We start from the raw sequence: 72,089 nt of genomic DNA, 5'->3' as shown, positions 1-72,089 counted from the left end.
CCCCGGTGATGTAGTGACGGATCATGCAATGCTCAGGCACCCCAAAACTGCAGTAAAACCGTGCACGCAACCCTGCAGCCTACGTGCGTGGAATCAACCTCCCGCAGTACGCGGTGGCACCCAGTAACACAAAAAACACATACGCTTGGGACACATAGGCTACTATGACCTAAAAAATGGGTGCGATACACAGGGGCACCCGCAGTGGGAAAAATAGCATGCGCGACTCACCGTCTGACTAGCGTGATAATGAAAAACACGCGTAGCCAATACCCCCCCAAAAGAAGAGATACGTCCTCAATCCGCTGTGAAGTTCTGATGGCGCGCGAAACAACACGAAGCAGCAACACACGTCGGTCTCCATGAAAGGCACGTACAGCGAACTGCTGGCCCCGCTCACCTTTAACCCGTACTGAGGGAAACGCCCGCACGCGTCATGTCACTTACATGTAGGCCCTTTCCTCAGATTACACGCATTCACACGCGGACGTGCAGTTTTTTCAGGCGCGCTGAACCACTATGCCCACGTCATGAGGGAAACGCCCACACGCGTAACGTCACAGACGCACTTACACGCTAAGGGCCTTTCCTCGAATTACATGCAGACGAGCAAGATTTTCACGTGCCAAATCACTCCGTATCAAGCTGGTCACGCAACAACACATGGAAGACCACGCTCCTGCCCAGAAGGCCGAATTACTGCCCCCCAGAGCCCCGAGCATGCTCCCACCTGCCATCTGCTGCTGCCTGCCTGCTGCCCACGTGCCCTGGTATTTGGTGCCTGCACGTCAGCCAGGGTTCCAGTTGCTGTGTCCGCCCCTGCTGGAACAGAAGACTCCCGACTGGGATACCATGCTCCACAGCCCAGCCCCAGGACCCAGTTGCCCACCCACGCCTGCCTCGGGGGTTGCCATGTCGGGGCAAACACCATCTGAGACCACTGGCGAGAGGCAGTGGGCCACCAGCTTCAGTGTGAAGGAAGTTGGTGTCCTGGTGGAGCATGTCCTGGGGCATTTTGATGCCCTCTTCGGAACATCATGCGCCAACAAGGAAGGACGGTAGAGGATCTGGGACGACGTAGTGGTTGCCATCAACACGGAGGGGGTGGCAACCCACGACATCAAGCACGTCAAGAAGCGCTGGGAGGACTTCAGGTCCAGGACCCTCTACAAGGCCCGGCGCCTCGCGGAGGGGGCCGGGTCAGCATGAGTGACATCCAGATGAGGGTCCTGGAATGCGTATGCCCAGCGCTCCATGCCCAGATCCTTCGGAGGAAGACCCGTCTGGAGTTGGGCGGTGAGTGGCCAAGCATTGGTGTGTGAGACAGGCATGTTGCAGTGTGCTGGTAGTCTGATACTTGCCTGTATGTGTGACATAGGCCATGTATGGATGTGTGTGTGCAGGGACATCATGGTCATGCATGTGAGACCAGTAATGCGTGAACCACATGGTTGGTGCATGTGTTACAATGCAACACAGGAAGCTGGATTCCAAATGCACACATAAAAGCATGCCAGTCTCTGTTCTTGGACATGGAGGGGGTGTGAAGGATGGGTGCTGTTGTCATGTACATGTATGGTGCACATGTGTGTGTGTCTGAGAAGTGTGTGTGTGACTTTGAAACGCCATCGATGCATGACTCATGTCCATGATGATGTGTAGATTCACTCATGCAGTGCGGTCACCGTTGTATGCACTGTGTCTATCCACTGTGTCTGTGGTGTACAAGCCATGATCCATGACCCTCCAGTGATGTGTGTGCATGGGATCAGTGTGAGCCATGATGCATGTGAGTTTGAAGGCAACATTTCGATTAATAGAGGCCCTTGTACATGGATGCTGATGTTGATTGCAGGCGCTGTGCCTGTTTCTGCATGTGTGTTGCGTGCATTCACCCATGTGTTGTGGAGGGACAGGATGGAAGTGACGTTTGACGCTGCCACTCATGTGTTATTGCTTCCTGTCTAGGGGAATATTGTACTGTACCCTGATGCTTGTGTTCTATGTCTCCCTCTACGCAGCGTCAAGTGAAGAAGAGGGTGGAGACGGCGCTGTGGAGCCAAGCGGCGGGGACGCCTCCCCAGGGCGGCGACGCAAGGCCCAGCCACCCTCCCAGGACTTGCCATCATCCGGGAGCGAGGGGGCTGGTGCTGCGTCTGCCACTACAGCTGTGGCGGAAGGGCCGGGTGAGCCCCCACAGGGGCTTGCAATGGTGGAAGATGGTGCAGAGACATCCAGTTTGGTGGTCTCCACAGAGGAGGAGGAACCCGCTACTGAGCCGCACATGGGGCCTGGTGGGGGTAGTACCACTGGTGCAAGTGGTGCAGTCCAGGGCCAGGGTCAGGAGGCAGCACAGATCACTGCGGAGGGACCTGTGCATGTCGCTGTCCTTGACCCCGTGGCTGCACCACCATGCACCAGCAGGGATGCCCCGTTCCAGGCCCGTCTGCAGGTAGGGGAGAGTGCCATGTCATCTGCCTCTCCACTACCTGCGGACGAGGGTTCCCATGAACGTATGGGCTCGTCCTGATTGGTGTCGCATTGCGCATGCGTGACATTCATGATGACATGCATTCTTCCTGGGCAGAGAACGCACGCCATCATGAACAGCAGTGTTGCGATGTGGCACTGTTGGGAGGGGCCCTGGTCGGTGGGTTCCTACATGTGACGCACACTCTGGCGGACCTCTCCTCCTCTGTGGAGACTATGCGCCAGTCGTTCTCCCTGCCGTCTTCCAGCCCAGATTCCACCAGAGCCCCCTGTAGACCTGGCCTGACCAACACAGCCAGCTTGGTGGAGATCCCATCCCTGCCACAGTCGGGAGTCGGCGGTCCAGCAGGGGTGGACACCACAACTGGAGACCAGCTGATGGAGGATGTGCAGGCATCATCGGACAGGGCACATGGACAGCAGCAGCAGCAGGAGCAGGCTCGAGGTGGGAGCAATGATGGCTCGGGACCATCGACATCAGGGGGGCAGACATCGGCCAGAGGGCAGGAGGACCCTGGAATGGGTGTGTCTTCCGTGTGGCTGCTGTTGGGCCAGAGTATAGGTGCAGAGTGGCGGCGGGCGGAAGAGGCGCGGCTCACCATGGTCAGGGCGGAGTTCTCCATGCGTCGGGCGTTGAGGTGGGCAGAGTGCCTTGAGGCGACTCGCAGGGAGTTGGAACAGGCCATGAGTACCTCCCTGCGAAATCTCGGGGCCAGGACAGAGGCCCACCTCCAGCAAATAGACATGGAGTTCGATGATGCCCTGGCCGACAACATCACTGACTGAGCCGCAGGACTTGCCCGCCGCCATTGTAAATTGTTTATAGTGTTAGGTTTCTTTTTATTTTTTTTATTTTGGGGCTTTTGGACTATGCCCCACACTTTTGTATATCGTTTTTTTGTCAGGTAGGTTATTAGATAGGTTTCATTTATTTCGTTGGGCTCATGGACCCTTGAAAATTGGATTGTACATAGGTGGACGTTGGATTTATTTGGACATTTTACTTTCATTTCACCATGGATCAATGGATTTACCTTTTTGCGTTTCATTTGGATTTGGTTTGGTGGACAGAGAGTTTTGGCCATTTTTCTTTTGGATTAGTTGGGATTTCTTGAGGATTTCTTTTTTTTCATTTGGACATGCATTTCATTTCATGTTTGCCATTATTTTATGCTTTAATTACTTTACATTGATTTTCATGTTAATACATTTTGATGTTTTACTTCAATGTATGGGATTCGCTCATTGGGTTCATGCATGTCGACATGTGGGTTTACTCAATCAATGGCAACCAGTGTGTGTGTGTGACGGACATGTGTTGATGTACATAGTTGACTTTTGGTTTGTGTCTTGAGATAGGCATGTCAGTGTGTGGTGGATTGGGAAATCATTGCGTCTCAAGAATGGGGTGGCATGCTGTGGTATTTTGGTGTAGAAGTGGGCCATGATTGTGCATCTTTATTTCACGTAGGGGGGGGACATGAGTGGGGGCCTGCTGGCAGTTGCCCCTCACTGCTGGGGGGTGGGGGTGCTGGGGGACATGAGTGGGACATGTGTGGGGGCCTGGTGGCAGGTGCCCCTCACTGCTGGGGGGTGGGGTGCTGGGGGACATGAGTGGAGGCCTGCTGGCAGGTGCCCCTCTCTGCTGGGGGATGGGGGTGCAGGGGGACATGAGTGGGGGCCTGCTGGCAGGTGCCCCTCACTGCTGGAGGTGGGGGTGCTGGGGGACATGAGTGGGACATGGGTGGGGGCCTGCTGGCAGGTGCCCCTCACTGCTGGGGGGTGGGGGTGCAGGGGGACATGAGTGGGACATGAGTATGGGGCTGCTGGCAGGTGCCCCTCACTGCTGTGGGGTGGGGGTGCTGGGGGACATGAGTGGGGCCTGCTGGCAGGTGCCCCTCACTGCTGGGCGGTAGGGGTGCAGGGGGACATGGGTGGGGGCCTGCTGACAGGTGCCCCTCACTGCTGGGGGGTGGGGGTGCTGGGGGACATGAGTGGGGGCCTGCTGGCAGGTGCCCCTTACTGCTGTGGGGTGGGGGTGCTGGGGGACATGAGTGGGGGCCTGCTGGCAGGTGCCCCTCACTGCTGGGGGGTGGGGGTGCTGGGGGACATGAGTGGGGGCCTGCTGGCAGGTGCCCCTCACTGCTGGCGGCTGGGGGTGCTGGGGGATATGAGCGGGGGCCTGCTGGCAGGTGCCCCTCACTGCTGGGGGGTGCGGGTGCAGGGGGACATGAGTGGGACATGAGTGGGGGCCTGCTGGCAGGTGCCCCTCACTGCTGGGGGGTGGGGGTACAGGGGGACATGAGTGGGGGCCTGCTGGCAAGTGCCCCTCACTGCTGGGGGTGGGGGTGCTGGGGGACATGAGTGGGACATGAGTGGGGGCCTGCAGGCAGATGCCCCTCACTGCTGGGGGGTGGGGGTGCTGGAGGACATGGTTGGTGATCATATTGCAACGTGACATGTGGCTTGGCTGGGGGGCATGCCCATGGTGGATGGGCTGCCTGTGGGACATGGCCAGGGGTGCAGGGTAGTCCCCTGTGGTGTGGGCTGCCTGCAGGTGCCGTGGAGGGGGTAGAGGGGAAACCTGGGAGGACCTGCACTGCCAATTCCCGTGTGGGACTCCCCGCGCACCCCACTGGATACACGCACCCCGCTCTGAAAGCGAAATCACGTGTGAAACTTCACGCGCACCCCCGACATACATGTACCCCGCTCTGACAGCGAAATCACGTGTGAAACTTCTGACAGCAAAATCGAGCGTGAAACTTCACGTGAACCCCAGTAATACACGTAACACGCTCGCACAGGGCCAATCGCGTGTGAAACTTCCCACGAACCCCAGTAGTACACATAACCTGCTCGCACAGGGCCAATCGCGTGTGAAACTTCCCGCGGACCCCAGTAATACACGTAACCCACTCGCACAGGGCCAATCGCGTGTGAAACTTCCCGCGAACCCCAGTAATACACGTAACCCGCTCGCACAGGGCCAATCACGTGTGAAACTTCCTGCGAACCCCAGTTATACACGTACCCCGCTCGCACAGGGCCAATCTCGTGTGAAGCTCCCCGCACCGGGGTGTACATGTATTCGGAGGAGTGCGCAGGGAGTTTTACAGGCGTTTTCGTGGTTGGGGGCCTGTGCGCCATGTACAGGATTTGTACGCTGTGCATGGCGCACAGGGAGGGGTTGGGGGCGTAACTGGCACTGCTGCAGGGTCGCTGCACCACGGCTGGTTTTGGATGTTGAAATCCATGAATACGCTGTGCACGGAAATGGATTTTAGCGCACGCGGCTGGTGCAGACTGTCGAACGCGCACAATGTGCGCCAGCCGCGTGCGACTCTTGTGCGCTGGATTCTATGAATTACCCCCTATATATCAACGTAAGTACACTACTCCTTTGCTGTTTTTACGCACATTTTTACAGAAAAAAATTGGTACATGTACAACACATGTATGTAAAGGTCATTGACAAGACTGAAAAGCTTTGTGTTGTACATGTGATAGTCTTTTCATATTTAACGGTACAGCTTCCATCTCTGAGGGGTAGCCTCTATGTATGGGTAGTGCCCACAATGTCGGGGATGTGGCTACTGGCCTTTAATGCAAGGGAAAAAACATTGCATTGAGGTCGCCATGTCCACCAGGGACTGCCTTTCTGGTAAAAGTCTTGCTCATAACCACATATTTATCAAGGAACACAAATGTGGTGCTGCCATAACGGTAACCCAGTTTCTTTTTTGCTTTCTGCAGCCTGCAATGGAAATCAAAGAAGGCTTTCTATTCAATGCCCATCTTCCCTTTGTATGGTGGCCATGTTGAAAAAGGATTTGTTTTCTTCAGCCGTGAACGCCGGAGACATTCCGGTTGAAGACAAAAAATCCTCTTTCTTGGTACGACAAATTACTGCTGTAAAATCTCGATTGCCAATGGCATTCATCCCCCACTCTTTGGGGAGGAATGGGGGTGAATGATCCAGAAACGTCGGTATGCACTCTTGCTTATTTTGTGCTGCACACTTGCATTGTGGAGTTCTGTGGCGGAAATTTTGCAGTCAGAAGTTCTTACAACAATACCCAATGTACTTTCGCACTATCAACCAGTTCCACATGTCATTGTGAAGTGTGTATGACTGTTCGAACACGCCCCCATGCTATACGTCAGCAGATGACAATGTGGAATTCTTCGAAAGGTGGGCAGTTACTAAATGTTCCTTTACAGTCGTATGCTTACGTGTTACTATTGGAACCCTGATAAATGTATTCGAAAATGTTTCTTAAAGTAATGTTATGATGCATTTATGGCATTCAGTTAAAAAAAGTTTGCTACAGGGAGGTTATGGTTACGTTGCCCTCCTAAAACCTGTAAAATTCCCTACAAAAAAAACTTTGTTGAGGGGATGTTATGGTTAAGTTGCCCTACGAAAAACCTGTGCACTTCACTAAAGCAAAATGTTCGCCCTCCCCATTGTGGTTCAAAATAAAAACGAAAAACCCCTGAAATGTGCCAGTTATGGCAGACTGAGCCCCCTTACTTGCCATCGCCACTGTGCACTGCTAACACTAACACCCAGAGCATGAAAGCTGTCCTCTGAAATGTCACTGATGACATCACTGACGACATCACATGTTTAGCCTATTTGTTTTCGTTGCCTGCCATATATATATATATATGTACCCTCAGTAAAAGGGATGTTATACTTCACAGTGAAACCAAAAAACACTGCACATTCCCCCATTATGGTAAGCTAAGCAACCATAACTGCCCGCACCACTGTGCACTGCTAATACTAACACCCAGGACAAGAAAGATGACATCACAAATGTCATTGATGACATCACTGTCTGAGGTTTTTTGGTTTAACTTGTAACTATAACGTCCCTTTAAAAAAACGTTTTTTCATTGAATTTCATAGGCATTTATTAGTGCAATTTAACCATAAGGTCCCTTTAACAAAGTTTTTTCATTGAATTTCATAGATTTTTAATAGTGCAACCTAACCATAAAGTACCTTTAAGAAAGTTTTTTCAGTGAATTTCATAGGTTTTTATCCGTGCAACTTAACTATAACATCTCTTTAACAACATGGTGTTTTACCGGTGCATGCTATTTTCCTACAACTTACTAATATCATGCTAACCCCAATATAGCAACGTTTTTGTCAAATTTACAATGTTTCACCTTAAAACTGTGCAATTTCCCACCTTGTAGCATCATTTTTAACACTTATATACTTGTTCCACTGTTTTTGCTTCCGTCGACATCTGTGAATGTCTGACGTCATTGTGGACCTTCCGGACAGTGCCACGTGACCATGCGCCTGCATGCGGCATGATAAGGTGTCCATGAACGCATTTGCACTTTGCGTTCGGGTCCTTGCTTCGAGGACAGTTCGGAACTGCATTTTCTACTGATCTATCAACTTTCAAGCTCAAAATGTACCCTTGCACAGCTCCTACACCTATTCTTACTCATTATCCATTAACAATCTAGTACAAAGCACAAACTTGGTAGAATAGTAGCAAAACTGCTATTTATCTTAAAAATGGCATCAGCTATTGCCATCCCTCCTCCCCAAGAGCCACCACCACCACCAGCTGGAGGTCCCACACAACAACAAAAAGCACAGTATTTCCAAAGACAATGAAGAAGACCAAGAAGATGAGGTAGAGGATGTGCCTGCCTGTAGCACCCAGAGAGAATCATGGGTGTGGCAGTTCTTTACCACTGTTGGGAATGTACCAAAGGCTAAAGCTACAAAAGTGAAATGTACTGAGTGCAAGTTTGTACCCAGTCCCAGAATACCTAGACATTACTCCTACAGGACCACCTCCAGGCGCCGCCACACCAAATCCAACTACCGCAATGCTCTCAGAAAGATTGTTCCTTTCTTAGCAAGTAGTAGGCTGTCTTCCTCCACATTATCTTCCTCAACCAATACTGTAACCACACAGCATACTTCTGTGGGACACAACATCTCACCAACTACATTGCAAGCAATAAAAGAGGCTGTTGATACATATCTTTTGAAGACAACAGTCCTCTGTATATACTGCAACACTCACTGCAGGGGGAAGCAATTTCTATGTGCGTTTGAAGCTGTAATTAAGGAGCATGAGAAACACTGCTCACTACCTTAGAAGTAACACACGCGCAACATATTCCCCTGTCCACCTGCCCCTCCATATTAGTGCATGGTGCCTCTTCCTTCATTTCCCTCCTCACCTTACGTTCTAACCTCTCCTGCAAACATTTATTTTTAAAAACAACAAAAGAAAGGTTCCTTTAGGAACCACCTTTCACAGTTAAAACATAGAACTACAAAAAAATCCTATAGACCCCATCGACTTTACATTTCTCAGTAATGTACATAGACTCAATACGTTTTTCCAACATTTTTATTTGCATTTTATGTTATGCTAATGGGAATACCGTGACGCTCATCTCCCATTCCAGGTACCAGAACGGGGGATAACGGCCCGGCAGTCCAACTAATCGGCCCAAGCAAAGTGTGTCTGTGTGCGCCCTGATGCCTGCGGATTCGGCACGTTATAAATAAATAAGGAGGGCTGTGTACCATTCTCCTCCATTGCAGCCCCTGCAATGGGGGATAAAGTCCATTAGCACCCCTGTTTTCCAGAGCAGGAAACGAGGTGCTAAAAAATAGATTTAGCTTCCTACAGTGGGAAGCCTGCCGCATCCCGCTGTAGGAAGGACAATCCCTTTCCAAGATGGCTACCAGGGAAAGAGAAGGCGGGGCTCCGTACAGAGCCCCTCTTCCCTTTCCATGGCAGCTTGCAGAAGGCGAAGTCAGGACCCTATGACCATATTGGCACAAACACTTTTTTTCCCTTTCAAACCTATCCTACTTTCAAATAACTTTACCACATAGCCGGTCCCAGGTGGACATGGCCACTTTAACACAATTGTTCATCCCTCGCGGTCATGGCCAGTAGCCAGATTGTCCGGGTCATGACCTTATACCATGACCCAGACAATCTGGCCACGGCCCATGGCCACAGGCTATATCTCAGTCACCAAAGGTATATCACTATTTTCTGTACCTACATTATGACACTTGTCAAAAAATTATACTCAGTCACATTTGCAAAACCATGCTTTAAGGTCCTTGCCAATGCTCCTTACACGAGTTTGCTTGAAATCCGCCCATGTTTTATTTTTTCAAAAGTGTCAAAATATATGTACATACAATAGTCACATAACTAAGCCCCCACTTGACAAAATCCATTCAGTCTTTACACAAACATTGAAGGTTGGGTCTATAATCTTTCTGAAATCTTTTGTCCACATTGGTCAAACGGCAACAAAGTTATAAGCCATCTAAAAATGTTGAGACGCTTCCTCTAATTTAGCCCCCTCTTGAGAAAATCCCACCAAACCTTACAAAAACCTTTATATCTAGATTTAAAATAGTTTTGCAAACTTTTGTGCAGATTCGTCAAATGGCACCTCATCTGTAAAATGTGCCTTTAGTATTTGTGAATACAGGGGAAATGGACACGTCCCATCTAAGCACATATTAAAATGGCGTCTTGCCGTTTCGCAACATGCGCTTTCGGTATATATGCGCCAATGGCTGTGGACGGCAAAGCACAGAAGTCTTGAACGTGAGTGGGCATCTGCAACGCAAAGGTTTAGTGCAATGCTTTTTGTTAGGGTATCAAGCTGCCAGGTGCTACCTTTCCTGAGGCCCTCGGTGCATGGTGAGTCGGGATGGTCCATTTTTGGTGAGGTGGATGGATTTGGCATCCTGCCACTCATCGGAACCCCGATGTATGGACTATGAGCTGGTGCTTTTGTTTCAAGAGAGGCAGTTCTGAGACCCCCCCCCAGGCTATCCAGGTTCCAGGACGTCCATCTTGGACAGCATCATAAGTGGACAGTCTCTAAAGAAGGGGGTGCTGCAGGTGAAGCCCCATGATGAGACGCCCAAATACATTATAGGAGTGGTCTCCCGGTTCATTATGACCCTCCTTCCCTCTCCGATACCATTCAGTACAACTGATTTTGTTGAATTTATTTAATTGCAGTAGAATTCATTGATTTATGTTTTTTACTGGACGAATTTGCCGCAAATATATTCAAGGGAGACCCCTGCAGCCTCCACAATTAACCCTCCTGCATTAATTATTCACATAAACCCACCTAAATGCGTGGTAAAAAATTGGATGATTTCAACCACTACGAAATATATTGCGGTAATAACTCCCACTCCCCAACCCTTCACAAGTCTAGACCACAGGACAGACCTATTTCGATAGGTCTCTGCATAAAGGGCCGCCAGGTTCAGCTCTCCACGGGCGGCCTTCACCGATGTCTACCCTTGCTCCCACTTCAGGACAGACTGGCCGGATACGGCCCCCAGGACCTGCGCATGGTAGGCGCCTCCAGCTCACCTTCCCAGGTCGTAAACCACCAGAGAGCTTCCCAGGTCAGCCGCCCATGGTCAGTGACACATGACATCTCATTTACAGCACGGTGCCTGCTTGCCTCAGTACAGATCCCAAAAAGACAAACCCCAATTCAACCCATCCAAGACACCCCCGCAGGACAGATCAGCAGGACTGTGCCCACAGGAGGACTGACACATATGTGCACCTGCAAATATGATCATTAATTAACTATTATTCCTAACTACCCAACCCTGGCTAAATGCTACCTAACTTTTACTACTATATTTAAGCAAGTTCTACAGAGGACTAAAAATCGTCTAAATAACGTTTCTTTCATAAAACGTGTCTTGCATTCGTTATATCATTATTTTATCTCCCAAAAGACATATTTCTTTTCGAATCTTGTAAGGCGGTCTTCTCTTGCCAAAATCCTGCTTTCCCTTCATCGGCCTTAAGCTTCACCTCATGACCGCTTTTAACAACTGCGCATGCGTACCATGGCCCATTCTCGTTTTTAGATTCATTGTGAAGGGCTTCCGGGAGGCAGTGACCTTTAAAGAACACGTGGGGTCAATATATGTACAAGAGGCTAATAACGTCCCTAACACAACCGCAAGGGTTTGTTTGTTGTACAATGTGGAATAGGTGACTATGCAGGACCCTTTGCCGAAACAGCTGAAACCAACAGCTCGCTGGTAACGCGTTGCGCTCCCTTCACCTGGCGCGCGGCGCTGCGCTGCGCGACGTGCCGCCACCTGCCAGAAGCCCTGCCTGCCTTCTCAGTCCTTTAAAGTGCAGCCAAGGGATGAAGGCTGGGTTTACAGAGGGATACCTTATATCCCTTCCTCTGATTTGTTCGCTGCAGATCCGCCCGAAGGCCAGGGATCAGTCTCCGTGCGGAATTCACCTACTTAGCCTCCTGCAGCTTGATACAGTTTTTGTCCCGTCTGCCTGGCAGGCACTTTTTAGCCTCGTAAAACGCTCATAGCTGAGGCCGCATCGGGTTCCCTGATTTACTTAGGTTGTTTCCCACTTTGAGCCTGTGGCGAAAACCCTTGAAAAACACAAACTTGTACAAGTCGGACGAGCGAAGATATGTCTGGTGTCAAATCTCTTTTAAACTGACAGGCTTGGAATATGCATCTGTATTACATTTTTTAAGGTAGCTCGTCGCTCTCATTCAATTAGGAACATTTAATATTACGCAATTATAATGTGAACAATTTCTTTGAGAGCACCAAGAGGCTGAAGAAATGGCAGAAGGTGTGCTCTCCAGTACCAAGTTCCATCACTTTACTGTAAAAAAAAAAAAAAAAAAATATAGCAGCGCCGAGAGGTTGGAGCAGAAGCAGAGTGAGTAGCAAGCGGGCTGTCTTATTTTGTACATTAACAAAAGTAACAGAAAACCCCAAAAGGCCTGATACTCAAAGGTTTTTCTGACGCACTAGCGCACACTCTTCATTTGCACCAGAAAAAAGTGCACTGTGTTCAAAAAGTGCATCTGACTGTGCACATCGATTGATGCACACAATTCGGTTCTCTGTGCTCCCTGTGCACAGTTGTGCAAAGCACGGAGTGGAGGGTAATGCTTCTGTGCATTTCCATGTGTATATCGAATTCAGAAATGGGATGCCCTTTGAAATGCTCAGAAAACACAAAGACTCTCAGTTTTTAACAGGCACATGGAGGTGCACAATACCCAAAAGGGTTTGGCATGATCCTTTCATGTATTTTTGTTTAAGTGGAACAGCAGTGGTAGGAACCTCTGCTGTCCCACTGCCATGTCTCTCTCTCTCTCAAATAGAGATACAAAATAAATATGTTTTCCTAGTTTCTTTTTGAAGTCCTTCTGCATTCATACAGAAATTATTTCTGTTGCAGGACTGTATCGAAAATAATTTCTTTATGAATTCAGAGTGACTTCAAAAGAAACCTTTTCTTTTTGAAGTCTCAGAAGCCCCCTTCTCCCCAGAACATAAGGCAGCGAGGCCCCCTACACCTCAGAGGCTGCGGGGGCCTCACTACGCCATTGCACAGCTCTCCTAAAAGAAGCAGAAAAACATCTTTCTATGAAGTGTGCCAAATCTGAACTATTTGTCCCATCTCCCCAGAGGAGAGAGTGGGGTGCATTTAAAAGCCCCAAACAGAAGTCCCTTTCACCTGAATAGAAGTATCTAAACATTGCAACCAAAAGCAGCCCTGTCACATGAGTGGCAATTATTTAAACACTGCAACCAAAAACAGCCCTGATTTGCTTTCCCTGTCACATGAATGGCAAGAAGTTAAACGCTGCAATCAAAAACAGCCTGGCTTTTGCTTTTATTTCACATGAGTGGCAAGAATTTAAACACTCCAACCAAAAACGGCCTGGCTTTTTCTTTTTGTTTATGTAAAATTAAAGAACCATGTGGAAAGGGGTCTACCCATCATCATCTATGGACAAGCAGCAATGTAAATTCACCCAAGAGGAAGAATTCAAAGAATCCTGTGACCTTCAAGACAGGATTTTAAACATTAAAAGCAAAAACGTCCTGCACGTGTTTTGCAAATAAAAACGGCTTTAAAAAGCCACAATGGAATAAGATATCACTGCTGACACTGCTGACACATAACATGTCAGGGACACATGATGGGGGGGTTTGGGGGGTGATGAAAGCCAATGTATATTAGGTTTCACCCACAAAACTCCTGTAACCTGTGAAGAGACACTATTTCAGGAAAAAACGGTTCTGGCTGAGGCAGGAACTTCACAATGGCAAGCCCCACATCCAGCTGGATATCACACCTATCCTCTAACTATCCTGTAATAAAATGTGATGCTGTGGGAGGCGTCATAATTCCCTATTCTGTAGAAATGATAACAGGAGCCCAGAGATTTCAAAGAAGGCAAAATGTGGCTGAAGCATGACAAGAAGGTGTGAGTCATTGTAGCACCCACTTCAAAGACCGAACTGCAAATTTCAAAGGGACTTATAAAATTTAAAAAAAACATTGGTCACAGGCGAGCACCGGGAGACAGATGGCTGTGGGGGGTGAAGCAACCCTGCCATATGTTGAACAAGACACTTCTAGTTAATATTAAAAGACTATTTAGTTTTAGGCATTTTGCGCAGCCATCAGACTAAGGATTTATTTCCAGTTTGTGTCATTTTTCATGTAATTTCCAGGCGGCTTTAAGGATATAGATTGCATTTACCTGGGACTTTGGGAACCGTAATGGCCAGTTAGATTAGTTTTCTGTCTTATCTGAACATGTGACAATTATGAGATTTGATGAAAAGGTGGAAATTGAAATCAGGAATATGCTTGATGGTTTACATATTCATAACTGTTGTACTTTTTATGAAAATGACAAAAATGTGCCACACGGCCATGCTACATTGTACGGATTTGGCGATCGGCTTATCTAATTACCCATGATTAACGAAAACCGAATATATGTTGCATATGGCAGTGGCTAGTACAGTTATGAAGTTATGATATATAACTAGTTTTTGCCAAAAAGTGCTCAGGGGAATCAAAAGGAGGATGACAATTGGAAAAGACAGATGATGCTCTCCTCCCCTGAACCAATCCCAACTGGGGGCGGAGAGAGGGATGGTAACTGTCTAATCCTAGCGGCAGGGATAATTACAAGGTACTCCCCCTAGATTGTAAAATTAGTGATGTCATTTCTGCTATATAAGGGGGACCGTACTAGGACTCAGGACAGACACACAAATACTAGGGAGACAGGAGAAGGAGGACGGAGAGAAGGCTGCTGAACCTTACCATCTTAGAGAGTGCTGTGACCAGATCCCTTGCCCTATATTTCCATAGTTTCTTGAGATCCAGCTGGCTTTCCTGAATCCTAAACCAAGGCATGCTATCTAAGTAGCATATAACCTCAGCCCTAAATTGCATAAGCACTTGTGATTCAGTCATCTCCCTATAGAAGATTCTCTTGTTTGCCAGTGTATGTTAGCATATCTCATTTGAAAAACCGCTCAGTTGTCAGTGTAAATCCTTATCAATTAATTCCCCCATTCAAATTCACAGTACAAGATTGTTGCAATTCAAAATCAATTATCTTGTTCCTGGTGTTTTTATTAAATTGTTATAGTCATTAAAGTGTTGTCGCAAAAGAATAATTCTCCTTGTAACTAAAAACCGAATTTGTCCATGTATGCTGTGCATTACCAAACAAATTCCTATTTGCATCTGTTCTATTAAACCCAAATCGTTGTTCCCATTGTGAGCAATCCTTTTTGCCTAGAAGTCTACCTGTTATGAGCGTCTTTCCTTGTCACTGAAAACCCATTTTCCTATTGTAAGCTAAACCTCTTCCCTGAGCTGCCTGTCATTGTAAGCACCAGTATAAACGAATTTCCATTTGCCACCGTATTTTCCCTTTGCATTTGCTTTTTCTCAAAACTGATTTTCCTACTTCATTTCTATTTTGCCCTGGTGTGCTGATTAGTATTCTCTAAAACTTTGCTTATCTGCTAAGTGTAAGGAATACAAATTTTCTTCTATTCTCTCCCCTAGCAGTTGTGATAAATAATCAAAATCCCATTCTTCCATTTTGCTCCAGAAACGGATTTTCCCTTTCTTTGCTGGCTTCCCATCTTGTGGTGGTGGGCTTTACCCCAAAACCGATTTTCCCCTCTATATTCCAACTCCTTGCCACTGCCTTCCATTCAAAGGAATCAAGTCCAAATTGATGTTTGGGGGTGTGTGTTGCAGGGGGAGTGCTTAACTGTAGGTGCTATCACTTTGTGTGGAATTGTTATTTTCCTGTTTTGTCATTAAAACAAAAGCAAGTGAAACAGTCTATTTCAACATGATTGTATTTTCCTGTTTGTCATTTGCCTTGCCACTGCCTTCCATTCAAAGAAATCAAGTCCAAATTGATGTTTGGGGTGTGTGTTGCAGGGGGGTGCTTAACTGTAGTTGCTATCACTTTGTGTGGAATTGTTATTTTCCTGTTTTGTCATTAAAACAAAAGCAAGTGAAACAGTCTATTTCAACATGATTGTATTTTCCTGTTTGTCTTTATAGCAAAATCAAGTGTTACAGCCCATTTCCACTTGGTCGCTCTTGGTAGAATATTGCATTTGTGTTGCCAAAATTTTGGTGGCTGTTGTATTTTGATTATCCTTATTTACATTGAATAATAACTTAATAAAATATCTTATTAATACACACCGGCCTGGTTCCTAGTCCATTGGGACACAGGGTGTTTGTGAAGGTTGGGTGCGAGACGGTTGGAGGCCTACTCAAAAGAATCTGCAGTATATTAAAAATAAAAAGGGCTTTACTGTGCGCCACATCCATTGTAGGGTAATGAGTTCCCTAATAGGCGTGTGCCGTGTAATAAACTGTTACAAGAGCCACCCCCTTTGAGGCTAGGGAGGCGAGCGCACTCAGCAAGATCCTCCCTAGTGGGCTGGACAGTGGAACCTCACTGGGAGTCACTCCCTTCTTGGGGACGAGGACTCCCATTCCTGTAAGGAACTCCCTGTCCAGAACACTTGGTCTGCCTAAATGGGAATCGGATAAGACTGTTATTATTTTTATTTTGGATTCTCCTGGTAGTGACATTTCTTCAATCTCTTAGGCTTTAGGTAATGCTGGATACTGCCTGAACACTACAGCCAAAGAGGAAAGTTGCGCCCCTTTCGTTTGTGATGACATACATAAAATAATGAGGAATCTAGAATGGAAGAGAGAATCCTATGCAGAAGGGATCCTCTGACGGGAGGACGTCTTGGAAGGGGGAAGACAGGGTAGACGCAGAACCAGTAGAAGCTTGGAGATCGAGCAATTTGTTAGTCTGATGCCGGAAGGCTGGCGTCCTGACTGACCAAGAAGCTAAGGTTAGGAGAGAGACTGAAATGGTAAAGTGACCGTCTCTCCTGGTGGCGTGACCATACAGAAGCCATGGTGGAACTCGGCCTGTTAACGGATGCCGAAACCAGACAGCGTTGGAGAGATCAGATCCCTGATCAACACATGAGAAGTGCATTAGCTGCTAAGCCGAGTAGCGAAAGGGAAACAAACGCTCACGAAGAGGTAGCGCCGTTGGGGTGGGTTAACAGTGATATCAGAGGCTGGGAAAGCTACAAAGGCTACGGGAGCTGACAAAACCCTATCTGGCAGATGCCTACCGAGCCCCGGATAAAGCAAGCTTATCAGAGGGTGAGAGGGCTTTGGGGAGCCCTAAAAAACTGAAAGACATCCATGCCAGAGGCTGGGAAAGCCACAGGGGTTACGGGAGCCAAAACGAAACGATCGGGCAGACGCCATGCCGAGTCCCTGCTAAAGCAAGTCTGTCAGAGGACCAGAGTACTTTGAGGAGCTCAGAAAAGACAAAACATAATGAGCAGAACTGGGAGGCGAGGGGGTCCCAGTGCTTAAAAACAAAACAAGGACACTATCACACTTACAGTCAGAGATAGTGGAATTGTGTTCAGAAAACCTTTTCTTCCTGGAATTAGGGAACCCAATGAATACGTGTAAAGAATTAAAACTTTGGCATACAGAACCTACAGAGAGGCTGAGGACTGTACTGTGAGAAATTGATGAAATTGTAAAACAAGCCTTCTTGGAAAAGGAATCCCAGTATTGGGCAAAGCTAAACCCAAGTACAGAGGCTCTTGCTCCTGCATCCTTTTTAAAGAAGAAAAAAATCCTAAATGGTAGGGCCAGTTAGCAAACAGGATTTGGAGTAAGGACTATAGGCCGCATCACAAGTTCAGCGGTGACCCTTGAAAGTGGCAGTATCGGAATTACCATCACCAATACCACTCCACCGCAAATACCGCTGACTGTAAAATCAGCTGGAGGTATTACAGCTGATGCTATTACAGCCGGCCACACGAGGCGCAAACTCAGCCACATCACAAGTCCATGTCTGATGCTATTAGCGCCTGAAAAACAGTGTTAATAGCTCAGAAAACACGGCGCAGTTACCTTCAGCTTCTAACTGGAGCTAAATGGACACATGTCACGGTTTATAACACAGCACACTCCAGCTAGGGACTCCTTCCCCGACAATAAATGTGGCGTACAATAAAGTGCTTTTTATCTTTAATAAGCCACAGATTCATTTTGAGTAGGCCTCCAACCCGTCCCAAACAACCTTCACAAACACCCCGTGTCACAATGGACTAGGAACCAGGCCAGTGGGTATCAATAAGGTATTTATTAATTTATGGTTTAATGAAAAAGTAAAATCAAACAATTTTACAACAGATACCAATGTTGTGGCAACAAAATTGCAATGTTTCCTACAGAACAATTGGTTCAGAAATCCTATCACAGTTGACACAGACCTTTAATGGCAAAACAGGAAAAAGAACCGTTTTAAAGCAAGTGATAGCACCAAGGTTAAGCACTCCCCCCTGCAACACTCACCCCCAAACCTCAGCTAATTTAATTCCTTTGAATGGAAGTCAGTGGCAAGAAGTAAGGATAGAGAGTGAAAAATCGGCTTTGGAATAAAGCCCACCACCCCAAGATGGAAAGCCAGAAAAGAAAGTGAAAACCCGTTTTTGGAGCAAAATGGCAGAATCATATTTTGATTGTTACTCACACGGCTACTCACAACTTCGGTGGGACAGAATAAAAGGAAATTTGTGTTGCTACACTTGAGGAGCAAGGGAAGTTTAGAGACTACTAATCAGCACACAGAACAACGTGGAAATGAGGTAGGAAAATCGATTTTGGGGAGAAAGCAAGTGCAAAAGGAAAAAATACAAATGGCAAATGGAAATTCGTTTTACACTGGATGTGCAATGACAGGCAGCTAAGGTAAGGGGTTTAGCTTTCAAAATCCGAAATCAGATTTCAAAGACAAGGACAGAGGCACATAACAGATACGATTCTAGGCAAAAGGGATTGCTCTCAATGGGACTACAGTTTGGGGTTTTCAATAGCACAGATGCAAGTTAGGAATACGTGCGGTAATGCACACAATACACGGGCAAATTCAGTTTTCATTACACAGAGACTAATTCTATTGAGGCAATACTTTAATGATTATAGTTATTAAAGAAAGACACTAGACACAAGGGGGTTAATTTCGAATTTTAACCAACTCGTACCATGCATTTCAATGGGGAGGTAATTGATTTACTTCAAAATAATGCAAGGATTGATGCCGACAACTGAGAGATTTATCACAGGGAATACACTAACATACACAGGCTGATACAGATTATACTATGGGAAGGTGAATGAATTATGCTGGCAACAATTTTGACATTTCAATGGGTTTTACTATGGGGTTTCAATGGGATGCAATGCTATGAAAGGAAGGGCTTATGCAATTTAGGGCTGTGGTTATTTGCTACTTACAAAGTAAGCCTTGGTTTGGGATTCTGGGCAGCCAGCTGGATCTCCGGACTCTCTGGACAGCTAGGCAAGGGGTCTAATCTCTGCACTCTCCTGGATGGGATTCTGGACAGCCAGCTATATCTCAGGCCTCTCTGGACAGCTAGACAAGGATTCTGGTCTCTGCACTCTCCTGGGTGGGAATCTGCACAGCCAGCTGGATCTCAGGATTCTCTGGACAACTAGGTAAGGGGTGTGGTCTCTGCACTCTGCCTTGGTGGGATTCGGCTTTCCCCCCATCCTCTTTCCCCTGTCTCCCTGGATTCTTGTGTGTGTTTGTGTGTCTAGTACAGTCCCCCCTTTTATAGCCCAAATGATATAATTCACTTTACAATATAGTGGAAGAACTCTATAATTACTCCTATCCTGGGATAGGACAGCCTACCATTCCTCTCCCCGCCCCCTTGCATCATTGGTTCAAGGGGAGGGAGCACCAACTGTCTGTTTGGCATTTATCACAGTTCTTTGTTTCTCAGGTCAACTTTTTAGCAAAACTGAGTTATGTTTCCTAACTTCATATTTATACTAGCCACCACCATAAGAAATAGATATGTGGTTTCAGTTAGTCATAGGGAATTAGGTAAGCCGGTCACCAACTTTGTGCAGGGTAGCATGGCCCTTTGGCGCATGTTTGTCCTTTTCATAAAATATATAACAGTTATAACTCTGCAAATGATTAAGCATGTTCATAATCTCATTTTCCATCTTTCCATCAAATCTCATGCTTGTCACATTTTCCAATCAGCCAGAAACAAGTCTTTACTGGCCATTTCAGTCCACAAAGTCCTGGGAACATGCACTTAGTCTCTAAACAACCGCCTGGAAATTACATGGAAAAATAGCAGAAAACGAAATTATTTCTTATTCTGAGTGCTGCTGAAAATGCGTACAATAAATCAATCCATTAATGTCAATTCGGAGGATCTGTCACATATGGGAGCGTGGTGCTTCATCCCCCACAGCCAACTGTCTTTCCCTGGCTCAGCCGGTGCGCAGAGATTTTTATTAAACCCTTTGAAGTTTGTCAGTTTGTCCTTGGTAGTGGGTGCAGGCGGAATTCACACTTCCTGGTCAAGCTCTAGCCAAACTTGCTTTCTTTGTCCTCCCTGCTAGTACTGCCTTCCAGCATAGCAGAGCAGGGAATTATAACGCCCCAGTCACATCACAGGTCATTGCGGAATAGTTCACTTAGAGGTGCGACTTCCAGTGGGAGGCAAGGCTTTCAATTGAGTTTTGTGCCTGAGCCCAAAAACTGGTTATTCTGGTATTCTGAGTCTCTTCCAAGGTGATTGAAGTCTTATGGGGGAAAACATAATGCACATGGCCTTAGTCAGCACCCACCCTCAACATATTTCACTGACATTTCAGTGCAAGCAAAGCTATCCTTTCACAGTGGCTTTTAAAAGTAATTTTTCTTTATTTCACATGTGTGCATGATGTTTTTCATCTAACATTTGAAATGCTGTTCTGTAGGTCATGGGAATCTTTATTTTGTCCTTTTTGAGCGAGTTTGCATCTGCTGTTGGTCCATTGACACGGAGGGGTAGGCCCCCTGCACAGAGTTCTTTGATTTGATGCTTAATAAAAGAAAAAGCCAGGCCATTTATTTAATTTGCAGTGTTTTACAGTGCTGCTGTTCACATGAAAAGGAAAACAAAAATCGTGGCGGGTCGCAATGTTGAAATCCTTGCCCCTCATGTGAATTAACAGTAAGACAAGGCCGTTTTGGCATGTAATGCATAACCTTTTGTTATTCAGATGAAAGAAAAGTAAATGCAGGGCCATTTTGTGTGCAGTGCATAACTTCTTGTTATTCAGATGCAAGAAAAGCAAACACAGAGCAGTTCTTGGTGAAATGTTCAAATGCTTGCCACACATGTGCCAGGGAAAGCAAAGCACAGCCATTTTTGGTGGCAATGTTTAATGCAGCTTTTCAGGTGTCAGGGATTTCTGCTTAGGGCCTTAAATGCACCCCACACACAGGAGCCAGAAATCAAGGCACAGGTGCAACTGATGCACTCCAATGGCCCCCACCCCAAACACTGTTTCTAACACCATGCTGCCATTATCCACTGTGAGCTGGGACAGGCAGTTGCTCATGCTGCTTCTGGAAGCAGAGAAGCAGGAGGAGCAGGCAAGGGCACAGGGAGCACACGGGGGAGGAGGAGGAGCAGGAGGAGATCATAAGCAAGGCATACACCCATCCCCAGGGCCAGGTCCTCACCCTGGACCCTCACTGACACCCAGTTGGTGACACTGTGCCACCTGAACAGGGAGACCATCACAGAGTTGCTCACCACAATCGAGGATGACATAGGGAGCAGGATTAACATCTGTACAGCTGTGCCCCCAGTGCTGAGGCTAGTGTCAGTACTACAATTTCTAGGTACAAACACCTTGCAGCATTCTGTGGCCACGATGCATGGCATATCAAAGTCCACATTCTGTGCAGTGTTGGTCCAGGTGATTGGTGCCCACTTGCGACATGTGCAAAACCACATCACACTGGCTCCCACCCCAGCCCAGCTGAATGCCATAAAGAAACAGTTGTATGCCATAGCACACATACCACATGTGACAGCAGCCCTGGACTGCACCCATGTGGCATTGGTGGCACCCCTGAGCCATGAAGCAGTGTTCAGAAACCACAAACACCACCATTCCCTCAACTCCCAGGGTACACAGAGAGGCACTGTGGACAACGGATGTGGATTGTGGGTGAGTACAACTGGTCGTATGCATGCACTGCGGAGCACCTGACCAAAGGGGGGTGGGGAGGTTTAGACATGGAAATAGACATAAAGCATTGCATGACAAATCTCTGCAAGAGTTTGACCTGTCCACCTCTCATACCAGCCTCACAGTACAGCCCAGGGAGCATGCACATGTTGCACCCAACATGCGGGATGAGCGCATGTCCACATATAGTCAGAATCGTAAATACCAACATGCCTACATGCACCAGAATGCAACATGCAAAAACAACAACTACAAAGGAAGTGCCACATTGAACCTCGCAACAGCAACCTTGCCAGTACCAAAGCAATGCACCCATGTCCACCTACCCCCAATGGTGAACCACTGTACCCAGAAACGTACAGATAGCCGATACTGAACCCAACATGCCCCATGCTCCAGAGCAATGCACCCACACAGGACTACCACCATGTGGACATCACATGTCACTGACAGACACAGCATGTAACACCAGCTTGTAGGGGACAGGATGCATGTGAATTGAAAACCATGCATCACACAAGTGACACAGTATGCACGGGCATAGGACAGACACATTTCACAGATTGACGCTGCATATCCCACAGGACCATGTCTATTTCCATGATACTGTAAAAGTCCACCCCCCACATTACACAGTGTCTAATGGCCATGTCTCTCCCCATGCAGGTGACTCTGGCTATCCACAGCTGCCTTGGTTTATGACCCCTGTGTGTGATCCCCAAACACTGCAAGAGACAGCGTACAACCACTCAAACAGCAGGACCCGCATATGCCTTGAGCGCACCTTTGGCCTGCTGAAGGCACGTTTCCGCTGCCTTGATTACACTGGGAGGTCACTGATGTTTGCCCCCGAAAAAGTTGGCCGAATTGTCTGCTGTGTTGTATGTTACACAAAAGCTGCTTGCAGCGAAATGTACTGCTACCGCCTGATGTAAACATGCCACTCCCAGAGGTTAAGGATGCTGATCATGATGCAGGGGCTGCAGTACGCATCAACAGAGATAATGTCAGAGATGGCAAAATTGCACGCTAGGACCTAACGTACAATTGTTTCTAACACATGTACATGGCACAAGACATTTACCACTGAGCAAGACCCCTATTGTGAATAAACATGGCTTTTACTCAATCAACAATGTCCTCACATTGATGCAGTTTAACAGATTTATTGCTACCAACTTCCCAGCACACTATGCCCTCTACCCCTCCCACCACCAACTCCCCAGCATACTATCCTCCCTTTCCCACCGCCAACCCCCCAGCACACTATCCTGCCGTCTCCTACCACCAACTCCCCAGCACACTATCCCCCCTCCCGCCTCCGACCACCAACTCCCCAGCACTGCCACTCAGGGCACATTTTTGTCACAATGTTATGTCCGTGGCATCTTTCCACCCATGGCTGACACTGGTGATCTGGTACACAATTGGTGCTGGGAGCGGTGCCTGGGTGTGCCCTGCTGCATGCCCTCAGTGGGTGTTGTTGAACTGGAGCGTATTGACCTTGGCCCACAGATGTGCTGCAGTGTGACCTCCATGCTATGACAGATGTCCTCTGCAAGGGATGAGACCCCTTCACTCAACTCCCTGTCTTTCTGCCCATAAACCGTCAGGCTGGCAGTACTGGCAGCTGCCTCCTCCCAGTTTCTGCTCACCATATTCCTATCCCACCAAAACGAAAGGTGCGTAATATTGATAGGTCTAAGTCTTTCCCCGTCAGCGCGAACATTCATCGGACTAGCAACTAAGTCTCGACTTCCCTGGTGAAATGCATTATAGGTTGCAGCAGGCGTGATAGATCCCAACTATAGGAGGGGTGAAGGTGATCCTCCATAACCATGGGATTAGAGCCTATCTAGTTAAAGAGAGGGAAGCTGTAGCACAAGGGATCCTTGAAAAGCCCTCACCCAGTACCCCAAGAGGTAGACACCCTAGCCAAAACAGAAAGAGGGTCACTGGGATTCAGAGGTGCTGACAATGTTAGAGAGGAAACAGGTAGAAGAGAGGCCGAGGACATCACATCATTGCTTGATCTTGCTTTTGCCCAAAGCAAAGGAATGACCCAGCTCTAACAGAGGCCTTTGGGAGGGTAACCTCAGAGGAACAAGGGAGCAGTCAAGCCGGTCCCTTCTTCTTTATAAAGAAAGGGTTACTCTATTGAGGGGATGTCGGGAAAGATGGTCTTTACAGAACACAGTTGGTAATCCCCCACAGTCAACAGAGGATAGTGCTAGAGCTGGCCAAGTCCCAATTACTAGCCACCCATCAGGGATTAGGGAAAACCCAAAGCCTGGTACTACCCAATTTCTACTGGCCCAGAGTGTTTGCAGATGTAAAGAACTTTGTCTCTCCCTGCAATATTTGTCAAAATACTGCAGCCAGAAACAGTTGGGAAGTAAATTCATACTGTGATTGTTTACTATGGTATTCCGTATCCTGAAGCATTTCCCCTTAGCCATAACACTAGTCAGCACATCCTGAAACATCTACTTCCCTTCTTTTCAAAAGGAAATCCTCACATATCAAGGTACCACTTTTATGTCTAAAATTATGCAGGATGGAAAATAAATATTGCACATTAAACCTTCGTACATCCATGTATCACCCACAGACAGATGGCCTTGTGGGAAGTTGTAGCTAAATCTTAAAACGAACACTCCACAAACTGGTAGAAGCCAATGGTAGAAATTGGGGTATCATGATTCCCTAGACCCTCTTTGCAGTTAGGTAAATACCTCAGGCATCTCTAGGGTATTCCCCTTTTGAGTTATTATACGGGCAAGAACCTCGATATGTGCTGGGTATGCTCAAAGAGACCTGGAAAGAGATAGAATAGGCCATCCTATCCCTTTCCCAGACAACCCAGAAGCTAAAATCCCATATGGCTGCTGTCAGGGAAATCATGAAAAATGAATTAGGTGGGCCCAAGAACATCAAAAAAGTCTACATGATAGACAAGCAGTAGCCCAATCTTTCTCTGTTGGGGAATCTGTCTTAGTTTTCCTTTCCACCCCAGAGAATACAATTATCTCTAAATGCTATGGTCCCTCGAATTATGCAGTGGCCCAACCAGATAGACATCAGAAGACTTAAATATATCACATAAACTTGTTAAAGGAGTGGAAAAATCGACCCAATATAGGAAACGTCTGTGACCATATCCACCCTCCCTACTAACCAACACCTAGAGCACCAGTTGGTCCCTTACCATATACCACTCTGCCAACAAGAAGACCTTCATGATTTATTAAATCAGTTTCCAGATGACTTCTCTGAACAACCAGATATAGTGCAACACCTTTTTCCATTATATACGTACAAGCCGGGCAAAATGTACATTTAAAACTAAATCCAAGAGGCAAGAAGGAAAAATATTGAAACCGAGCTTCACTAAATGCTCAAGGACAACATCATTGAGCCCTCAGAGAGCTTGTGGTATTCCCCCATTGTTTTAGGGGCCAAACCAGACAAGATTTGGAGATTATGTATATATTTCAGGAAACTGAACTCCATTTTTCCGTTTGCTTATTACCCACAAATCGATGCGTTCCTTGAGAAGTTAGGGCCATCTAAATATATATGCAGTCTGGATTTAACCAAAGGATACTGGCAGGTACCCCTAAACCCCACCGATAGTGTGAAGACCACCTTTTCCAACCTGCAAGGGCTTTTCAATTTAAAGTACTCCGCTTTAGTTTGCACAGTGCTCCTGTACAGTGCATACAAGTCGAAAGTTGTTCCCTAGAGAACAATCATACGCAACTGTTGAACTGGAAACCCTGGCCATCAAATGAGTAATCTTGAACCTGTGTTACCATCTAACAGGAAGAAGATTCTGATTCATGACAGACCACTCCTCTCTGACCTGGATGAGTCCAAGGAAAGATTTCCACACCAGAATCATGAGATGGTTGTTAGATCTTCAACCTTTTTGTTTCTCTGTGGAACATCGAAAAGGGAAAGAACAAGGCAAAGTGGATATTGTGAGCCATTTCTTGCTCCACAGTCAAGGGGAAGCCTCCTGTTTAATGGGAGGAGTATGTGACAAATCTGGACTATTCATCCATTCTCCCTAACCTCGCTAGCCTTCCCCTTTAAGGCTAGCGAGGTGTGCCCTCTCAGCAAGACCCTGCCTAGGAGTCTGGGCAATTGGGACCTCACTGGTAGTGACTCCCCTCTTGGGGACAAGGACTCCCATTCGTGTAAGGAACTCCCTGTCCAGAACACCTTGTCTGCCTATATGGGAATCAGAAAGACTGTTGTTACTTCTATTTTGGATTCTCCTGGTAGTGACATATCTTCAATCTCCTTGGCTTCAGATAATGCTGGGGTCCTGCCGGAACACCACAGTCAAAGAGGAAAGAGACACCCCTTTCGTTTGTGATGACGTGAATAAAACAACAAGGAAACTAGAAAAGAGAGAATCCTACGCAGAGGCGAGCCTCTGACGGGAGGACTTCCTGGATGGGCGGAGCCATGCTAGGACGAGGAGCCGGCAGTTGCATGGAAAGTGAGCGAATCGCTAGCCTGACTCTGGAAGGCTGGCGTCCTGACCGACCAAGAAGCCAAGGTCGAGAGAGAGACAGAGACCATAAAGCAACCATCTCACCTGGTGGTGCTACCACACAGAAGCCGTGCTGGGCCTCAGCCCCGTTAACAAACACAAAACCAGACCGCAGCAGAGATATCGGCTCGCCAATCTCCGCATGACAAGTGCATTAACTGACGAGCCAAGCAGCGGAAGGGAAGCAAATGCTCCTGAAGAGGTAACGCATTTGAGAGGGGTGAACAGTGATATCAGAGGCTTGGAAAGCTACAAGGATTACGGTAGCCAACAAAACCTGAACGGTTAGACGCCCTACTGAGGCCCTGCTAAAGCAAGCTTATCAGAAGAGCAGATGGCTTTGGGAAGCCCTGAAAAAAAAACAGAGAGACATTAATACTAGAGGCTGGGTAGGCAACAAGAGTTAAAGGAGCCAAGAAAACACAAACGGCCAGACGCCCTGCCGAGTCCCCACTAAAGCAAGCCTGTCAGAGGTCCAGAGTACTTTGGGGAGCCCAGAAGACATGAAACATAATGAGCAAAACTGGGAGGATAGAGGGTGCCAGTGCTTAAAATAAAACGACACAATCAAACATCCAGTCAGAGATGGTAGAATTGTTTTAAGAAAAACATTTCTTCCTGGAATTAGGGAACCAGATGGAATACATGTAAAGACTTAAAATATTGGCATACAGAACCTACAATGAGGCTGAGTACTGTACTGTAAGAAATTGATGAACATGTAAAACAAGCCTTGTTGGAAAAGGAATCCAAGTAATGGGCTAAGCAAAGCCCAAGGACCGAGGCTCTTGCTCCATCCTCCTTTTTTTGTTATTTTTTGTTAAGTGGTAGGCCCAGTTAGCTAAGAGAATTTGGACTAAGGAGTATTTCTTGTGGACTTTGCCTTGAACCCTTTATTTTTTTTGTTTTATGCAGGGAACTCCCGTCATTGCGGTATGGCTAGATAGGCGTTTTCTTTTAATTTAAATAATGAGCCTTGAACATGTCACTAATTAGTCCAACATAAGGCAATAGAAGATGGCCCCCAATAGAGAATGGCAAGGGATTTTATTCTCACCTGTTTACAATGCCAAACCACAACTTGGCTGGCCCACACCTGATATTACACCTATCAGATTTCAATCTACATCTTCCCCAGAAGCAATTCAAGATGGTCAACCATGCACAGATCCGATCTATCCTTCAACATGGGGATTGACTCTCTGCAGTGGATCTGACAGGTGCATAAATCTCCACACCCAGATTTAGCCCCAAGTTCCTTATCAGTATTGAGTTCTCCCTTTTGGGTTCAGCTTGGCTCCACAAGTTTTTTTCCAAAATGATGTAAGCACTGGCGGCCTGTCTCAGAGTTCAAGGAGCCCACATGTATCCATTCCTGGATTATTGCGTCCTGAAGTCTACTGCCCACGCCAAACGGCTCTCCATCTACAAGCCCTGCTGCACATGCTTTACAGCCTAGGCCTTTCTTTGAACTGATTGAAATCCTTCATGATGGTGTCTCAGGACCTGAACTTTAAAGAATTCCATTGAAAAACGGCAATGGGCATTGTGTTCGTCACGACAGAAAGAATAGCAGACCTGCATCAAATTATCTCCCTTTTTCTGCAATCAATGCATATTACTGCCTGGTGGTTCCAGAGGATGCTATGGCTAATGGCATCCTGTGTCCTAGCGGTCCCTTTGGTGCGATTCAGGATGATAACACCTCCATTGTCAGTAAGGCATGCTTGCTCTCAAGCATCAGAACATCAATCCAAACTTCTGACAATTCCATCAGAAATGAAAGCCGATCTTCTTTTGTGGTGTAACGCAGCCAGTCTATTGATGGGAACTCCCTTCTCAGAGCCAGTACACCAAGGTTTCATCACAACAGACTCCTTCACCCTAGGCATAGGGAACAACTCTAGACCAGCTGTAAGTGTTAGATCTGTATTCTCCTGCAGAGAGGAAGGAACACATACATTATTTGGATTTAATGTTGATCTACACCGCCCTCAAAGCCTTGCAGCCGAACATAATGAACAAAACAGTTCAGATTAGGACTGAAAATGCGGTTTCTATGTACTAGGTGAACAAGCAAGGGTGATACAAGTCTTACCCCCTAGTATTTCTGGCAGCACAGATATGCGAATGGGTGATTCAGAGAGGCATATTCCCGGAATCAAACATTCTTCTGTGGATTCACTCAGTCACAGAGCATTGCCGAACCATGGGTGAGAGTTGAACAGCAATGTCCGGCATCAGGTTCTCAGACATTGGAAGACTTCCCAACTCATTCTATTCGTGACAAACAAGAACAATACATTTATCCAGAAAAGACTGCGGTTGGATTTCTCTAGGAGGTGCTCTAGAGATCTCGTTGAACAACATGTACATATTTGCGTTCCCTCCTCTTTCTCTATTCCATTGAGTTTTGCTGAAGCTCTGGAAGTTAGTGAAATGCGCCCTACTATTCATCGCCCCTGGTGGGCAGCCAGATTCAGTTTTTTGGACCTGATGAGCCTTTCGTTCCACCAACCATTACAGGTGCCAGATCTTCCGATTCTCCTACATCAGCACAACGGGCTGATATTAAATCCCTCCCCACAATCGCTTTGGGGATGTGGGTTCTGAAATCAGATCAATAGGTTATCTTGGTCCTTTAGAGGGAAACTTCGAGTAATTCAAGCAACTTGTAAACTGTTCACCAGAGTGCAATACAAAAGGAGATGAATCCCCTGTCAGCATTTTTAGAGCAAGTTCTGTCATTCATTTTGAAACCTGCTTCTACAGGACCCAAATAGATTCCTACAGGACCAATTTGTTGGCCTCAAGGGCATATTGGACTTCAGAATCTGGCACTTTCTGCTTGACAAATCAGGTGGTAAAACACGGTTTGATGGCCTTTGTCACTTTTCTACGCTTGTCAAAGCCCTACATGCTAAGTGGCATTTTAACGTGGTGCTTCACAAAATCTGTAAAGGCCCATTTGAACCCATGGCTATGATGAATATTACCTGGTTTCTTGGGAGGTCGCTTTTCTTGTAGTTATAATGTCAGCAAGAAGAGTGAGTTACAGACCCTTTGGGCTGAAGAGCCTTTCTCTACCTTTCATCGTGACAAACCTGTCCTTAGAACCAATCCATCTTTTTGCCCAAAAGAGTCTTAGAGTTTCCTATCAATCAGGAGATTTCCCTACTGTTTTTTTTCCCGAAACATTTTCTGATGCAGAAAGTGTCCTCCATAACTTGGATATTAGAAGGGATCCTGAATTTGACTTTGACAGAATAAAGGACTTCAGGTCCTCTTCCAGTCTTTTTGTTACATTTGGTAATTCCAACAAAGGGGTACAAGCACCAAAAGCCAGCATATCTAGGTGGATTGTTTCCTGAATTTCTGAGGTTTACTCAGTTCCAGATCTTCAACCTCGATAAAGGTTTTCACACACACCTTATGAGGGCAAAAGCCGGTTCAGTGGCCTTTCAAAAATATGTCCCTTGTGAGTCCATTGCAAATACTGGCATTTAGGCTACACTGCAGGCATTCTATAAGCAGTACTGCCTCTAAATGTGGTCCAAATATAGCCTTTCCACTTATTTAGCCAGCGTCAAACTGGCAAAATCCACCTTTTTTGCTCAGAAAATTGAAAATGCCTTGTGAAAACCTAAAACTCTGTTCTCCATTGTGCACTCACTAGCCTCCTCGGAGACCCTTACCTCTATGGTCAAGCCCTCACAAAAGCTGTGCAACGACCTTGCCTCTTTCTTTATCACTAAAATTGATGTGATTGATCTAATATCGCGAAATCTCCGGCGATACTGTCTCCAGGCACCGCTGGTTCTGTGCCTGCCCTCTCTATCGACTCCCCTGTTAGATGTTCCACTTTCCCTCTGTTCACCGAAGCAGAAGTCTTAGCAGCTATCTTAGAGATTAAATCTTCCTCCTCTGAGGATGCCATCCATGCCACTATTATGAAGACGATTGCCCCCGACATTTTGGCTGATATCACGGCGGCCATAAATAGCTCCTGCCAGTTCTGACTGGTTCCCCGGAGGTGAAATCTGCGAGGGTCATCCCCCTCCTCAAGAGGCCCTCACTGGACCCCACTATTCCCATCAATTTTCACCCCATCCCTCTGCCCCTCTTCCTGTCTAAACGTTTGGAATCTCTGGTTACACCCCTCTTGTCTTCTTTTCTGGAATCCTCAACATTTTTTAATCCCACTCAGGCTGGTTTTAGGCCAGGGAGAGGAAAGTGTGCTTGTCTCTGTACAAGATGACATGTGCAGACTAGTTGATGCGGGTGGAGTTGGGGCTCTGATTCTGTTGGATTTGTCTGCCGCATTTGACACAGTTGATCACCCTATCCTCCTCTCATGTCTGGCACAGATCGGGATATCTGGTTCTGTTCTTGCTTGGTTTACCTCCTTCCTTTCAGATCGTACACAGACCCTTGCTATGCCCCCTTTTCTTTCTTCTTCCGGTCCCCTCACTTGTGGTGTCCCTCAGGGATCCTCTCTTTCCCCGATTTTGTTTAATATCTACATTTGGGCTTTGGTCTGTCTCATTCGCTCCTACAGGCTCAATTGCTATTCCTATGCTGATGACACTCAAATCCTGATCCGTTTGGATCAGGATCAAACAGAGGTCTCAGCCTGCCTCCATGACTGCCTAAAGGCAGTCGTGGTGTGGATGGACCAGAATTGGCTAAAGCTCAATGGCGATAAAACAGAGGTAATGTTGGTGGGGTGCCCCCCCAATCCCTCATTGTGGACCCCCGCTTTCTGGCCCACCTTGCTCGGCCCTCTACCCGGCCCAGTCAGCAAAGTGAAGAACCTGGAGGTCCTTCTCTCTGCCTCCTTGTCTATGTCCAACCAGGTTACGGCTGTCTGTCAGTCCGCCCACCATTCAGATCAGGGTCCTTAAGAGGGTCCTGCCTATGATTCCGGAAGCCATCCGCCCTCCCGTGGTGGCTGCGCTAGTCCTTTCACGGTTGGACTATTGCAACTCTTTGTATTTGACGCAATCGATCGGTCTCATACAACGGCTCCAGCGTATGCAGAACCTGGCAGCCAGGTTAGCCACTGGTTCCCCCTATGGTGCCCACATCTCGCCAGTGCTCCGCCGACTCCATTGGCTTGCGGTGGCCCTGCGAGTTCATTTTAAGTCACTGTGTATCGTCCATTGGGCAATCCATGGAGGAGGTGAATTTCTATAGTCTAAGTTCTCCCGATACATCCCGGAACGGGACCTTCGCTCCTCCGCCACCAATCTACTTATTGCTCCAAGATTTAACTGGGGAAAGGCTTGGCGGCAGAGCCTTTTCCATTGCTGCTGCCAAACTTTGGAACAACGTCCCACTGCCACTCAAAACCACTTCTAACCATCTGAGTTTCAGAAGAACTCTGAAAACCACTCTATCTTAGTCCTCAGCTCTTTCACTAGTCTTCCCTTTAGCTAGCAGTTTTCCTCTCTAGCGCCATGATGCCTTCGGGCGACTGTGCGCTTTACAAGCGGAGTTAGTTAACATAACATAACAGAGCTGGTGCTCAGTTCAGGCAGGCAGTTCCCAAAAACCTCTTCAAGTAGCATTAAGTTGGGTCCATCCACACATTATTTCTGTTGCAATGCTTGAGAAGTTCCCATAAGTATGTAGGAAACCAAACAGGACATAAGAGTAAGAAAAGGTTATTAACCGAATGTGGTGTGGTGCAATAGCTCCACACCATCTCCTTTAGAACCTTCGTCCACGACAGCCCAGACCTCAAGGCCAATTGAATACCACCCTTCAAGAATCTCTTGGCTCTCTCCACCAACCCATTTGCCCAGGATGGTACAGAGCCATGCACGTGTGACTAATCCCGAAAGTGATAAAATAAATTCATATTTTTGGAGCAGAACTGGACCCCATTATCCGTAACTATCTGTGAAGGAAAACCTTCCCTGAAAAACACCCCCTTAAAGAACATCAACAACTCCACCGTGGTAGCCTCTCTCAAGGCCCTCCATTCTAACCACTTTGAATGGTAGTCAATCAACACTACGAGAAACTTGAAACCATCGCCCAAGCCCTGAATGGGGCCCATTAGATCCACAGCTACTTTTTGCCAGGGCTCGCTTGGTACCCGTACCGGCAAGAGAGGGGTCTCCCTTAACACCTTACTCTTGTTGCATGCTGCACACTCTCTACATGCCCTCACCATCCTGTCCACCTCACTGTCCATTTCTGACCACCAAAACATCTGCCTCAACAAGCTTTTGGTTTCACTCATTCCACCTGATGAGCAATGTTAATAAGCTTGCCTCTGACCCCTTCTGGGGGAATTACCTTGGTACCTCTTCTAAGCCTCCCCCCAGCCTCTGACAAGCTCAATTCATCCTTGACCTCATAAAAACAAAACTTCCTCTCAATGTCCTCTTTCCTGGGCCACCCCTTAAGGTCCATTCCTCTACCCTGCTCAACACCACATTTTCTTCCTCTGCCACCACCCATTCTTCCCTTTCCACCTCTCCAAGTTCAATGCTTGCAATAATCATTTCATCCTCCTGTACTGCTCCTTCTGACGCCCCCATCCCCTCTACGGGTAGCCGTGACAAACAGTCTGCAACTACATTTTCTCTGCCTGGAACATAACACATCCGAAAATGGTATCCCTGCAACCCCAACATCCACCTGGATATTCTGGGCAATCCCTTTGCCAAACCTTCACTAGCCATCATCTGCACTAAAGTCTATGATTTATTCTAATCAGGAACGCCTGACCCCACAAAAAAAACTTGAAGTGCAACTCCACCCAAAATACGGCCAAAGCCTCCCTCTCTATGACTGAGTAGTTTTTCTCTGCACTGCTCAAAGGTCTGGATGCAAAGGCAATAATGTGCTTTCCCTTTCCCACATCCACTTGCAAAAGCGAAGCTCCCAGACCTAACAAACTAGCATCCACAGACAATTTCCTGCTGCTCACACATCCTCCCAATGAAGGCGCACCACCAATACCTTCCTTAATATTTTCAAAAGCATCCCGACATTCCCTTGACCACATAAACCCTGCGCCCCTCTTGTGCAACTCTCTCAAGTGAGATGAAATAGTGACAAAATTATTCACAAACTTGTGATAAAACCTGTTCATCCCCATAAAGGACCTAAGCTGATCCTTTTCTTGTGGAGCAGGAGCTTTACAAATACTCTCCACAAGACTGAGTTTGGGAGCAATACCTTGCACAGATATCTTGTGTCCTAGATACTCCACCCCACGTAACCCTATTCTACATTTGTTAGTGTGCACTGTCAAACCAGCCAGTTTCAATCTTCCTAACACACACCTCAGGACTTCATGATGATGTGCCTCGCTCACAGCAAACACCAGTATATCATCCTGAAACACTATGACATTGGCAATGCCTTCCAACATTTTCTCCATCACATGATGAACTAAAGCGGCAACCGATGCCAACCCAAAAGGCATCCGCAGGTACTTAAAAGTTCCCTCTGGTGTGATAAATGCTGTAACATCTTGACTCTCTTTGGATAAAGGTACTTGGTGATATGCCGCCGAAAGGTCAATAACGGTGAACCAACTGGAGTCCCCCAACACAGCCAAGGCTTTAGAAATCATCAGCAAAGGGACAGCCATTCTCTACCTTGAATCCGCTCTATTACTCCACTTCGCTGAAGATTGACTTTTTGTGTAGTTGCTCCCTCATTTTAAACAGCACCGGTCTCACCTTGTGTACCACAGGACAAGCATTAGATTTCAGTTTGATGTTATGTTCAAAGTCTCTCAATTTCCCAAGACTTTCTGAAAATATCTCAGGAAATTCCGCAGCCCATCTATCATTCACCTCAGCTATGGAAATAGGTGTTGATGCATTTGCTTGAATCCTCACCCCCAAGCTTCATTGTTCCTCCCATCCCAGTAGAGAAGCACCTTTCTTTGCCACCAATATGTTGCCCGACACTCTCTGCCCTTATCGCTCACATGACCTTGGAATCTCCCCATCAGGTCTATCGTGCTCTCTCCATAACAACACGGTTGTACCTGGGCCGGAGACAGGTTTCATGTTCTTTTTCAGAGTATATTTGAGAGTTTCTTCTGACACGATTGTCCATGATGACGCTGAATCCACCTTCATGGACAACCTGTGCCCATCTATCTGGATATCATCTACTGGGCCACTCGCACCCTTAGACAGCACAGAGATTTCAAAAATATGTTGTGGCTTGTCTTCCAGATTGGGGTTAGTTGAAGAATTTACTTGGTCACCATTGCTTTTCCTTTGCTCCACAACACTGATTGTTGCTTCCTTGCACATATGCACAAAATGGCCTTTCTGTCTGTACCTTGAAACACTCTGCATTCTTTGCAGGGTATAATGCACTGTTCGCCACGTGTCTGGGATTCCAGCATCTGAGACACTTATGTCCCCACCATTCTTTCTTCGGCCCAGGTGGTCTTTTCCATTGAGCTATTGCACACACCTCTTGCCCCCCACGTTTCTCTAGCTTCATCTCTTCCTGTACTGGGTGATTTGTTCAATGCCCCTCGTAAGCTCCACCGCCTGTTCCAGGGACATGTCTTTTGCTAGCAACTTCTCTTGGACCCTGGGGTTGTTGGTGTACCTGACTAATTGATCCCGGATCAAAGAGTTTGTTAGATCCCCAAAGTCACAAGTATGGATCAGTGTCCTTAATGCAGCCACATAAGTCTCTACTGACTCTGCAGATTCCTGACTCCTCTTTAAGAACTTATGCCTTTCAAGTGTGACATTCTTCTTGGGTTCAAAATTTTCTTCGATTCTTTTAATGGCCTCAGCAAACTCATCTAAATCTCCCGCGCCCTCCTCCAGCAGATTTGAAAGTCCATCAAACACACAGCGACCCTCAGGACCCAAATTATGAAGTAATAGAGCCTATCTCCTAACTGGGCTGAACCTATCCGCACTTATGGCCACGAGGTAGGTCTCGAACATCCTTCTCCATCTCTCCCACCTGATTGGTGGAGTACCAGGTTCTGCCAGAAAAGGGGGGAGGGGAGTGTGGTGGCTGCTGCCATATCAGATCTGAACTAACTGTGCAGTGGGATTTCCCACCTGACACGTGCAAATGACTTTCACTGCTTGAGATATTATTCTGTACTGCAATCCAACTCTGTATCCCTAGAATTGCGTAACTGTACCTTTAACACTTGCTCAAAATGTCACTTCCAGTTTACAGTCAAGCCTCTGCTTGCGTAAACACAGTAGTGCTGTCTTCGTGTCTTTGTTGACGGTATCCTGGCAACCGGGATCTCCGTCTTCCCTTTGCACACTTCTGTGACGCGTTGCGTATCCAAGCAACGCGTCACAATGCCAGGCACTCTGTTACTTTCCGTGCACGCGCCATGCGCGCACCAGAGTTGCATCTGAGCCCACGTACTTAGAACACGCGCGTGCCCGGGGCCCTCGATTTGGGGAACAGGTCCCTGCACCCCATTCCTAGCACTGCACGTTCCCTCTGACCTTCCTCCGCAGCTACGGTTCCAGTCTCTCCATTTCCGCCACAATCCTCTCGTACCGGGGACAAGCCCGGGGACTTGCGGCCTCAGCACAGCCGGCCGCCACCTCTGCACCAGTCCCTGCATTCCTGCTCCAACTATCCTCGTCGCCACTGATGAGGTTGATAACACGAAGGCCGTGGGTAAGCAGAAAGAAGTACATTTATTAAGTCAAACGGAGCGAGCAACAGGCACCCAGCTCGGGCCAGCTCAAACTGACAAAGATTCCTGAACACAGTTGGGTTCTGGAACAGCATTGGAACATATACATAAATAAACCAGATAACAAACACAACAGGTGGCCTCATGGTGTTAGGTTCTGTAAGAGAAGGGAGGTAGATGCTCTTAGTGGGCGGTGAGCCAGGATGCAAAACCTGAGCTGTTGATATATTTCTAGGCCAGCTATGAAACTGGCACTTGGGGTGTGTGTATGCAGAAGAAAGCCCTGACTGGAAGTATCTTGCTTCAATTGCTAATGAAGAGGTCTGCCATAAGGGTGAGGGTGGTTAAAGGGTTGTTGGCGGGCTGTAAGAGGTAGATTGGTGGGAGAGGCATAGAGCTCAGGTGTTGTTGGTGTGAGACGGGGTGACTAATACCAGCAGGCCTTTTCCTGCAGTGTGTGTTCAGTTGTGATTTGTGCAGTATACAGTGAAAAGATGGATTGTGAGCAGCTTAATTAATGGTGGGATAATTAAAAATTATGGGTAACATTTCAGGCTGGAGTATCTTGGCCATGGTTAGGGCCCATCACTCCATAAGTATAGAAGGTGGGAGTGTGGCTTGTCTGAACCAGTGGGATGTCTTTTTGTGTCTATCATTTGTAGCGGTGTATATCTCCTGGACTGAGGCTGGTTGCCAAGCCATAAAATCTTGGAAGTCATTTGGTTCCAGTTTCCTTGAGGTTGTAGAGTTTGAGGTATTGGCCTGGAGTTCAAGAGCGTCTTATTCCGCTACGTTCATTGTGAACGGATCCTTCGCTTGCCCAGTCCATGCTAGTTGGTATTATGTGCGGGAGGGGCGGGCCACTTTACGTCTTGTGACCCAGTGAGCAATCATGTTTTTAGAAGTTTTGGGAAGGCAAGGTAGTTGTCCAGATTGCAGAGTCACCTGAATGTGGAGTTTGTATGTGTTGGTGGCAAGGACAGTGAAAGGGGCCCTCTCCTATTGAAGCCTGGCACTCTTAATAAAGTTGCATTGCTGGGCATGATACGTGAATGGCATTTTTTCAGTGTGGCACACAGTATCAGCCATGGATTCAGTGACGTGGCACGGCTGTATATTTGTCTACTGAGCCTCCGAAGTTTCTGTTGGGCACACCATTTTTTGAAGGACACATACATACAAAGCTTCAGCATACTGTCAGTGACTTTGCAACTGAAGTTTTGGACAATTTCATATTTTTCTCTTTAGAGCTGGATGTAAATAAAATGGATTTTAGTCCCGTGTGCAGCTGTAAATTAAGAAGCAGCTTTTCAACCCATTATTTCAACATGTATTTGAGATGGCATATGCTTGCTCTCTATGTTTGTGCCAATTTGGGGAAATGAGTTACACTCCCACCCGACGATTGCTGGTGCTTCATGCAAAGTTCTGTTGCATGTGACGGGGAGTCTAGACCTCCTGAGACAACTTCCTCTGCCACTGAAAAGCCACTAGAAACCATCTTTGCCATCCTGGCAACTCAATGACACCCTGAGGAGCATCCTCGGAGCTCTGAGGACAACATCCTGCAGAGCTATAAACACGTATTTGCACCAGTAAGAGGTATTCCAGTTATGAACATTCTGTGAGGAAATGAAATATACTGCGTCATCACTGTTTTAGTAAAATACATTTAGAATTCAATTTCCCTGATATAAAATACAATCAGAAGTGGCTGCAGCCATACTTCCCTCCAATGCTGGGCTAGTTCCGGGTGCTGCTCAAATGAGTTAGGAGCTGTGAATAATGTCAGGGTATTGCCCAAGTATTACAGGATGCTGCAAATAAGATGGCAATGGTGACTGCATGCCCAGGTTGCTGCTCATAAACACCTTGGCACCATCAAATATAATTCCAGCTCAATGTGCCAGACTGCCAGTTGAAGCACTGACATGCCAATGTCCATAGTATCACCTCAGTTGCAGCCTTCTTCAATCCTCTCTATATATAAAAGTCAATTGTTGTGTGTGGGTGTGTGGCGCGAAGCGTTGTTCCATATACAATTCCACACTGTATCACCAATCTGCACCAAATTTTGAATAGTTACCTGTTAGGACCCTCCGGATATCACTGGCTACATGACATTTGGACACACCACCCCTTTCACTGGATTTCAGCAAAAGTCTAAATTTGTCTGTGTGTGTGGCGTTGTTCTTTATACAATTCCACACCGTTTAACCAAACTGCACCAAATTATGCATAGATACCTGTGAGGACCCTCCGGACATTACTGGCTACATGACATTTGGACGCCCCACCCCTTTTCCTGGATTTCAGAAAAAGTAAAAATGTGTTTATCCGTTTGTGGACTGACGACGAAGCCGTAAACCATGTTCACAAGGTGAATGCAGGTAGCATTCCATAAGTTTCCAAATGTTTGCCGTATCAGGTGAAATTACTTTTCCAGAGGACTTTTGCGAGAGGGTGCCTGCCGACAAAGCTCTAAACCATATTCACCGGTAAGGGAAACAAAAGAATGTTGTTTCCAAACAAGCTTCACAATGCCGTAAACCATGTTCACCGGGAAGGGAAACTAAAATGTTTGCCCCATCAGGTGAAATTACTTTCCCAGACAATTTTTGCGAGATAGTGCTTGCCGACAAAGTCATAAACCATGTTCACTGTGATGGGAAAGAAAACAAAATTCTCAACTGGTCCCGGCACGAGGAACAAAACTTAAGATCCTCGGAAATCACGTTTCACGGCTCTAGGATGCACGGTTTCCGAGATATTTGCACACCGCAATGCACCGCAACACACTTCTACCATGCCAGGATATAACGGACCAGCGACCTACAGGGTCATTCAATTTCAACAATTAATGAGAGTGTTATCATGTCTGTCTACAGAACCCGTTCGGGGAATGGGTACTTTTGCTAGTTAATCATATATTGTAATGTCATGCCATTTTTAACAATGCAATCTGGTTTTTCCCTAGTTAAGTATATTATCGTGCTAGTTTCTATTTCGCACCAGAAACATGTCATGGCAATTTCAACAAAGCCATGCCTGTTTTGCCCCTTTAAAGGACATGATTATGCTTGTTTTCACATTGGCGACAGAAAATGACCATGCCCTTCAAAATGGCATGCCTGTCTCTTAATCAATGCCCATGGAAGCTTCAACTGTGATATGCTATTGTCTGCCATGTTAAGTGTCTCGTCATAGGTGCCATACCACCAGCACATTTATTTTTTCTGTAGATTAAATCTTTGTATTATTAAGATTCGACAGAACATATCACACAACAAAGAGGACAGAGAACCAATAACAGGTGGTTACAACTTACAGAACAGTATTATGCTTCTTTCAGATACCTGTCCTATATACCACCTACCCCTTCCCACCCCAAGTGCTACGTAAGCATACATAAAACGTTGCGGGCTAACATGATCAGGTTATACCATTGGCACAGTTTGCTAGGCGCAGTGCAGGATTATGCTGAAAAGGCGACAGACTGTGTCGGCAAGCACGTCCGTTATAGGTGCAGTCCATTGCCCAGTTTCCACAGAAAATACAAATATAATGTGATGGCTTTACAAGAAAATAACCATGTAGGCATAGAGAATGGGCAGACAAAATACACATAGTGTGATCCGGTAAATTAAGCTCACTTCCCGACCATGTTGACCCCCATGCCCATGCCTCATCCACAGGGCCCGATACACATTATGGTATAGCTAGATCGCATATTTGAATTCCAAAGGTCTGCTTTGACACAAAAGCTTGATGAGTACAGGGAACAGGTCTACGGCAATGCCCATTTCATTGTTAAATATATGGTTCAACTAGTTCCCAAAATTGGTTGGCCTTTACAGTATGAGAGATCCGTTTAGGCTACTTCTCTCTTGAGCACAAAGCTTGGAAAAGCAATGTTGCCCATATAGACTCGATGGGTGGTGCTACCACTTTCCAATTAAGAACGATGGATTTACGGGCAGAGAATAGCATGACATGTATACATTTATGTTTCAATGGGTCCTCGTGCCATTCCCTTTCACCCTCAATAGCCGATTCTACTGTCCTGAAGCCATTCTGCATCTGGGAGGCCGAGAATGGATTTCGCAGCCTGGAGCGGCAACAGGCGTGAATCTTCATATAAGTCCAAGACCTTAACATGCTGCCAGTCTGCATCCTGGCTATGATGAACTTTACTTTGAGACCAAATGAGAGCAGCACCCTTATACCTATCCAGGATGGGCCCAAATCCGTATTGACTCTGGACCTGGAACGTAGCTTATGCCATTGGAGAAGCATCAGGCCCAACACTGGATGCCTACTAATGCGGCTGGGACTTTTTTTTGGAGCAATAGCTAGAATGTCTTGTGGTGAATATGGGCACATCAGAGCCAGTTCCATTTTACACCAGCTTGTCAAATCTTCATGATTAAGCCACCGTTTGGCCCAACATACCTAGGCCGCTAGATGTCTATATCCCACGTGTGAAGCGTCACGCCATAAGGGTTGGAAGCTTGTAATATTTTCTTGTTCATTCAAGCTTTTTTCCAACGACGTATAAATGTGGAAGCCATGAGTCTATGTCCCAAAGCCATTTGGCCGTAGGTGCAGTCGGGATCATATCAGCCAGGTACACGAGTTTCAGCAGTGAGTTCATCTTAAAGGCATTTATTCTGCCAGTAAGAATGAGTGCCATCGATTCCCATTTGGCCAGATCTGATTAAATCTTTCCCAGTACCGGGGGATAGTTTAACTCTAATAATGCACCCAAATCTGCCCCCACATTGATCCTCAAGTACATGATATAATGGCATTGTAGCCTAACAGCGCAACTCCCCTTGGATCCCACAGGATATGCGTCTTCGTATTCATCCCAGTTCACTTTATATCCTGCAATGGGGCCAAACTCCTGCAGGAGTGTCTGAATATGTGGAAGTGACAAAGAGACTTGACTCATGTATAACAAAAGGCTATCTGCATAAAGGGAGACCCAGTGTTCCACTGTATGCCTGATAATGCCAGACCAATCTGAATCCATCCAGTCTTTCAGCAAGTGACTCTATTGCCAGAGCATACAAGAGGGGGTATAGTGGGCACCCCTGGCTTGTCCCAGTATGCAAAGTGAATGGTACGTATGTGTGTCCGTTCATCACAACTGAGGCTCTGGGATTGTGATACAACAGTTTGATCAATCAGGTGAACTGCCCCCCAATCCCAAATCTGTCAAGGACCGAAAACATGTAATCCCACTTAACCTTATCAAAAGCCTTTTCGGCATCTACTGAGAGGATCATGTCCTCCGGGCCAGCCTCCCCAGCTATCACCAGCAATAGTCATTGTAAATGATCTAACAAGTGTCTGTTTTTAATGAACCCAGTTTGGTCACTGTGAGCAAGATGTGGTAGCACACCCTCTAGACTCTGTGCCAAACAATTCGGTAGGATTTTTGCATCAGAATTTATCAATCATATCGGTCTGTAGGAACTACATTCCTCTGGGCCTCAACCTTTTTTGATGAAACACGACAATGTTGGCAACCGGCATGGAATCCAGCAGGTGTCTGCACTCTACTGCTTCGGAGAATACTAATTCCAAAGTCAGGGCAAGGAATTCGACCAGAGATTTATAGAGGTCAATTGGTAGCCCATTTGGCCAGCCACCTTGCCTGCAGTCAGGCTGTTTCTAGCCCAGGTTATTTCTTCCATGGTAATCAGGGTGTTACGCATCTCAAATAAAATGGTTGTTATTCGGGGTAGGCAAATCCCTCGTAAAAAGGTGGCAACCTGCCGCATGTTCCTATATGGGCAGGAAGCAGACAAATTCTCATATTATTCGGTAAATCGTTTGTTAATGTTATCATCCCCCACTAGAGAAGTACCCTGTTTGTCCCTTATTGCATCAATTAGTTGGGCCCGTTGCCTACCCTTTAGAACCAGGGCCATCATATGAAGCAGTCTGTCGCTCTCAGCATAAATTGCTTGAGACCAACTTGTAAAGGACCTATGGACGCGTAATGTTATCAAGACTTGCTTTAGTTCTGAGCAAAGTTTAGCTAATTGAGTATAAATTATAGGGTCATGCGTGCATTCGTGCAGTTCTCAGTTTCGCGTATAGTGGATATTAATCGTGTCTCATGTGCTGACGATGTTTTCAATTCATGCGTCCTGCACGACATACATTTCCATGTAAGAATGCCCAATAGGTATCCCAAAATCTAAGGGCAGAGTATTCCACCAAAAGATTATTCTTCCAAAACCCCTCAGTATCTTCCCTAAGGTATTCAATGACATCTGGATATTTAATAGCATTCAGGTTCAGTCTCCATGGTGATACTAGTATAGGCGTGTTTGGAAGTGTGATGTGCAGCAGACCAGGAGCATGATCTGATGTAATCATGAGAGGTTTGACACATTTTGTCACTGACTGTACCGTATTAGAGGGGAGAAGCCAGTAATCTAGCCTGGAATATCTCAGGTGTCAATTGAAATAAAATGTATAGTCCCTCTTCCCCACATTTTTGTGATGCCTGACATCGACCAAGCAGAGCTCTTCATAAGGGTACATAGTGTTGCAAGTTTCCTAGGGGTCTACCCACATACTAATGTGATGTTAGGACCTCACCTCATCTATCTAAGTGCGGGTTCAAGGATATACTTAAGTTCCCACCTATGATTGTCAATCAACCCATATGTAGTGCACATTCTTCAAAAGTATGCATGATGGAACCCGGGGAATCTACGGTGGGTGCATATAAGTTAAGTAGGGTGATATATTGTCAATGGAGAACTCCTTGAATCAGCAAATATCGTCCCTCTGTATCAGCTTTCGTAAATGTTACTGTGAAGGGAATACATTTGTGAATTAAAATGGAGACCCCCCTTTTACGATGGCATGGGGAGTGAGCCACATTGCCCACCCAACCTCTACAAAGCTTAACGGATTCCGCTGCGTCCAAGATTGCCTCCTGCAAAAATACAATGTCTCCTTTTAAATCTCTCATGCAATTAAGCATCCAACGTTTTTTAATGGGATGACCCAGCCGAAGAATATTATGGGTTATGCACATAAGTGAAGCCATATCCTCAGAAACCACATGTACTGTGAATGTCCACCCCACACACACACCCCTTTCCCATATCGTCCAAAAAGCCTGACCGGTCAGTATAAGACATGCCATTACCTGAACAAACGATATGCACGTGAAACTTTCCCCAGCACCAAAACCAACAACGAGAAATGTAACATTGAAATTAAAAAACAAATTCCAATAAGAAATGTGATCAGCCCATGTGCTGGGTATGCGGGTGAGGCCACACCATCATGCCTCCTCCCTCTGCATGCTCGGACACACATACGGGGGATCCTAGAAGGGATAGCAATATCAATGCACACACACTGAAAATTGGGGTCGGGGGGGCGAGAGATGCACTGTGGATGACGAGCCAACCAGCGTGCATCACCCCATCAGGAACAATGGGAAAGAACCAGCCATATGTGCCCTTCGAGAACACTTGCTGTGAAGTGTCTACCTCAGAACTAGATCAGGCGCAATTACATCAGTTCAGAAACCATTGCCTAGAGGCCAAGCAGTGTGCAATTGCATTTGTCCATTAGCTAAGCCACAGGGTGATCCCTAAACAGCCTCTTAGGATCTAAACATGCATCACTTGAACTCCCTCCAAACACCATTCATGTGCAGTACCACTGGTATAGCTGCAGTTCATAGCACAAGGATGTTTCTTGTCGACGATCAGGACCGCACGGCTGCTTACCAATCTTCTTCCAGGCGTCTCTCGTCTTGGGATTGTGTTGTGGTTGAGGCGAAAGTGAGTTTGACTGTGAAACCGCACCCTCACCCATAGTGCTATCAGCAGGCACTCTATCTTAGTTAGGCCTCATCAGGATCCTCAAAGGAGTGCCATGGTTTATCAAATTGTAGACACCACAACACTGGGAGTTTGAAGTAGTAGCTATAGTTGGTGCCCTTCAGTGCCTCAAAAAGTGGGTTGAAGCCGTTTCTATGCCTTGACACCTCAATTGAACAATTATTAAAGATCTGCACCGTGGAGTTCTCTATCTGAATAATGCCCGCTGCTCGGTACGCTTTCAGAAGAATGGCCAATTTGTGCTGAAAATCCAATAGGAGCTTTGTGATGATGCATGGGCGCTGGTGCCCTATGTGCCCTTTCAATAATATAATCCCTCATATTCACCATTTTCAACTAGCTTTGAAAGAAGCCATTCAAGAATCCCTCAATGTCCATGGCGTCAGCATTCTCTGGGATCCCAATCCAGCAAAGATTATTATGCCTGAACCTGTTCTCCTGGCCCTCCTTCCTGGCCCCAAAGCGCTGCACCTCCTTGATCACCCCATCGAGGTCCACAGAGACAGTACCATGGTCATCCTCCAATGCACTGCTGTGCTGCTCATTGTCAGTAGTGTGCTTAGCTTGAGCATTGCTTGAGATTAACCCAACTGTTAACATCCCTCAGCTATTTCATGATATCCTGGATAGTGCTGTTAGTTTCCTGGTTCCTCTGCCCTATAGTTTTCATTTCAGTAAGTATGGCCTGCAATTGAGTTTGGACATCAATTGTAATGAGGAGGCTCATATGATATGTTATGATAGGTTATTTATAACGCGCTTAATACCCAGAGGTGTCTAAGCGCGGACTTGGGATAGAACCTGTGTTGCTCCGTGTCTTCTTGCTTCCAAGGCAAGCACATTGCCCCTGAGCTATCGTCCATAGAATGGTGTAGGTGCACTGCATTAGGAGTATCGTCACCTGCAGTGTTTAAGTCTATAGAAAGGTGTGACATAGCACAGGGTATGTAGGTTAGTGTCCACTTGCAATTATAGAATCACCACCAGGAGTAGGATTTTGACCCAGAGCTGTGCACAGCGATATCGGGTTTATAGTCATAATATCGAAAAAATAATGTCGAATTACAAAAATGTTGAAAAAAAATGTCGAATTCAAAAATGTCGAAAACACATACATATAATAGAAAAAGTCATTAATTCGAAAATAAAATGTCGAAAAAAAAATCGAAAAACCAATGTTAAAATAACTATGTAAAATGTCACACATACTAATGTTTTTTATTGGGGGGGTCCCCCCCAAACCCCCAACCCAAAACCCTACCCCAACCCTCCACTCCTCCCCATCCCCCCCAGCACCCCCCATGGATATACCTTTAATTTTTTTAAAAAAGTATTTAATAAAACATTAATTAAATAATTATTAAAAAAAAACCATCCCAAACCCCTACCCCAACCCCCCCCCCCTCCTCCCGATCCCCCCCACCCACCATGGATATACCTTTAACCATTTAAAAAAATTATGTTTTATAAACTATAATTAATTAATTAATTATTTATTTAAACATTAATTCGAAAAAATATCGAAAAAAATTCGACATTTTTGTAATTCGACATTTTTATTTTTGACATTTTTTTTTCGACATTTTGACTTTCGAAAATATTGCATTCGATATTATGACTGGACACCATATTCAGCACAGCCATGGATCTATGGCCCAGTATAATATCCACCAGCCTAGCATTTGGTGCATCAGTGGCGATGCTCCCGATGGCTTGAGAGTCTTCAAAACATATAATACCATAGGCGAGTACCGAGGTATGACCCCAACAGTACAAGAGTACCTCGCCACCCTGTTGAGAGACAGCACAATCTCTTCATAAGGCTTCCAGACAATAAATGCTAGTGGCAACATCTGATCCCAGCTGCAGTTATTTTGGTGGCAGTCACTGCGAAGTTCTTCAAATCACTTAGTGCCAGATGTGACAGCTCTCGCCCAGGATATCCTAAGCAATGCTCCAAGGTACACCATCATCTCCATCTCCCTGATACACGTGCGAGGCTGAAGTGTACATCCCCAAGTTTCGGTCTACAACAGGAGCGTGGTGTGATAATTGATATTGGGTTGCTTAGCTGCCGTCCATAGCCCTGTGTGTTATGGTGTCATGCACACCACAGCCCACCATAAAGAACATTCAACACAGCCCGCTGTACTCCGTTGCAGCTGTGCTTGCTCACCTGCACATTAGCACAGTCTGTCAACGTTCAGAGCACCGCCAGGAACTGAGTGCGGCCATCCCGATGTAGGTGGGATCCAAGATGGTGGGCATCCACCATAGCCGGGCCGTCAACTCTATCCCTTCTTCAAATTCGTTGAAATATGTGATCCGTAGCCTCAACGACCGCAGCACCCGGGTCAGTGGGATTACCATGGCTAAGCTGCTATGGTAAAGTGCAAATTGCAATATATGAACAAAACAAACAAAGGCAAATAGCAGTTACTTTGTCATGTGAGCCACGCTGCTGGGCCGACCACTGAGGTCTGTGGTTTTGCCTGTGAGCAGTACTAGAGCCAACTAATGCTGATGTGCCAGCACCCCGCCTCCATCTGCACATTTCTATGCCTATTCCCCATGTCCATGAAAATGCCGATTACAGTTTCAACACTGCCACGTCAGTATTGTCACTGTAAAAAAACTGTCATGCTTCTTTCTACATTGATTGCAATTACAGCTTCAATAACTCCCATGCTAGTGTGCCTGCAGTTTAGCGCATTGTGTTTCTGGTTTCTGCAGTGCCCATGTGATGTCTGTTTCAGAGATACTGCACTGGTCTTTCCTCAGTTAACTGTGAAGTGCATTATAGTGACAGTGCATGTATTACCACCAGAAGATTTCAAATGCCATTGCAGGTGTGCACATTGTCATTCGGTTTCTACCACTGTCACCAGAAAATGCACATGCCATTTTCATAGTGCCTACAGAAAGCTACCTTGACTGCATTATGCAAACTCAGAAAATGACCATTTCAGTTTCACATTCCTTCCATAACCCTTAAACAGCCACTACTTGGAAGGATCAGGGGTGCTGAAAATCCTGCACCCACAACACGTGCAAAAGTAGCACTATCACATACACATACAGTGTTTGTCAACAGCATACACACACTGAATGACCACAGCCACACAGTCATTCACACATAACCCTTAAACAGCCACTTCTTGGAAGGATCAGGTGTGCTGAAAATCATGCACCCACAACACGTGCAAAGTAGCACTATCACACACACATACAATGTTTGCCACCAGTGTACACACACTGAATGAACACAGTCACACAGTCTTTTAATCATTGTGGACAAGTTGTGATTCAAACTGGTTGGTCAATTTGCTGTGTGAGGAGTGTGTGTCAGCAGATATTTGGAGCTTAGCCACCAGGTACACTGGTGTACTACTCATGACCACTTTGTAGATGATACATGCAGTCTTGACTACTTTCAGGGGAGTCAAGTGGGAACTGGGGGCCTTGTCAGGAGGGCATTTCCCCCATAGATGTGCAAGACCACAATGGCCTGCACTATGGTCTGGAAGTCCTGTGGCGGGATAAAGGGTTTCATTTTGCAAAGGGTGGAGATTTGGAGCAAAGCTGTTTGGGCCTTCTTGGCTATGTGTTTCTGGAAGGACAGGCTACTGTCAATGGTGAAGAATAAGGATTTTGCTGAGTCCGAGAGTAGTGGAATACAAATTCAACCAGGGGACTCTGAGCCTAACCCAATGCCCTTCTATAATTTTGGCTTATGATTTATTTAACACTTCAAGATCTTTATAAACCCATACTTCTGCTCCATATAGCATAATACGTGCAAATTTCACTTTAGGAGCCCGTCTTAGTGGTTTAATTGAGATTACCTGTGTGAACACGGATGGCCCCTGAGCAGAGGGAAACAGGATTTATGTTATGATGGCCCCATAAAGGCATGCGCTAACGAATGGACATAAATGTGGGTAAACAATGATATGGGAGGAGGAAATGGGGAAGACATCTGAATGCCCATAGGGTCACTCTTTTTTTATATGCCCGAGTGGTTATTATTTTCCATTTATTCTAGCAGACATTGGGTAGGGAAATTACCGAGGACTCTCTAAAGGGACATGCGCTGTTAGACTGCTGAGGAAGTGCTTTCAGGAGCTCTCAGGGGTACTGGGTGGAGACCAGTCAGCTGCCATTTTTGGATTCCACCGACTCATACCATTTCAGACAATGGAACCATATACTTTGCAGGAAGTCTGTCAGGATGGTGGTGGCTCCTATGCCCCTCACCTCAGGAGGTGGATGCCGGACATCATCAGACCAAAGCGACCAAACTGACAGTAGAGGATCACGTGATGACGAGAGACGGGATGGAAATGGAAGCCGGCCTATGGATATGTACAAGGAGTACTAATGTAATGTTTTCGGGGGTGGGAAGGGTCAAACGGAAGTGACATGTTTTGTAAAGGGGCAGACAATGGGGAGATGTAAGCGGAAGGTGAATTGGAGGCCGGTTGGGTTAGCTTGGGTGGTGGGTTAGTGATACGCTGTCCATTTATTGGTTTGGAAAACCATAATAAAAGGTCTCTTGCCTTCTTCACTCACAAGAGACTCCTTAGTATATAGTTTTGTTTTTGTGTTGACGCCCGGTATTTGTTATTGAAAATTGGCCAAGGCTTTAAAATCTGCATTACTTTACTTTTTTTATTTAATTTCTATGCTCTGTCCACTTAAGAGTTCCATCGACTAAAATTCCCAGATTCTTATAACTACCTCCATTTTTTTAAATATGTAAGAACGAGGAAAGTGTTTTTCCTTTTTTATGAGTAAATCACAGATATCCTTTTGATAATCGCCATTGTGTTACTGTTGGCAAACTCTTGATAATCAGTCAGTGCTCTATGCAGCCCTGTCCGGTAGTATCCATAAGGATAAGGTTGTCCGATTTGGCAGCCACCGGATGGGAGTTCTACCTTATTTTGGTGGGAAAGCTCTGGCAGTGTTGAAATACTCTGGAAGATCCGGCAAACAGACATTTAAAGGCTAGGGGCCAGCCATAGCCTGGTTTCAGACCCCTTTATGTCAGTTTCTGCTAAAAGGGCGCCATTATCATTTATTCCGATCTTGGAGTAGAGGTTGTTCACGAAGATTTACATTCAGATTTAGTAGTGCCGTATCAATACGCCTTAGATGATGCTTTTGACATATTTTTGAAGACATAACCCATTCAAACATCATGCTAAAATCTATAAAAGCAACATGTAATGCCATTAAAACGAAATATTACAGTTCCCATATGTCGCCCAAATCACCCTCTTATTAAATTGAGCTTCGTGAATGCCTCCCAAAATCCTGCCCTGTGCTTTCTATATTTTGGCTAAAGCATCATACATGTGCAGGTTCTTTATTATGCATGCAGGCGTGCTTTTGTTTTTCTCTTAATCCTTTTGGAGCTACAGCTGCCCGGAGATGAAAGGGGCCGCCCTAATTACCTGCTTAGATTAGCAGCCCTCACAGAGGCACCCAGACTGCACTGACCAGACAAGATTAGTCGATTATTTTACTTATTGCGGCGTTTGCCGTCCTATCGCCGGGAGGAGAGAGCTCATCGCAAGGTGTCCCTGGGCCTACATGAATACAGCTTCCTCTCTATTTCTGCACGGGCAATACCGCCATTTTATCATCATCTACGCGGCCAATGATTGCCAACTGAAGCTTATAACACTCTTTCAAGGGGGTATTCATTTCTCTTCGCGTTTATCCCAGCTGTTCGCTGTGTGAAAATGCTTCTTTTTTTCCTGGCATTTGGATCCCTAAATGTCCAGATTGTTGTTTATGTTGGAAGTAGACCGCGTATTTCTTCATTCCTTGCTAGCTGTAACTGGTTAGGTTTTCTGTGCAGAAAATGCTAGGTTTCTTGCTAACAGGTCCCGGTAGTGATTGCATTTGTTCACTAAAACTCACACACAGGTCAAACCAATACATGATCTATACAATTTCGAGCACAACGGACAAACGATAATTTGGCATTTGGCATTTATATAGCGCTACGAACCCTTAGGTATCTGAGCGCTGCTTATTATTACCCACGGTGTGTGGTGCTCATTTATCGACCTCGGAAGGATGAAACGCTGAGTTTGGCGCTGCCGGGATTCGAACCTGCGTTCGCAGGCTCTGCACTGATGTCAAAGCGAGCGCTCTACTCGCTGTGCCACTTGACCGGCAATTTGTTGCGCAATTTGTTCTAATGTTATAATGGAAAATGCAAGAACTGACCCTCTATCTAGAATCTGCGGTGTTGCACCGTGAATCCGATATATAAATATTTCCATCCATGTGTACGCCCATTATACAAAGATCAGTGGAGCGAGCTGTGAATACAACTCCAGTCCTGCCCCCACTAAGGTGGCAGAGTGCCGTCCCAGTTGGGTATGAGGGGCAAGCCTTTGCATGTCTCCCACAGAGCTCGTCCTGATCTCTTTTTCCTGAAGCGCCATGGTGGCGTCCTGTGCTGGAGCATACCTTGCTGCTTCCGGCTCGCGCACCGGAACCGGGCCTGCATCTCCTGTGTGCCAATGTTTTTGTACAGGCGCATCTGGATTCATTGTGATGGAAAGGCATCACAAGCATTCAGATGTCATCTCCTCCCCCATGTATTGAGTATCATGCACCTGGTATCACAATGCAGCCTTCACTGCGGACGCGAAAACAACAAAAGATACACATGGTAATTCAGCCTGCTTTGCTGTGAGCCCCTCAATCCTTGCGCCTCGAGAGGGGCCTACCAGTGCTTATCCTTCACTTAGCCTACTCACGGTGACAGAAGCCCCAAATCCCTTCACAATCTCTGCCATTATAATGCACAGCTTGCTTCCACAGAACAAGGGTTCAGCTCTGCTGGGCCTAATCAAGTTGGCCTGCGAAATGGTGCTTGCTACATTCATATCCGTGGTTCTACGTGAAAATGTCCCCAGGAAAATGTAGTCATGTGAAAATGTAGTCAGCAAAAAGTCGTTTTAAAAAATTGAGTCATTCAATACAGTGAATGCAAAGTGTGAAAATGTTGCCAGTAATAAGGTCGCCCAAAAAGCTATATTTAAATTACCAAAAGTGCAAGGCTTAACCCCAACTACGACTCAAGCCTATAATAAATCCTACACTATTACCCTGACTCAATTCCTAAACCTTCTCCAACCCTAATTCAGTCGGAACTCTTACAGAAAACACACCCTTCAGTGCGCTACAACATTTTATTTGAATATTACTCAATACAAAATCAATGGAAAATGCCATTGGACCTAATTCCAACCGCATCACCAGCTCACCACAAATGACATAAACCTTGCCCTAATCCAAACCCTTCCTGTAATACTAAACTTACCCTAACTGCAACTATAACACTTACCCTTATGCTTACTTTACCCTAACCACTAGGTTTATCCTAACCGCTATCCTACACCAACATCACCAGCCCTCTCCAACCTTCATATCCCTTTCTTCAACCCAAACCATTACTCTATTAGTCCTATCCTTGCCATAGCCTCAAATGTAGGCTTTGACTCGGTCTCTGCTTGTTATACGCTGATACCAGCTGCAGTGTGAAACCTAGGCCCATCGCTGCAGGACTCTCAATTCTAGACCCGGACATATAAGCAATCTCGCAGCCTACGGTACGTATAGCTCACACCACTAGTGTGGAAACAGGCCGCAGGCACGGCCAAACATCCATGCACGATATAACACGTCTACAGCTAAGCACATCCGGCCTAGTTTCACACATAGCGGCCCAGACTGAAACACCTGAGGTACCCCAACACCTCTGCCACTAGCATACAGCGACCACCTCCCGAAAGGAACCTGGTATAGCTGGCCTCACATAGACACTCTTGACAACAGCATTCTATCGCTAACCCTCAAAGCGCACCCACCCACGTGTCTGACCTTTATTGGGCTGCTTAGTCGAGCCTTGCCAGCCACCCAAGTCTTAGAATGGCACACATGCACACACTCATCTAAGCTAATGCCCTAGAATCCCTAACCACATCGACTACCGTCACCTTATGTTAATCTGGTATGTCATCGAAGCCCTCATTGACTTTTCTGAAAAGTAATTGTCTCTCTCCGAGGATGTTTTAGGGTGAGGGACCTTTTCTTTCTGGTGTTTGTGTTCATGATGGAAATCACTGATCTGCACCTCACTTTGTGGCACCACCAGAGTCAGTGAACATATCACTACTATGGAGAATATGCCTCCCCAATTCCGGGCGAGCTGCATATAGACGTTTGTACCATTAATACAGCCATGCTCCCTTCATGCCTGATGGGTCCATAATACTTTTGCAACCTTCATTCAGCCCTACTTTCTCTGAGCCATTGTTCCTGAAACACAGGGTTGCACCTATTAGTTGTATTATAGGTACCGCCCTCCTTCATCTTCTTCCCAGGTGAGCAATTTAGAATATTCGATCCATTCTTTGAGGCACACCTTATTTGTATTCTCCACAACCTCTCTTGATGATGTTATGAGGGATTTTGCCTTGCAGCCCATCATTCCATCAACCCATCGTTCTAGAGTGAATACATCTTCCAGCAACCAGGTATATCTTTCCCTTTGACATCAGTGCACTGAAATAGTTTGTGGTCTTCTATTCTCATGTCTCCCCTATTTGGGGCTGACGATACATATTTCATTACCATATGCTGTGTTTTGGACATCAGGGGAGTTTGCTTTGTGAAATTGTCCTCACAGGGTGAATCTGTTTTTTTCACCCACCGTATAGTGGACCATCTGCCCTGAAAATGTCCTCTTGTTGTGCATAGTGCAAGATGTGTCAAGCAATGTGCTCTGTGTGTAGGTACTTTGGTCACTATGAACACTCTGGAGGCATTCATGGCATAGCGAATGAGGGAACACACAAAACAACTCTCATTAGACTTCCCCCTTCCCACCTTTCTCATACTACTGTGCCACATATTATTGATAACATGGAGGGATTACAAAATACTGTGTCATGTGGTTTTGGCCATCCTGCACACTTCTTGTTACCCATGTACGTGATGTGCTTACTTCAGGATGTGTTTTAGGTGTCATTTCAACTGCTGTTATTTCAGAAACTATATATTATCATTAACAAATATTGGTCTTGCTATAACTTTAGTGCTAAACCACTTTACTTCAATGCAATAAGCAAAATAAAACAGAATAGAAACCATATTGTTTACATCACTAAGGTGTAGCTAAGCACATTTCCCCCTAATTTTCAATGCCCAGGGCATTGCTACCTTGACTACATATGGGCCTTCAAACCTTTCCTTATGCCACTTCCGAGTAAAGTTTTGATGAAGGACAGGGTCTCCCGGTTACAATGAGAGTGGTTGTAATACACTAGCTGGGCCAAAATGTCAATTTAGATCTTCAGTAATTCTTGCTGAGCACCCTGTCCTGTCTGTACCTGTCAGGAAATAAATTTCAGAGATTTTGTCATGGCCATGTACTTGAGTTTGTTGTATCTGAGGTTTTACTGCCTGTTGTGTTTGTGACAAATGGAGCACCTGCGTCTGGGTTGGTTGATGCTGTGTGTAATCTTGTGTATTGTACTCTTGCTGTACAGCACTCTGTGGTGCTGCATACCCAAACCCTCCTCTTGTGCCAAATTGCTGCCAATTCTGTTACATTCCTCCCCTATTTCTGCAAACTTGTGCAATGTATCTGGGTTTTCCAGAAGTCCAACACTGGTCAAAATCAAACAAATCGTGGCTGTCCTTGTTGAAATCCTAACCTTCTTCCTGTTGGTGTATATTCTCTCCCCCTGGAGTAATAATTGTATTTTACACTTCCCAGAACATTTCCATTCAACCCTTGTTGTGTTTGCTGTGGTTCCTGTGCAGTATTGTCCTCCCAGTACTTGTTATTACTTCTTCAACTGCCAATTTTGACAATTTCTTCTGTACTCATTTTGCTTCCTCCACCTTTCTTTCCTCAACTTTCTCTCTGTCTTTCTCTTGTTTTAATCCGGCAATGATGAACAATGTTCAATTAAATCTCGGGTCATGGTTTTATCTCAAGCACCACCATTTTCATTCACTGTCTTTGTACCTCTTCAGGGAGTCCCTGACATAGAATATGATAGAATACTGGGATACATTTGTTCCAACCTTCCCTCATTGCTAACCGTCATTTCGCTTTTATTTCTTGTATGTAAGCAGCTGGTTCCTCATCCGGCCCCATTTCTCGTGTCATTATCGCACTCAGATCTGATACATATGGAATTTGTATTTTGCGTGTCTTCCAAACAGCTGCTCAACAACTATTAAAATGTAGGAAAAGAAATGAGGATCCAAAGGTAGGAACCCTCCTGTCCCCTGCACACTATTCTAAGTCCATCAACTGATGGTTCATCAAAGTCAAGTAAGTTAGTTATTATTATTCCATAATATATGTGAATTAATGTATTTCAACTCTAGAGGTAAGCCACTTGACTTGGTATGGCGATTTCCTCTCACCTTTGGATCCTCATTTCTTTTCCCACATATTTGTTGCAGTGATCCTGTGCCAGGGTCACATTTCCTCCCCCGCACCTGAAAAGAATACCTAAATTACCATACATAACTGAGAAAGTTGACTCTATATTTGAAATATTAGGTAGTGCGCCTACTAATTCTCTTTCTTTTACAGTTTGTTGTATCACTGGCTCTAATCCAGTGTGGCACTGTCTGTAGACAGCACCCAGTCTCGCTATCCTACTCATTCATAACATGTCCTTTTCACAAATAAATGAACTTACTGACAAACATGCTTCAACTTTAGCCTTTGATGCTGAAGAAGCCAAATCGATTCTGCCACTAATTAAGAACACTAAGAAATCCCTACAGAGTCAGTCCAGACCGCTTGATATTCCAACTGGAAAAACTCATCAGGAAGGAAATCTCCCAGAAGCACACTAGTGGAATACTTCAAATCCAAAAGGATCCCAAGGGGATTGAGGGTCTACCTCCGACCAACTTTGTGTAATGAAAACAAAGCCTTCATTGAAAAGTGGGACAGGATTTTGAACAAATGTTCCTTGGACCTCATCTTGTTAACGATAGAGGAACTATCAAAATCTTTAACCTCCATAGACACAGAAATAGTGAGTCTAAAAACTCAACTTAGTGAATTCAAATCATATGAAGAACTATAACAATTGTTAATAGACATCAATGAAAAATTAGCCACGTACACGTCGGACATAGAACAAAGAAAACTAAGAAAGTTCAAAAGGGATACTTTCGACTATATGAATGACATTGTATACAACTGGCAGGAGTATTACCACCACCGGAACCTTAACAGAACGAAACCTAGGAATCCAGACTCATCAAACTCTGGTAATGATAGTAGCTCGAGTAGCATAGGTGAACCAACACAACCAGGCACTAAGAGTTCAGTTGTTGACACAGGAAGAATACCAATACCACCATCTAACAGAGGACTACACCCCCCGGAACCATCAATAACAACACCAACTACAGGTTCACCAAGACCAGACAACACTGGGGCTTTTTTAGGCCTACGCGACAAATCAAGAGAAAAACGAGGAGAGGGCAAGGCAAAACAAAAAAAGCAAAACAAATGAGTGAAAACCTGGTAGTTAATATCTCCAAGAAAACTCTCACCAGTGGCCAACTTGAGATGCTGAACCGTGGTCTATCATTTATTCCGACAAATAACACAACTCTATTTGAGGAGAGAATTTGCCTCCATAGGCTATTAAGAAAACTTAGACTCAAAATATTTTTTGAGTCAGATGAGAACCTGGAAATTCGCCACTCTGAGGGTGAAACATTAGAAATACGTCTAAAGAGCAATTTCGATCCACATATCCTAGTGTGGTATCCTAGTGTGGTAATTCATAGAATTTCGTGCACAAGTAGCACACGCGGCTGGCGCACAGTGTGTGCGTGCGAATGTCTGCACCAGCCGCGTGTGCTAAAATCGATTTCCGCGCACAGCACATTCATGGATTTTAGCCTCCAAAACCAGCCGTGGCGCAGAGTGGTGCAGCGACCCTGCAGCAGCGCCAGTTACGCCCCCAAGAACGCCCTCACGCAAGGAAAAACCATCAAAATCCCCAATCCAGCGCAAAGGGCTGCGCTAACCCTGGACCAGTTTACATGGCTGCCAAACAGCAAACGCCAAGCGGGGAACGTGTATTACTGGGGTTCACGTGAAGTTTCACACGCGAAAGGGCCCTGTGCGAGCGGGGTACGTGTATAACTGGGGTTCGCGGGAAGACTCACACGCGATTTCAGCAGAGTACGTGTATTACTGGGGTGCGCGGGAAGTTTCACACACGAAAGGGCCCTGTGCGAGTGGGGTACATGTATAACTGGGGTTCGCGGGAAGTCTCACACGCGATCTCTGCAGGGTACGTGTATTTCGGGGGTGCCGGGGAGTCCTACACGTGAATTGGCAGTGTGGGTCCTCCCAGGTGTTCCCTCTACACCCTCCACGGCCCCTGCAGGCAGCCCACACCACAGGGGACTACCCTGCACCCCTGGTCATGTCCCACAGGCAGCCCATCCACCATGGGCATGCCCCCCAGCCAAGCCACATGTCACCTTGCACTACTGATCACCAACTCATGTCCCTTTGCCACCCACCCCCTAGCACTGAGGGGCACCTGCCAGCAGGCCCCCACTCATGTCCCACTCATGTCCCCCTGCACCCCCACCCCCCAGCACTCTGGGGCACCTGCCAGCAGGCCCCCACTCATGTCCCCCTGCACCCCACCCCCCAGCACTGTGGGGCACCTGCCAGCAGGCCCCCACTCATGTCCCACTCATGTCCCCCTGCACCCCCACCCCCCAGCACTGTGGGGCACCTGCCAGCAGGCCCCCACTCATGTCCCCCTGCACCCCCACCCCCAGCACTGTGGGGCACCTGCCAGCAGGCCCCCACTCATGTCCCACTCATGTCCCCCTGCACCCCAACCCCCCAGCACTGTGGGGCACCTGCCAGCAGGCCCCCACTCATGTCCCCCTGCACCCCCACCCCCCAGCAGTGCAGGGCACCTGCCAGCAGGCCCCCACTCATGTCCCACTCATGTCCCCCTGCACCCCCACCCGCCAGCACTGTGGGGCACCTGCCAGCAAGCCCCCACTCATGTCCTCCTGCACCACCACCCCCCAGCAGTGCAGGCACCTGCCAGCAGGCCCCCACTCATGTCCCACTCATGTCCCCTTGCACCCCCACCGCCCGGCAGTGCAGGGCACCTGCCAGCAGGCCCCCACTCATGTCCCACTCATGTCCCCCTGCACCCCCAACCCCTAGCAGTGCAGGGTACCTGCCAGCAGGTCCCCACTCATGTCCCACTTATGTCCCCTTGCACCCCCACCCCCCAGCAGTGCAGGGCACCTGCCAGCAGGCCCCCACTCATGTCCCACTCATGTCCCCCTGCACCCCCACCCCCCAGCAGTGAAATGCTGATCTCATGACACAAACCAAAAGTCAACTATGTACATCAACACATGTCCGTCACACACATACACTGGTTGGCATTGCTTGTGTAAACCCACATTTTCACATGCATCAACCCAATGAGCGAATCCCACACATGGAACTAAAAAATGAAAATGTATTATGTGCATGAAATCAAAAATGAAATGAAAGCATACCAAAATATGAAACATGAAATGAAAAGCATGTGAAAATGATGACTGAATGAAAATGATAACCAATCCAAAAAAATTTGAAAGAAAAACAGTCCAAAGTCACCCTCCAACAACGCAAATCCAAAGGAAATGTTTAATAAAATCTCCATTGCTTCATGTCCATAATAAAAAAAAAGAGAAATCAATCCATAGTCCAACTATTTACAATCCATTGTCCGGAAAAAATAAATCCATTGCTCCATGTCCATAATGCAAAAAAAAACAAAAATGAATACAAGATGAAACTATATACAATCCATTGTCCAATGATGTAAAGGGTCCATGATCCCAACCAAACAAATGAAACCTACCTAACAAACTACCTAAAAATATAACTATGTACAAATTTGTGTGGCATTGTCCATTGACCACAAATAAAAGGAAAATGAAAAGGAAACCTAACTCTAAAAACTATTTACAAGGGCAGCGAGCTAGTCCGACGGCTCACTTTTGGATGTCCCGGGCCAGGGCATCATCGAACTCCTGCTCAATGTCCTGGAGGCTGTCCTCTTCCATGGCCCCGAGGGTTCACAGGGACGACGACATGTTCTCCAACTCCCTGCGAATTGCCTTGAGGCACTCGGCCCGCCTCAGGGCCCTCCACATGGAGTTCTCTGCCCTGACCATCGTGAGCCGTGCATCTTCTGCCCGCTGCCGCTCCGCATCTATAGCATGGCCTAACCGCTGCCACACGGAAGACACTTCCAGTCCTGGGTCCTCCTGCCCTCTGGCCGATGCCTGACCCTCCGATGTCGAAGGCCCCGAGCCATGATGGCTCCCACCTTGTTGCTGCTGCTGCTGTGCCTCTGCCTGTGCCCTGGCTCTTGCTGCCTGCACATCCTCCTCCGGCTGGGGTGCAGTTATTGAGGTGGCCACCCCTGCTGGACGTCTGACTCCTGACTGTGGCAGGGATGTGTCCTCCACCAGCCTGGCCCCAGGGTCAGAGGCAGCTCCACAGGGTACCCAGGTGATACATGGGTGGGAAGATGGCCGGACGACTGGGGTATAGGGGGGTTCAGTTGAGGAGGGGGTCGGAACAAGGTCCAGAAAACGGAGGAATCCGGCCCTGGTGAGCTGTCCCAGTAGGTCAAAGCGGTCAATGAGCCATTCAAGAAGACGTGCAGTCTCCTCATGAAAAGACTGCAGGTCACCTCGCATGGCCCGTTGACGCAACGCCACCCCACCCAGGACAGGCTCAACCCGGTCCCGGATAGCCATGTCCGCAGGGAGAGGAAGGCCAGTTGTTGTAAGTGGATCACCTCCCTGAAAACGGGTCTGGATGTAGGCATCCCTGCTGGTGCGGGATGATGCAGTCACAGGATCGGGGACAGGATTACACATAGGCACCTCCGCGGTGGCCTGTGCTGCCTCCTGTCCCTGCCCCTGCACTGCACCACTAGCACCAGTGGAATCCCCACCTCCAGACCCTGTGTCTGTCCCTTGCACGGCCTCCTCCTCCACCAAACCCCCCACCAACCTGGATGACTCTGTGCCATCTTCCTCCGTCGCACCCTGTGGGGTCTCAGCTGCCCCTTCTGCAGCCAAGGAGTCCAACTCCGACCTCCGCCTCTTGGACCTTCCCTCAGCAGCTGCTGCCTGGGACGCGGCACCGGACTCCTCACTCCCCGACAAGATGACAACCTGGGAGGGGAGCTGGGCCTTGCGTCTCCGGCTGGCGGGATGATCCCTGCCGCTGTGCTCCACAGCACCCTCTCCGCCCTCTTCTTCAGTTGACGCTGCAGACAGGGAGAGATAAAACACAGGCATCAGGGCACTGTACAATGGACTGATACACACATGACAGTTGCACATGAGTGGCATTGTTTAACTACAGACACGGCATCACACTCCACGACACACATGTCATTTTAACTCACACACATGAACATTTCAACAACAATATTGCACCAGGCAGCACCATCCATACACATACAACAGCATGAACAGCCAAAGGTGAGCCTGACATCACATGAAACATAAGGAGTGCACTAGACATGCACACACGCCACCACACTTACATGCATGTCTACATCTCCTCCAACTGTTGCAGTGATGAGATCGCCATACATGTCACATCTGCCATTCATCCTTCTACATATCAGTGTCACGTGCATCCATGTTGCATCACAGTTGCACACTTGTCAGATACACATACATGCACATGTGCACAGTGCAGATACATGCATTATGAACCACCATCCATGCCACAACCATGCCAATGTACATACACAGAAATTCAAACATGTGTGCTCCCACACCTTCATTTGCCCAGCATGCTTACCAACACATACACCATCAATGTGTCTCACAACTGAGAGAACTCACATGTGGCAGCCTCACGCCCATGTTCATACACATCCCTACATGGCCCTACATAAACACATGTGCAACCTGCACACTACTGCCACACCACGACACGCACAGCGTACTATCAACATGCATGTACACTTACCGCTCGACTCCAGATGGGTCTGCCTCTCAAGGATCTGGACGTAGAGCGCTGGGCATATGCGTTCCAGGACCCTCATTTGATGGCTCGACAGCTGGCCCCGGTGCCCCTTGGCATCCGCTGCCTTAGCGAGGCGCCGGGCCTTGTTGAGGGTCCTGGACCTGAAGTCCTCCCAGCGCTTCTTGACATGATGTCAGTCACGTACTGCCACCCCCTCTGCGTTGATGGCAGTCACAATGTCCATCCAGATCCTGGTCTGTCCTTCATTGTTGGCGCGCGAACTTCCATCATACTGCCCCAGGACTTGCTCCACCAGGACACCAACTTCAGTGGCAGTGAAGCTGGTGGCCCTCTGCCTCTCTGGCTGGGGGTTGCCAGTGCTGCCAGATGGTGTTGTGGTGGACCTGGCAACCCCAGAGGCAGGAGTGGGTGGGCAACTGGGTCCTGGGGCTGGGCTGTGGAGCGATGGAATCCCAGTCGGGAGTCTTCGGTTCCAGCAGGGGTGGTCACAGCAACTACACCCCTGGCTGACGTGCAGGCAGCAAATGGCAGGGCACGTGGGCAGCAGGCAGTCAGGCAGCAGCAGATGGCAGGTGGGAGTGTGCACGGGGTTCTGGGGGGCAGTAATTCGGCCTTCAGGGCAGAAGCGTGGTCTTCCGTGTGTTTTCGCGTGGGCAGCTTGACACGGAGTGATTTGGCACGTGAAAAAATTGCACGTCAGCATGTAATTCGAGGAAAGGGCCTTAGCGCGTAAGCGCGTCAGCACACGCATGCGATTTCATTGGACCAAAGGCCCTTAGCGCATAAGCGCGTAAGTTACATTATGCGCGCAGGCGTTTCCCTCATAGCACGTGATGACAGAGCACACGTGGAAAAACTGCACATCCGAGTGTCATCGCGTGTAATTGGAGGAAAGCGCCCGCGTACACGCGTATCTGACGTGTACATGTGGGCCGGTTTAAAATCTACATGTAGGACGCCATTTCCTTGTGCGTGCTTTTTGTGGAGAGTGAGTGGGTGAAATCTGTACTTCTTGTCGGTTCACACGCGATTACTTCACAGCGTTTCTAGTACGTACTCCCTGTTACCTCTGACAGCTCTTTTCTAAATTTTTGTTGGGCCTGTTTCCTCAAACAGAGTTCACTTCTCCTTTTGTCCTGTCTCCTCAGACAGCGTACCATTCATCTTTTGGCGGGGGTGTTGCCAACGTGCACACCCGTGTATTTTTCACGTTCTTTTTCCAGGCAGACAGTGAGTTCTGCACGTACTTAGCAACTGTGCTTGTCCCGTGTGTCGCGTTCTCCTTCAGAGGTCATTGTAGGCTGCGTGTATTACGCGTGCGCTTAGTTTTGTGTTTCTGGGTGCCACAGCGTAGTGCGGGTTCATTTTTTCACACACGTGGTCTACGAGGGGTTCCGTGCACGTTAATTTTTGATTTTGGGCTGCCTGCGCGTTGCGTGACCCGTCATCTTCCCCCAGGGGTCACAGACAGCCTTGTTAGAGCACTAGGGTACGAATTCCATCTGGCATCCTACCCCTTTGACCCCCAATTGCCCAGGACAATAGTTTACTGCAACTCCCATACGCACAACAACATCAGTGCCATGGTTGGGAGGCGACCAAGCGGTAAGGGAGGCAAAGGTGGCCGACCTTTAAAAAGGTGGGCGTGGTGGGCGCGGTAGGGGACGTGGCCGGGATTTGCAGGGTGCCCCTATACCCCATGTGTAGAGGAACAATCCGGGACACCCATGCCCCCCCCATGGTTGAGGGAAAGGTGGCTGACACCATCCCAGCTCAGCCCCTGTTGGACCAGCCCATTGTGGCACCTGACCTGGCACAGGATGACTCCCTGGCTGACTTCCAGGTCAGCAAGTCTAGGCCACGTGTGGCGGTGCAAGTTGTTGTCACCAAGCCACGTGGATCTGGGGCAGCTATGGCATCTGCTGCCCCAAGTATGCAGGGTGGGGAGGCTGCAAGGGCAGCTGCAGCTCCATCCGCCCCAGCTCTGACTCTCCCAGCCAGGACAGTGTCAGTCCAGGTCCATCAAACTGACGTTCCCCCTGCCAACATTACCCTGCAACCAATGCCTGCATCAAGACCTATGGTCATTGTGCATTCCCACACTCCTACTACCCAGTCCACCGGTGATTCTGCCCCTACTGACCAGAGCGGCGTAAGCCACTCATGCTCTGCTCCACCTTTAAAGAAGAGGAAGAAGGGTGCTCTGGCACGACAGGCAGAGACCCCAGACACGGCTACACACTCCGGTACCTCAAGGAAGCCTTGCTTTAATGATCCAGAACTTGATGCACTTGTGGCCTATGTGTCAGCACATAGCTGCGAAATGGTGGTGACTGCAGGGTGCAAGACCACACCTGGTCAACGTAGGGCACACTGGCAGACCATCGCGGACCGCATAAGTACCCTTGCATTTGTGAGGCGCACAGCTGATGATTGCTACAAGCGGTGGAATGACCTGAAACGCAGAGCAAAGAACAGCCTGGCCTCAAATCATGTCACTACTCTGGTGACTGGGGGTGGGTCTCCACAAGAGGACAACGAACTCACTGAACATGAGTCTGTTGCTGGGGCCTTCGTCACAGAGGAACAGATCCAAGGTGTGGGAGAACTACCTGATTATGATGCATTGTCCGGTGAGTGCCCATGCATGTGTGTGTAATGCATGTGTATGTTGTTTGGGTGACGGGTTCTGATTGAGTGCCAGGTGAGGGTGTGTGTGCCTGAGTGGTATGGGTCACCCATGTGCTTCATCCAAAACATTCAGCGGCCTTGGATTTGGGTGTGACAGTGTCCCTTCTGCCCACAGTAGTAATTTAGCGCAACATTACGGCAGTTGCCCTTGAAGTGGCATCTTGCAACAACATTGTTTGTATTTTTCAGTGTTAGTTCAGGCTGATTGTTTCAATTCTCCCACTTTTGCTACGCATTCCTCAGCCCTATTGTCACATTTGTGACATGCTTCTGTCATTGATGAACCCCACATTGCCCCACATGTGTTACCTTGTTAGGTGAATGATTTGACCATTCAGGCTGATTGAGTATTGGCCTGATCACATAACGTTTTGGGGCCTGTTTGAATGTGGAACATGATAGTTGTTTCCTGTCATGTTGAAGTGCACAACCATTGATGTGTACACCGGCCTGCAATCACTGTATTTTTGTACACTGGATGTGTTGCAGTGTGTGGCACATGCCTATTTTGTCACACTATGTAGCATTTTTCATCTCATCATGTCCATCTCACATGGATGGCTAACAGTATTCATTCACTGACATATGGATGTACTTGTGGAATGTACCATGGCTATGGTACATGCCATCTGTGTGATGGCATATGTCATGTATGTGTATTGGACGTGCCACTCACAGGCCAATGTGTGATGGCAGTGCTACCCAGCATGCAGCAAATGTGTTGCTCTTCCGTCTTGGTGTCATCAGTGTCTGCCTTTTGCCTCCCCTTCCAACTCAGTGACAGTGCATGCATGGGAGGGTTATAGTCATGTGGGACATGTGTAAATCATGTACTGGTTCTGTAGCTTGTCAGGTCTATTTGTGTGCTATGGTGCTAATGTCTGTTTCCATTTTTTGTCTTTCATGTTTTTGCAGGGGATGACGCACTTGATGCTGTTGAAGTTGAGGAGATGGTGCAGACCCAGGAGGGATCTCAGGCACGACCGGGCACCAGTGGGGGACGTGGTGTGGTGGTGGGTGAGAACCCAATCTTGCTGCAGACCATTCTGTCCAGGGGTGTCTCTGGGTGCACCTCCCCAGACCTCTATTCAGGTGCTGATTCGGATGATGAGACCTATGTGGCGTCGCAGGTAAGTGTTTCTGGCAGGGATTCTGTTCTGTCCCCACCTGCACCAGGGGTAGAACCCTCTATGGGGATGTCAGTGTTGGTAAGTCCGCCTTTGGCGGTTACGGATGCAGGGTCACACTCCACAACATCTGATCCTGTTCCTGGGCCAGCAGATCAGAGGGGGAATGCAGTCCTGCAGCCTCAGGGGGATGTCAGTGTTGGTAAGTCTGCCTTTGGCGGTTACGGATGCAGGGTCACACTCCACAACATCTGATCCTGTTCCTGGGCCAGCAGATCAGAGGGGGAATGCAGTCCTGCAGCCTCAGGCAGTGCCGGCACAGCAAGGCGCAGATCGCTCTGCCCCAAACAGGTGTGGTGCCCGCCGACACGGTGGCTGTACGCCACCAGGCAATACCGCATGGGAACAATCCATGTACGGTATGGCAACCCAACAGGCAGCAACAGTTGAGATGATGGCTCAAGCAATGGAGAGGGTGGCCACTTCCATTGTCCCCCCTGATAGGCAGATGGAGCAACTACAGCAGGCAACAGACTCCATTTGCCAATCACACAGGGAGAACATGTTGGCGTCCAACAGGGACAGACGGGCGGCACTGGAGACTCTATGCCAATCGATATCAATAGAGTCCCAGGGCCACAGGGAAGCCCTGAGGGTAGAACTCCACCTCAGGGAGACTCTTGGTGACCTTGAGGCTTCCACTAACTTGAGGACAGGACAGTAGCTGGAGCGGCTCACACGTTCGCTCTCAGCTGAGATGCAGGCAACTCGGGAGGAGATCCGGGCATCACGTCAGGTGGTGCATGGGGATCTCCGCACTATAATCCTCCAGAACGAGACCTTCCACACCCGCATGCTTGCTGCCATGGAGGACAATACCAGGGCTTTGCGTGTGCTGCCTCCCATAGCACCACCACCTCCTGTGGCAGCAGCAGAGGGTGATGAGAGCGACAGCAGCAGTTCTCCCTCATTGGCATAGCCGTGCAGGCCATGAGCCCATGGAGGTGTTTTTTTTCCCAACATCCACACAGGTGGCTGTTGGTCCGCACCCTGTCCTCGGCCCGCTGACCCCCACATGGCCATTTTTGATTTTTGTTTTTTTCTTTTTTTACAGTGTGTTGCCTTGTGTGGAATCCGTGGGCATCCACTGTATTCCGGCTGGGCACATGCAGGCTTGTCCTGAGTTTGGGTTAGATGCTTGGGTTTGTGAGACACACACCCCTCCTGCTTCCCGTTTCCATGGGCTTGCAAAGGGTGTGCCCAAGTGACAGTGACTTACACAGTGACGTTGGACTCCCATGAGCTGTGTGGGCAGTCTGTAGTCAATACTGTGTATACATTCCTAGTGGATATTGTTGTTGTATTATACACTGCATGGTGTATTGATATGTGCTTGTGCATCCATGTCTTCCTCCTAATTTGCAGGTTCATTCCTCATGTCTTCACAAGGCCGTCTACTTTGGAGATGGAGTCCATGTTGTAAGCAGTGCACTTACATATTTGTGTGGCAGCAGCACTGTACAGTTGGAAGTGGTCGATGTGCTGGCATAATCAGGTTGTAAGACTACCACTACTTTAACTCAGTACTGTCATGTTTATGTTATGTTTGAGGTTGTGTAGCTGCATTGTATTGTTGGTAAGTATTTGGTCATGTGTGTTGTTAGTTCTACATTACTGGGATCATATTGTGTGTGGCCAGTTTCCATTAGGGGCACTATACTTTGTGACACTGTTTTGGGGATTGCTTTGTTTGCTCTCACATAGCATGACATGCCATGGTGTGTTGGGTGGCGGTGCTGGGGAGGGGTTGGGTGACATGGCACTGTTGTCATGTTGTATTTTGCAATGGGGTAATGAATTTAGCAGCATAGAAGTGTGTCTTTTGATGACACAGCATTGGTGCTGTTTGTGTAGGTAGGGATGCACACAATATAACACTTACAGGTGACCAATCTCAGGCTGGTATGGTTGTGACAGTTGACTGTCCCTTATGTCATCATCATTGATTGTCAGATGGTATGTGCCAGGGCTGTGTGCACTCCACAGGGGTGTGATTTTAGGTGAAGTAATTAGCCACCAGCTGCGTACGGGCTGCCTCACCCCGTGCCCTTTCCCCTCCCATGCGCAGCGGCCGTGCATGTGGTTGGGGATGTGGGGGCACCATCATGTCCACGGGCAGGCCCGGCATGTTGCAACGTTGTGAAGGACACATGCTGCCACTATGATCCTGCACACTACTGGGGGAGCGTACAACAGCTGCCCGCCAGAACGGTCAAGGGAGCGAAAGCGTGACTTGAGCATTCCGAATGTGCGCTCCACTATGCCCCGGGTTGCAATGTGGGCTGTGTTGTATCTTACCTCGGGTGGCGTGGTGGGGTTCCAAATTGGCGTCATCATGTGGGTGCTCAGAAGGTAGGCACTGTCCCCTGGGGAGGTGGTGATAGGTATCATTAGTGGGGTTGTGACATTACTCAGTATCTGACATGCATGCATGTGCTGTGGCATTTATACTCACCAAGCAGCCATGTATCGCCATGCCGCCCAGCTTCTAGGTCCCGGTTTAGGGTTGACATTCTGTAAATAAAACTGTCATGGTTGGACCCTGGATAGTTGGCATATACTGAGGTGATGATTCCCTTGGCATCACATACTACCTGCACGTTGATGGAATGCCAGTGCTCGCGGTTTCTATAGATATGCTCTGATGCCCTGGGGGGACGTAGAGCCACATGGGTGCAATCAATGGCACCTAGGACTTTGGGGAATTGTGCCACCCCGTAGAAATCCTGGACGGCACCCTGCCTTTCTGCAGGTGTTCTGGGCAGGTATATGTGCCTGCGGACTGATGGGCGTGCAGTCATGATGGCCAAGACCTGGGGTAGGCAGCGTGACTGCGTGGCCTGTGACACCCCCCCCCCCAATATAGCACTGGTCTGCTGAAATGATCCATTGGCCAAGAAGTGCAGTACATTGAGGACCTTCCCCAGGGGGCTGAGTGCTTGGGAGCACAGGGTGGTAGATGTGAGGTCATCCTCCCACTCACTCACCAGGTCGAGTATTATGTGAGGTGGAAACCTGTACCTCCCATACATCTGGTCATCAGGCATCCTAAAAGGCTGGTTCTGGGTGTGAAAATTCTGGGCCTGACTATCCTCCTCCTGCGGTATCCCATGACCACTGCTGATGGGAACGGTATATTCATCCTGGCGTCTGAGCTTGTTTGTTGTTTGCGCACACTTTTATGCTGCGCAGGTCCACGTACGCCTGCTTTCTGCTGGCGTATGTATTTCCGGGTTAGCACATCTTTTTTGGCGCACGCGTTAGCCCCGTTCGAATCCATGAATACGTGTTTTGAACGTGCGTGTGGGCGTTCCGTGCATTTGCCTCCTGTACTTCCCCCGTGACGCCCACATTTTCACGCGTTGTTCCCCATTCCGCTTGTCACGCCCTCTGTTCCTCCTACTTTTGTTGTGTGCATCGCGCTATATGTGTTTGGAGACGTGTGCGCCAGCGTGCGCCACGCAGAATTTTGGTGCACAACCCAGGATTTACACGCGCACGGACTTCCATGAATCGCTGTGCGCAGGTTTTGCTGCGATTTTCGAACTGGCACTGTGATTCGCACGCTTTTTCACGCTTTCGCACGCTTGCACTGAAAATTTCAGCGCACATTAATTCCATGAATCGGCCTGTACATCTCTTTGAGAAGAAGGTTATTTCTGATTTGAAATGGATCAATTATCAAACATCAACGCCCATCAATGTAAAGAAATGCCAATTAGATCATGTGGAAGCATTGGCAAAAGATGAGGCCCTGACCATAAAACCTGCCGATAAACGAGGCGCTATTGTTGTCATACACACAGATGATTACACAAGAAAATGCCTGATGCTACTTAATGAAACCAGTACGTATACCAAACTGAATGGGGATCCAATCATGAGAATAAAATCACTCATTGAAAATATAGTGGAGGAAGCCCTGGACAATGAATGGATAAGTAACAAAACAAGCAAATTTTTAATCAATCATCATCGTATCACACCTGTTTTCTACGGATTGCCGGAGATCCACAAAAACCAAAGTGATCCTCCGCTAAGACCCATAGTAGCGGGTACTGAAAGTATCTTTAAACCATTGTCCATATACATCGATCGGTTACTCCAACCACTCATCCAGGACATCCCAACATACCTTAAGGAAACTACAGACTTTTTAAACTGCATTCAAAAAATTAGAGCATTAAACTCAGATTGCATACTGTTCAGTATGGATGTGTGCAGTTTGTACACTTCCATCCCACATGAGGAAGGTATTCAAGGAGTGGAATGGCTGCTATTGAATTCACAAGCTACGAGAGGTGATCCGCAATTGATTGCGAAGCTCCTAAACCTGATATTGAATAATAACTATTTCATATTTCAAGGAAACTTCTATCTCCAAGTCACAGGAACCTCTATGGGGTCAGCGATGGCCCCTGTGTACGCGAACACCTTTATGTACAGATTCGAACACACACATGTATTGGAAAATGCGGACTGGTCAAACAAAATATTAATTTGGAAATGTTATATCGATGATATATTTGGGATTTGGTGCGGCACCAAGGAGGAACTGACCACCTTTTTCAACTTTTTGAACTCAGTTCATCAAAGCATTAAATTTACGATGGAAGTAGGAACACCATCCTTACATTTCCTAGACGTCTGCTTGGAGATGAAAAACAATCAAATTGCGACGAATGTCAATCACAAGCCAACCGACGTTAATCAGTTATTACATTTCTCTAGCTTTCATCCTAAATCAATGCTGGGTAGTCTACCATATAGCCAAATTCTGAGATTGAAAAGGATTATTTCTGATCCAGCGGATTTGATGTCGAATGCACTAAATTGTTGGACAAATTTTCAAAGAGGGGCTACCCACACTCTGTTCTAGAGGAAGCAAAGGAGAGATCATCGAGGGTGAGCAAAGAACAACTACTCACACCGAAGATTAAGAACAAAGAAACACCATTGCTCTACATCTCGAAGTACTCTCGTCAGAGTTTTCAAGTGGGGAGAGCAATTAAAAAACACTGGGGAATCCTACACAATGACCCATTACTTGAAAAATTATTTCCCAAGTCTCCAATGATGGCCTTTAAAAGAGGCCAAAACTTGATAGACAAACTGGTGAGAGCCGAGAAACCTCCCAGAGAGAAACAGATGTTTTTGCAAACAGGAAAGAAGAGCGCATTTCCATGCTTGGGATGCGCCCATTGCAACAATGTAATTAAAGGTGAAAGTGTAACACATCCCCAATCTGGCAAGAAATATAAACTAAGAGACTACACCACCTGCATGTCAACAGGGGCTATTTATGCAATCAAATGCCCATACGGGAAAATATATGTGGGTCTGACTACAAGAGCAGTGAAAGAGAGAATAACTGAACACAAATCCAACATCAGATGTAAGAACATAAAGTCCCCAATGGCAAGACACTTCACAGAACACCAACATACAGTATCTCAAATCAAGTTTCAGATTTTGGAGATAGTCAAGAAACCATACAGAGGGGGAGACTATCAATCTATCCTCTCCCGGAGGGAAAAGTTTTGGATACACCAGCTAGACACATTAAACCCACAACGTCTCAATGAAGAGTTCTCCCTGCGGTGCTTTATCTGACCCTTTAACAATTGACAGACTTTTATTCCTTATTGTTTTCAATTTACATGTATATTTCTTTCTTTTGTGTCACCTCCATGTAAAATAAAATCGTTTTGGGGTAAACCCACATGATAATACCCCATACACAACTTCCTGCTCCTTTGTGGGAAGATTGAACTGTTAGAAATGTAAAATGCCCTACAAGAAATATAATGGAAGTAATATACTGCCCTTCACAGTGGAACAATTGTTAAGTAATAAGCAATCCGGGGTGTGTTGACCGGCCCACTGTTCACAATTTTGTGTCTATGAGCAATTTACAGATTTAATGTATGCACATCTGTGAACATATAGTACTGATGTAATTTTGTTAGAACGATCTCTACTGTGGCCTTAGTGCATTGCTCATATACGTGCAACAAGGTAGTCATCTACCATTTCCCTGAGCCCCTTCTCTAATCATAGCCATTCATAATAACATACACGGTCACATTTTTTGTTTATTTTTTTATTATTGTTTATTTCCTCCACGTCATTTTTAGATAAATATTCGATGCAGGCACATGTAAGCTTACTTATTAACATGGTAGATGCAAGCTCACTTATGAGCATTTCAGACTTTCCAAGATGGCGCCCATATGCACACCAGTCAGCTAGCCCCTTACACAGAGGGCTCTTCAATAGTCCGCTCTCTTTGCTGTTTCACAAGCATACAGACAGAGAGGGTCTGCCGACAACTGTGAGCGTTGCCAGGGTTATGAGTAAACCCACCGCAGAGCGGACGAGGTCCGCATCCCTCTGTTTGGAACACGCACGGCCTCGGGCAGCATTTCAAAGAAGAAGTTTCTTCTCTCTGCACGCGAACGTGGATGTATGAATTCACATTGCAGAGGTAAACAGGAGCGAGGGAAAACACAGTTTAATTTAATGCGAGCACAGTTCAAGTAGGTCCGTTTAGCTATACAGCTCACCCCGTGGTTTCTTTTACGTTCCCCCCTTTACTGAAAAACACAGTTTATTATGTGTCAACATTACCTGGCACATCAGGATAGCCGAGCAAGACGAGTCACAATCCTTTTATTCCTTTCAACTCTAGAGGTAAGCCACTTGACTTGGTATGGCGATTTCCTCTCACCTAGAAGTAAACTATTGCTTTGCACCGTGTCAATCTTGTCATCTGCTAATATTCAGTGACAGCCGATGTTAAAATGTTAAAATGTATAATCATCTTATATTTAACACGCATCTTTGAGATTGGTCAATATGTACTACAACTCAGGCATATAGACCATACGGGTCACTGCTAAATTTCCCAATTTTCTCTTTAGGCGCTCCATACTAAGGAGAGGAGCATTCTCCCTCACCGGTGTGTGAAGAGTTGGAACACACCATTCCACCATTTTTCAGGGGAAGACATATACTTCACCCATTACATATTTAAGGTATGCCAACTTTTAATATTACGATGGAGTGCTACATTATTCTAAAACATTTTGGAATAGGTATTGATCGCTCTTGGGGTATGTAATGAGCATACTGGTGCACACTGGCTACAGTACAGGAATCCTAACGCAGGATAGTGCTTATTAACATGTTAGAATGTCTATGTAATTGTGCTCAGAATGATACATTAATACATCTTTGTCTACATTTTTGATGCTATGTAGTAGGTCATCGCACCTTGGTAGGGGCATTATGTTTATGTGAAGTTGACAGGTTTGAAGTTCATAGGATTGAAAGAGTTTTCATTTATTTATGTTTTTCAGTTTAACCCATTTGGCTCAAGAAGAAGGGATGTTTATCCCGAAACGCGTCAGCCACCATTGATCTGTATACATGGACTATCATTTCTTATCATTATATCTTGTTGACAGCTAACTTGGTTTTTTCAATTGAATCTTTAATGGTTAATTAATTGTGACTAGGAAGTAAAACCTCTTTGGTTTTTTTACAAATCAAATGAATGTTCATGGTTTGCACCGTGTCAATCTTGTTATCTGCTAATATTCAGTGACAGCCGATGTTAAAATGTTAAAATGTATAATCAGCTTATATTTAACACGCATCTTTGAGATTGGTCAATATGTACTACAACTCAGGGATATAGACCATACGGGTCACTGCTACATTTCCCAATTTTCTCTTTAGGCGCTCCATACTAAGGAGAGGAGCAGTCTCCCTTACCAGTGTGTGAAGAGTTGGAACACACCATCACACCATTTTTCAGGGGAAGACAAATACTTCACCCATTAAATGTTTAAGGTATGCCAACTTTTAATATTACGATGGAGTGCTACATTATCCTAAAACATTTTGGAATAGGTATTGATCGCTCTTGGGGCATG

Source organism: Ambystoma mexicanum, chromosome 6q (assembly GCF_040938575.1).
Source record: "Ambystoma mexicanum isolate Mex_15411 chromosome 6q, UKY_AmexF1_1, whole genome shotgun sequence".
NCBI classification, from domain to species: Eukaryota; Metazoa; Chordata; class Amphibia; order Caudata; family Ambystomatidae; genus Ambystoma; species Ambystoma mexicanum.
Note: the sequence above shows the minus strand (reverse complement) of the source record.